The sequence below is a fragment of the Bubalus kerabau genome, chromosome 5 (genome assembly GCF_029407905.1).
Source record: "Bubalus kerabau isolate K-KA32 ecotype Philippines breed swamp buffalo chromosome 5, PCC_UOA_SB_1v2, whole genome shotgun sequence".
In the NCBI taxonomy this organism is placed as follows: Eukaryota; Metazoa; Chordata; class Mammalia; order Artiodactyla; family Bovidae; genus Bubalus; species Bubalus kerabau.
In genome coordinates this window covers 26,788,695-26,853,018 of record NC_073628.1, presented here as the reverse complement: position 1 = coordinate 26,853,018, position 64,324 = coordinate 26,788,695, and the positions used below count along the sequence as shown (strand labels likewise).

General features: G+C 45.7%; 1 long non-coding RNA gene across 3 annotated transcripts; it reads right to left on the bottom strand.

Moving 5' to 3' along the window:
• Positions 1 to 47,214: 47,214 nt before the first annotated feature.
• On the bottom strand, positions 47,215 to 52,036 carry LOC129652585 (uncharacterized). 3 transcript variants are annotated; one of them, XR_008714589.1, is made up of 4 exons: positions 51,841 to 52,036; positions 50,596 to 50,623; positions 49,954 to 50,159; positions 47,215 to 47,430 (listed from the first exon to the last, which is right to left on the bottom strand). It is a non-coding gene; the product is annotated as an uncharacterized LOC129652585 (long non-coding RNA). The 3 variants fall into 3 exon arrangements; XR_008714591.1 differs by lacking the exon at positions 50,596 to 50,623 and having other exon boundaries at positions 49,954 to 50,191; XR_008714590.1 differs by lacking the exon at positions 50,596 to 50,623.
• Between the last annotated feature and the right edge of the window lie 12,288 nt (positions 52,037 to 64,324).

Here is a 64,324-nt window from a genome sequence, read left to right as displayed (position 1 = left end):
TGCTCCTCAGATTCTATGTCTTACATCTGCTCATTTCTGCTTTCCTTTTGTCTTAGCCCTGGAACAGAAGCTTATTACAAATGCCTGGACCACTATGGGGGTCCTCTCTCTGGTCTCTTTGATTCCAGGCTCTGTTGCCTGCGTTACTACTCTCGCCCCTTCCTAGCCACCCCGGTTTATTCCAGAATCTTCCCCAGAACCACATTCTGGGCATCCCCTCATTCTGATACCCCCAGTGGTTTCTCAGGGCCTATAGGACAACATCTCAACTGTCCACATGGCAAGTCCAGCGTCTCCATTTTCTGTCCTCATCCTTTGCATCCATGGATTTTCTCACTCAACAAATATTTGCTGAAGACCTGCCAGGCATCAGGCACCGAGTTGGATGCTGGGGAACTGAAGTAGCATCTGCCCTCAGGGAGCTTACAGTCTGGGCTGTTTAAAGTAAAATGCCTTCAGCCAACTCTCTCTCTCTGTGGGCTAGTGTCTGCTAGGGCCGCCACAGCAAAATACTATGGACTGGGTGGCTTAAACAGCAGAAATTTGCTTTCTCACAGTTCTGGAGGCTTGACGTCCACAATCCAAGTATCAGCAGGTATGCATTCTCCTGAGGCTTCCCTCTCCAGCTGGTAGATGGCCGCCTTCTCACTCCGTCCTCAAGCAGCCTTTCCTCTGTACACACACACCCTTGGTGGCCCTTCCTCTTCTCATAAGGATACCAGTCACATCAGCTTAGTGTCCCACCCTCATGACCTCATTTAACCTTAATTATCTCCTTGAAGGGCCTATCTCTGAACACAGTCACATTCTGAGATCTACTTCAACACACGAATTTGGGGCAGGGGACACAATTCAGTCCACCCTGTGAGCTGCTCACTCAGCCCTCCCCCAGTGCGCTTCTCACGCAGCCTCTCATAGGTGGAGCTCAAGCTCCTCCTTCTCCAGGGAGGCAATCTCTGCCCACCTTCCCACCCCTGCCAACCTCCAAACCAGACAGACACTTATCTAATGTCACTGTCCCTGCTGGTTAAACTGACTGACTCCTTCAAGACAACAGAAGTACCAAGAGACAGTCTCTAAGCTCATCATTATGACCCCAGAGCCTCATGCTGTGGCTGGCCAGCATACAGTAGGGACTTAATAAATAAATGTGGGAAGAATGAAGGCATAAATGAGACTGATCCTATGCTGTCTGATATTCTCCACACTGAAATGAAAACAGGGCATTGCCCTGGCCCCTTTGCTAGCCTCTCTCCCCCTAAACAGAAGCTTACCTCTCTCCCACCTATCTCCCACCTGAACAGAAGCTCCAAACTTACTGAATAGAGTTGCATCTGGCTACAGTCTCTTTCCATCCCTCAATGACATGTGCAGTGTGCTATGGTAGGTCCTCAGTGTCCATCCCCCAAGCGTTTGGTTAACACCCCCTCCATTCATGCCAGGCAGACAGGCGAACCATGCAAGCAGAGAGCTGTCAGGAGGCTGATCAACTTGTAACCACTGCCACTGAGGGCTGCAACGGGGTGGCAGCAGCCCACGGGCCCAGGCCAAGGAGCAAGCACCTCAGCTCATCTGGAAAGAGCTCGGGGAGCTGCGGCTAGAGCTGCATCTTTACCTGAAGTGTGAGCATCCATCCATCCAGAGCGCTGACTGCACCGTCAGCCTCTCAGAGCTCAGATCACTAGGAGGAGAGCTTCTCTACAGCAGCTCAGCCTCACCCAGGCCAGGGACTGACTGTGGGGATGGTCATGACATGGAGCTCTGATCTGAGGAATGATGTGAACATAATGCCTAGATGAACAAACACCTATGAGATGCCACACAGGCCAACCCCGCTATGCAGTCTGCATGACTCACATGTGTGCTGTGTGCTTCGTGTATATACAGGTATACAACTAAATCTAACTAAATAGTTAGAAGAAACTATTTTTAAAGTAAATTCCAGTTTAAAAATTTTAGAGATCTAATCCTAATGGTGAGGTGAAGCTACAGTGAAACCCAGGAGTCTAGCAGACAAAATAAGTTGTGGAAACTTGGAGAAATCATAGCCTTTGCATCTGTGCAATGGGTTAGTAATACCTACAACAAGAGCATGGGCAAGATCTAAATGAGATCATATGAGTGCCTAGGACACTCTCTGGCACATAGCAGTTGTTCCACACATTAGTTATTTTCCCTATCTTCAGCTATTTCTTAATCCTTTCTGAAAGAATCACTAAATCTAAATCATGTGTACTTGGGGAAATTATCTTAAAATATGTGTCTTGATTCCTTCTTTGCCTGAAAAGAAATAACAGCTGCTCTGCTTCCACTCGTGCAAACCAAATAAGAGAGGACTTTACCGTGAGAAGCATTAAAAGGTATCATTACTTCAACTTGCTTCATCCAAAGGGCTGCAAGCCCTCTCCAGCCACTGATGTACCCAAAACTTGGCAACATCTTAGATTTATACCTCTCTGTCAGTCTAGTGACTAGTCTAGTCACTAACCCAAATTCTCCTTCTCTTTCCTTCAAAATATCCCTACTTTCTATTCCACTCACCAGACCCAATCTAGCTGCCCTAATCAAATGTATTCATCATTGTAGAGAAATCCTAACCATCTCCTTGAATCCTACTTCTCCCTCTTCTCTCTCTAAGAGTGGACAACATATTAAACCAGTCCTTTTGGAAGGTCACATTCAGCTTAAGGACCACAGGGAAAGAGAAATCTCAAAGCATCAAGTAATATCTATTCATTCATTCAGCAAACATTCACTGGTGCCTATTGTGTGCCAGGGGATGAAGAGATGGACAAAATTAGTTCCTTCTTCAATGAGCCAATAATCTGGTACAGGGTGTGATATATGGAAAAAACATCGGGGCCACGAGGAGAATGCCATGAACTGCTATCCCACCTACACTTGAATAAGGTATTATTAATAGAAACAGGAGAATATACTCTTCATGGAGGACAGATGAGGGGTCTCAAGGCAGACAGGTGGTCACATGCACAAGCAAAGGCTTAGAGATGGGGGAAATGTGAGGGTTGTTCATGAAACAGAAAAGAGAGTTTGGTAGAGAATATCTGGGTAAAAGAAACTGAAAGATTATAATCATCACAGCAATTCTCATTTGCTGATTATTTACCATGTTCTAGGAACAGTGCTAAGCATCTTATAAGCTATGAATAGAAAGCACTGGGAGAAAAAATACAGCTCAGGGACATTACAGAACTTTTTCAGGGTTGAAGCTGAGGTCTACAAGACTCCTACAAGATTTGAGCTTTTACCCATTATACCCTAGAAGTTGGGCACAGTGTAAAGTGCCAGGGGCTGGGGAGGGTGAGGACACAGCAAAAAGTGTTAAAGTTGCTCAGATGTGTCTGACTCTTTGCAAACCTATGGACTGTAGCCTGCCAGGCTCCTCTGTCCATGGGATTCTCCAGGCAAGAATACTGGAGTGGATAGCCATTCCCTTCTCCAGGGGATCTTCCTTCCCGACTCAGGGGTTGAACCTGGATTTCCTGCATTGCAGGCAGATTCTTTACCATCTGAGCCAACAGGAAAGCCCAAGGACACAGCAGGAAATCTCTAAATAGAATGACAACACTTCAGGAAGACTCTAAAGAAGAGGAATCTGGCCAGGAGTAGAGGAGACATGGAAACAAGAGAGCCACCCACAGAGGCTATGCCACTAGCCAAGCAAGAATTCCTAGACCTGAGGGTGGTGGCAGTGAGACCAGACAGAAGAGACTGGCCAGATATACTCTGCACAGGAGCCAGCCTGCGGAGGGCAGGATGAGAAAGTAGCGGACTTAGGGGATGCGCGGCGGGGTAAGTTCCAAGGATGCTGAGATGATGAGCAAGTCAGGGCTGCCAGGAATAAAAAGGAGAGGAGAGGCTGCTGGGACAAGCGTGAAAATATCTTCCCCTTTGTCGGTCAGCATTTGGCAATCCAGAACAGTTCAGCCAACCCCGGAAATTTTAATTACACAAAGCTCAAACTCACCCTCTCCAAAGTCATTTCAAAACACTGTCTCCAGGTGTCTTTCATGCTGAGAAGCTGACGGCCAGGAGAATATTCAAACTAAACCATCTTTGTCACCACTCAGTCATCAAGTATCTTGAAAACCCCTGAACAATTCTTATTTTACAGTGTTCACCCTCTGTGGGAAAGCTCCGTCTGTGAAGGACAAACTTCTAAGGAAGAGTAGAGAAAAAAATCAATCAGTCATTCCCTTGACTGATCAATAGGTGTCTGTCAGGGAAATTTTACTTCTCCCATCTGTGCTAGTTAAGTGGGCCCTTACAGCACTCAACAATACTTATACCTCGCGGAATTTCTCTTCGTGGCAATTTGCAGCCCATGCCTCTCTGGATTTTTCCTGACTTCAGCACAGAATTTGAATTAGGCAAGATGCTAAGGATGCATGGGAAGCTACTGTCCATAAGTGGTACCAAGACAAGTTGCCCAAAGGGGAATTCTGAATGGCACCCCTCCCTGCTGCAGGGTATGAGCAGGCACATTCGCATCTGAAGTCTGCCATCTGATCTTCCCACAGCCAGCTGCTGTTCATCACGGGGGTCTCCACTTCCCCAGGGGGGGACCTCCCTTATACCAGCTACAGTGCAGCCCCTCAGGGGCAAGGGAGGGTCTATATCCTGCTCTGTGTGGTGGCTGCACAGGTGTACTAAAGATTTTTTTTAATTGAGTTATGAATTTAAGAAGCATGCACTTTGCTGAATGTAAGTTACACCTCAATTAAAAGGAAATTAAAAAATAATTACAAGTGTGAAATACACCCTTCCAGAGCCCACGACACTACCCAGTCCTAATTGTTTTCTTTAGCACATAGACCATTGTCTGCAAATAGATAGCTATCGAGAGAGGCACTGTCTGACACTGTAACCAATTAGTCATGTGTCTATTGAAGCTTAAATTAGTTTATACTAAATGAAAACCTTTTTTTTTGGCTGAGCCATGCAGCAAGCAGGATTTTAGTTCCCCAACCAGGGATCGAACCCATGGCTCCTGTAGTAGAAGCACAGAGTCCCAACCACTGAACCGCCAAGGAATTCTCAACTTAAACTAAATGAGATTTAAAATGAAGGTCCTCAATCATACTAGCCACATTTCAAGTGCTCCATGGTCAGATACGACTGGTGGCTACTGACATGTACAGTTCACGAATGGAGCATTTCAATCATCACAGAAAGTTGTGCTGGGCTAGAATGTAAGTTTCAGGAAGAAAGCCATCATGTCTGTCTAGTTGATTCCTAGCTGCAAGAACAGAGCTAGGCACATGGAAGGTACTTCATAAATACTTGCTGAATAGATGAACATGGGAATTTTGTAATACCAAAAAAATCATGAAGCAAAAACCCAAACCTGGAAACACCTAACTGTACAGACAAAGGATTAGTTAAATAAACTTTGGCACATTCTAGTGTGGAACTCTCTCTAGTCATTAAAAGGTGTGAAGTAGATGTGTATATAATGACTCAGACAGACATCCACACCATGTGAAGTGAAAAAAATTAGGTTCTTAAAAATATGTACCATGTGACTTCCTTTTATTAAGAAACACAAACCAAGAGTAGTCAGAAATGCTATACATCACACTGTTAATAGCAGTTACTGCTGAATAGAATTAGAGAAAAGAAGAATTTACATTCCGAATTCTTCTGTAATGTTTGAATGGGTAATGAGTGCTTTACCAGAGTTTTTTTTTTTTAAGATTTAAAACAAAATCACATGCAGCCCTTTAAGAACAAAAAGAACGCAAGAAATCTCACATTGCAAACTGTCCCAAGAATATACAGAACATTTCTTAAATAATTACCAAGTGCCAAACTCCTTACCAGCTTTGCTTCAGTTAATCTTAACAATGTCTCTATAATTAAATACCATTATCCTCTGTAGAAAATGTAGACTAATAATCAGAGAGCTCAAGTAGCTTTCTCAGAGTCACACAGCTAAGACACAGCACAACTGGAATCTGAACTCAGCTCTCTGCTTCTACAGCTCATGGCACACTCGCAGAAAGCACAAGCGAACTCCTGCCCCCGCAAAAAAAGCCTAATCCTAGAGGAGCCCTCAACCAGGAGCTCTATCCATATGGAAACCAGAAGAGGGCCAAGTTACAGCAAGGAGCATGAAACCCAGCAAACCTTAAAGAAAATGGCTTTTGCTGCTCAGGACAGTAGGAAATACAGCAAAATGACACTGGCCAGCCTCCCTCTGCCTCGACGACTCAGCCCTCCGCAATTTCCTGCCTTGAGTAACACACACACACACACACACACACACCCTGAAAGCAATGCCACAAGGATCGATCTCATGCCCGTGAACGTGGGGTAACGTAAGCAAGCTGGTGGGGACCTCCCAGCTCCCCAACAGATGCCTCGATTGTGCCTTTGCTGGACTTTCAGCCAAACCCCCCTAAAGAGAGGTTCCCAGTTCACCCGAGATATCTGAGCCAAAACACAGGAGAGCCCCTTTTCAGCTCCGTGGACAAGACATTCTGGGCTGCGTGCCCGGAAGCTTGTTTAGCTTCACACTTGACACAAATGGTGTGTGTGTTTACCCACAAACACACCCGTGCACACACCAACAGAAGCTGTTGCGGTGGCAGTATTTCTAGAAGAATTACCCAAAACTGTACTACAGCAATATGGAACTATCTCGTGGTGCCCATCAGAGAACGCAATCTAATTCCTCCTCAGCAAAGTTCCAACCACTGCCTGGAAAATTCAGTAGGAGATGAAACGTAATACTCTATTAAGCCTTATTTTGCCAGCACAAGTGAGAGCTCGCTCAAGCATGGCGAGTCATTAAAATGGATCTTACATATATCATTATAAATTTAATAATCGCCATGACGGCTAGAGTTCAAGTTAAAATGAATGTCAGCTGAGCATGACCAATTGATGTTACCCCAGCTGCCGCGGAGCCTCACTTGGGGTTACAGTCTGCTTCCAAAGGCTCCACAGTACATGTGGACCCGACGCAGGGACAGATGGGAAATGCAGACAAGCACACCTAGCCAAGGAGAGGCCGTCATAATTGCACATTATCTCGGTGTACCAGCCCAATTAAAATTTTCTACAGTGTCAGAGGTCCCAAATGTTCCTCTGCTAAAGTGTCTGGATATCAAACCTGGCTCACATTTAGTGAAACGCAGTTAATCCCAGGACCTGTTCACAACAGTTAGTAGGTTTCCTCCCATCTCTCAGAAAGCTCCTGCAGAAACAGGAGCAGAGAGGTCTCGTAGGCTGGTTATTCACTGAATAAATCAAAAGCCACAAAACAAATTTCACTTATCTAGGTGCCTAAGATAGAAGCCACTCTTTCTTCTTTATGGGGAGTACAGCTTCAGGAGTGGAAACTTTTCTTTTTTTTAGGGATAGCGTCACTATCTGTGTTTTTGTTTCCATTTATCTTTACTTTTTTAAAGTCTGAGCAAAGCCCCATACTAAAGATTTTTCCAACACATGCACAGCCATTGAAAATTATAGGGAAGAATTTTAAGGCTAGGTTTCACCTCCACAGGTATTTCACACAAGGAATGATTTTTTTTTAGACTCATGAAGAGAAGGGATACTCCACCCCACATGGAGAAAATAGCAGAAGGTTTTCTTCAACCATCCACAACATTTCAAAGGAAATATCAGAAATTATTTTCAGATTAACACAGACTCTGGCTCCGCTCGAGGTGTATTTAACCCTGGCCACACTCTGGTCCTAGCAATTCCCCTGGGAATGAGGAAGCACAGCTTCAACTTTCTTCCTGAACAACCAGCCACTCAATGCTACTCTCGAAGGCTTTTGAAGACAAGTTGAACTTTGACTGGTAGACACAAGTCCTGGGTGACTGCGGCTTTCAGGCTGACGACAGCAAGTGACCTATACTCAATGGGCCTTTTTAAATGACTTTGACATTCTCACAGATGGGGCCAAAGAGCGGAGTAGAATATGTTTTTGATCCATAAACACAAGAGCCAGCAGACCTCATGGCGAATAACTCAAACCACCATTGTCAAGAGTACTATTTCCAAACGGTGCTAACAGTGTATGAACCCCAAAGGGAGCTTCAGTACAAAATAAACTCATATTTGACTTAGAGGACACCAACGCTGTTTGTCAACTCCCTGAGCTAAGGCTTATACATCTTTGTCTTTCTGATTTTTGCCTTCTTTCTCTTTCCCCTTGCCCACCAACGAGCCAAACTTCAAGTCAGCACTAGGACCTGGCAAGTCAAAAGCCACCATCCTGCCTCCTCAACCAGAAAAAGACAAACCAGCATAATCAAAGACACTACAACAGCAATGAGGATGACCACCTGGGCGCCCTGAATCTTGCTTAGCAATTGCGGCGCCGTAAGCCAAGCAGCAAAATTCTCACTTACCCTCTTTTGATCTTCCAGTCCGTGGGTAACCAGTTTTCTCTTCTGCTGCTGGCTGGACTCAGAAACCGATTCCATTTCCCAGGAATAAAATTCCCTCTCTTCTTCAGCGGTGCTTCCAAATCCACAGTGGAATAAAAGAACCCAGGCAAAAGTGATGCATGCAGGCGGCCAGACACGGTTCCTGCCAGCTGAGGAAATCCACACGACCTTGTCAAAGGTCTCCCCGGCTTCTTAAAACCCACTCAGGGACCTCTCTTGCCATCACTGCCTTAGCAATGAGGGTGGCTGTTCCGGCATCGTGAGAGCTGGGATTTGGGACTTTTACTCCAGTTCCAGTCCTGGCTTCCTGAGTGCCCAGAGGACAGATTTGGGCAGAGGCAAGTCCATATCCTGGGGCATGTGCCACATCACTGCCCCAGAAATCCTTTCCCTCACTGTCTCCTTGGCACCGGTAATTTATATGTCAATAACAATGTAAATGGGCATTTAATCCACCGAGCTGATAGCACCCACATCCCTGTCTGGCAGCCCCCGACTCCCATAAATCACCACAAAGCTGCTCGCAAAGCCACCCCTCACAGTTCCTGTGAGTGCTCATCACCGAGACTGCTCCCTTCCCGGGCTGTCATCTTCCTCCATGGAGCAAGACCCATACCTGAGGAGAAAATGTTCAATGGTCAGAATCGCCTTGTGCAGAGGAGGACAGGTGTGAGCTTCCTTGCCCACCATCTGAAGTCCACACCCAGCAGCCAGCAGTGATCTTCCTCTGAGCCTCGCCATCCTTCAAGCACACCCCTGGACGAGCACCTGGCGGTGCCTGGGTTCCCCACTCCCGCCAGGAAAAGACACACAGAGGACCCTGTTCTCCAAACACGCACACCAGAGACAGAAATGAATTCTTTCTCAAACCTATGTGGGGTGCATCATCATCGTAGGAATAAAGCACCCAGATATGATAAGACAGGGAAGCAATGGCCTGTGAAGCAAAAAGGCATCAACATTTCTCCCCTAATTACAGCTGCGGAGGCAGCGTGTGGCAGGCAAGACAACGGGGTCCACTGGGGAACTGAAAAGAGCAGACTAGATCATCTGAGAGCTGGAAGGCGACTGTGCCCCAGAGCTGCTTTCCCTGCCTCGGAACCTGCAGGCAGAGAAGGCACCCCGTCACCTCCAGGCTGACGTCACAGAGCTCAGAGGGACAGGGAGGGAGGGAGGAGGGGAGGGACCGCCGCACCAAGGAAAGCATTTTGCATGGGATGCACCTTCCATGAACATCTAAGGGGAGGGAACATATTGGAGAATCCCCACGAAGAAGCACCAATAAATAATTATGAATGCCTTTTCCCTTAGCACCAGCACCACCAGGAAAGAAATTTAAAAAGGGGGAGAAAGCTCTTACCAAAAGGCACTCATCTCTTGCCAGCATTTCTAATCAACGCACTAGCCATTCTACAATTCAGGCTGCGCCAGCCTCCGGGAGAGCTGTGGCCAGATCCGGCCACAGTGGGCATCAGACAGAAGCCCTCAGACCCTCCCTTGCAGCTGTCCTGACCGGTGGCTACTTTGGAATGAGGCCAAAGCCACCCTCTGTCACAAAAGGCTTCCGCATGGCTCAGCGCCAAAGCAGGTTAAAAGGCGAATGAGAGACCCAGACACAGAGGGCTCGCAAGGAGGAAGAGAACAGCTTCTCCTGGAAGAGAAGCTACAGAAAGGTTGAAAGCTTGTCCTATACCATATGAAACACTCAGCAAGAGCAAATTTCTCCAAGTGAATTTTGCCCAAGTCAAAAATGTTCTGAATTTGGCAAGAATCCATCCATGAGAGCTTAATGTCCAGAAGACAAGCATCTCATACACCCATGGGTGGCAGAACTAAGAAATGCTCTACTGGCCTAGGAAATAGCTGAGCTTCCAGAGAAAGCCCTCTGGTTGCCCACCACCATCTCCATAACCCCTTCAAGGGGTCCCTGGCAGAGGTGAAACCTTTCAGATTCTATTCTTTTTAGCTCCAGATCACAATGCAAAAACTCTTGCAAATGGGCTCCGAGTATTATTACCCTTTTCTGAATCTAAACTGAGACCTCCAACTAGAGGACTCAGCCAGATCTAGGTTTGAATCTCAACTTTGCAACTTAATTCACTGTGTGACTCTGAACAAAGAACTTAACCTCTCTGAATCTCAGTGTTCTCATCTATAAAGTGGGGATAGCACATAGGAGTGGGAAGGTCAAGATCTCCTATTGACAGAGGAGGGGATGGAAAGCTAAAGTGTGCTGAATGCTTGCTCTACATCAGGGGCTCTCTTCTGCTTTTCATATTCATTCATTCAACAAATCTCTGTATGCCAGTTATCTTGCTCCAAGGTCCTTGGCTTCCCTAGTGGCTCAGCTGGTAAAGAATCTGCCTGCAATGTGGGAGACCTGGTTCAACCCCTGGGTTAGGAAAATCCCCTTGTAGAAGGGAAAGGCTACCCACTCCAGTATTCTGGCCTGGAGAATTCCATAGACTGTATAGTCCACGGGGTCACAAAGTGTCGGACACAACTGAGCAACTTTCACTTTCAGCCTTGGGTTAGAGATAAGACAACTGCTGATGAGGAAAGTGAAGTAACCTGCCAAAAGTCACACAGCTAGAAAGTCGTGGGGCTGGGAATTGAACCCATGTCTGACTGCAAAGTCTTTGCTCATAGCCACGCCTCTCTGGCAGGATCGCTGTTATTTGGCTTTTCACACGCAGCCTGAGCCCAGAGGCCACACTTCTTACTGCTTCTGGCTCTCCTCGTGAATAATAATAATAAAAAAAAAGGCCCCGCCCAAAGGATCTCCTACTTGGACAGGCCTTCTCCAGAGGGGCCGAGGCGTCCTCAGCCCTTGTTTCTGAGAACAGCTCTGCACGGTGCGCCAGTCCCTGGCTCTCTCCCGGGTGAGACCCTGTCACATCCCATCACGCCAGCCGGTGCACACGCCCCCAGTGCACATGGGCACAGACGTCCTCGCCACAGAAAAACCTCCCCGTCAGTGGGGAGTGGGAGGATGTTCAACACCTCCTGAGAGCCTTTTGTTTGTGTTTGTTTTTTTTCCTGGGAGTCGGTCTCCACCAGTTCTGGGGCTGTCACTGTCCTTGTGCTAGAGCCAGGGTAGGGAGGGGATACCCGAGAAGGGGGAGAAGCGAGGATCCTGCTCTCGGCTGGCCGCCACGTCCAGTCAGTTTCCTGACGGGGGAGGACTTCATGAGAGCAGACCCTGATGTAAAAGCTCTGATTTCTTACTGCCCAGAGAAATCTCAGGAAGTTTTCAAACATACTTGAATTAAAAAAAAAAAAGAGAGAGAGCTGAAAGGCAGGACTAACGGGCCATTTCACTGGATGGTTGAGAAGTCAATATGTTTGCTGGATTGATCCCTAAATGCAGCAACAGAGCAGCAGCTTCTCCTCTCCGTTCCCTAAGTCAGCCAAGAGAAGTGCAAGGGAAAGGAAGGAAGAAAACTGGACCATAAGAGGGATCGAGGAGCATCATAGGCAAGCCCAGCTCCTCCTTAAAGTCCAGAAGACAAGACCAGCCATCCTGAAGACATCCCGAACACACTGCCGGGGCTTCCTCCTGCTTAGTCAAACAGTCTCTGAAAGCCTTCAGCATCCCACTCCATATACGCCCAACCCTCTCTGCCTTCTGGGTAACCCCCAGGAGAAAGTTCTTTAAAGACTGGTTTGGAGGCACAACCCAGGACTTGGGGAGCCAAGCCAGGGTCTAGCCTCCGATCCAGAGGCATCCTTTCAAAAAGCCCAGGGAGGTGTCACTTCCCAGGAAATGCCAATTTGGAATGCCAGGTGCCAGGCAAGCCACAGGCCAATCCCTCCCACGTACAACGCACTCCTTCCTTCTGCCTGGATGCTGGCATTGTGGACCCATTTCATATGCTTTAATAAAGCATCCTTCTTATTCTCTGAAGTTTTCAAAATTGGGAATAGCCCCTTTGGCTTTCTCCTCACCCCTTCCCTCTCCCCAGTTGCTCCTGCCCCCAGGTGGCTCCAAGATTGGGAAAACTTGTTTTAAACCTGGATTAAAGGTTAGTGGAATGAGAAAGGGCAGCCTGACCTATTTCATCTTCTAACTGAAGTTAGGCTTCTGAAACAAGGGTGCATCACCTCTGGAATGGTCTAATTAACACTCACCACCAACACAGCATTTTTAATTAGTCTTTGGTGCCAACAGGGGAAACGGAGGAGCTTCTTGGCAATCAAGGCTTTCATTAATCAATCAATAAATAAGTTACATAAGATGTAAGAAAGAGAGCCAAGGAGGCATAGTGGTTTCCGGGCTGAGTTTTTTAAAATTATTATTATTATTATTATTATTTGGGGGCGCCTTTTTTTTTTTTTTTTTGCAACCAAAGGGAGCCCTGCCAAGTCGGCCACTTTGCTAAGCTGCCGAGGAGGGCTGACCCAGCCGCCAACCCCGGAGCCTTTATTTGCGCAGGACTAGGGAGTGGAGCGTGCTCCCGCCTCTTCTCTGAAGAAAAGAAAGGATCGCACACAAAAATAAGTCACTAGGGCCCCAGCTGGGCGGCGCGGGCTGCTGCTGCCACCGCCACCAGGGTTCCTTTGCCGGCAAGAAAGGAGCCGGCTCAGCGGAGCGCACACCCGGGAGGTGCCTTGGCTCCCGGCGCTTGGGCGCCCCCTCCCCGCCCGCTGCCCACGCCCTCGCCCTCGCCGCCGCCGGCTGCTACCCTGAGCGTGGGAGAGAGCGCCAGAGAAACCGGAGGCCTGGCCTCCTTTACCCGGCTTCGATCCACCTACACTCACTCAGACACACACACTCACTCAGACACACACACACACACACACACACACACACACACACGGATATGGTCAGACACAGAAAAGAGACTCAGACATAGTCTGACACAGGCATAGCAGACACTCGCAGAGGTCCAGACATACACGCAGACTCACACACACACACACACACACACACACATACATATACCTATCGAAGCTCGGATCACACACACGACGGTGCACACCCACCCAGAGAGGGACACGCGCAGACAGGTACCAGACATGCAGAGGCAGAGGGGTCTATAAAACAGAGGCACAGACAGAAAACACACACAAGCGCAAGATACACAGACAGGCACACAGAGGGAAGAGACACACACAAAAACCGAAAATACATGGAGATGCTGACAGAAGGATCCACAAACAGCGCTACTCAGACAGAAGCACCCGGAGAGGGCGTTCAAAGACACCCACGCCAGAGCACACACAGAGGGGCCCAGACGTGAGGATACACCCAGAGATCCAATCACGCAAAGGGGGGAATCACGCACAGAAACACACAAACAGAAGACATCAGACACACAAGAACACGCACAAGAAGATACACCCAGCTTCAGGCACGCACACCCAGAAAAACACACACCCACTCTGCATGGGGGCGTATGCAGCGTAGCCGGAGGCCGGAGAAAGTGCTCCTGGAGCTCGCTCGCAGAACCGCCTCAGACGGAGCACCTCGCCGTGTGTCCCAGCCAGCATCTGCCCGGCAAGACTTTGCCAGCGCATCTCTGAACAAGGGACCGCCGGCCGTCTGCGTCCGCCGGCCGGGTCTCCGTGCTGCAATCACGCGTCCAAGGAGGCCTGGGTCCTCCGACAGGGTCCCGGAGTGGAGATGTGGCCCCTGCGCCGCTCCGCGCGGGGCCAACCCTCTCCCCGCCGGGAGTCCCCGCCCTGCCCGGCCCTCGGAGCCCAGCACAGAGCATCCCCAAGTCCTCTCCTTCCCGCTCGTCCCGTTGCGCGGCAAACTTTCGCCCGGCCGGTCCAGGCGAAGGGCAGCTTGTCCCAGCCCGGCCCCGGGGGATGGCTCGGGGAGCTCCTACCTGCGCCCACGCGGCTTCGCGGAGCCGCCGCCTCCAGCCGGTCTCGCACCGCGCTCCGGCCCGCGCTTCTCAGTCGCGGCCGCTGCCGCTGCAGCCGCTCCTTGCCCTCCCGTTACCCGGGAAACCGCCTCCCCCTCCCTCCCGCCAACCAACCAGCACCGTTCACATGGCGCCTCTAAGCCAATGGGTGATCTCGGAATTCCGGTCCTCTTCCAGGGTCCGGAGCCCCTTCCCAGGCTAAGGGACCAGACGGGGAGGCAGGGCTCTCACTAGAGCTACTGCTACTAAAAGGTGGGGTCCCCGGGGCCAGAGAGGGTCATCTGGTTTCTCTGCAGGGACCATTTTTTCTGTGGGACATAGTACCTGGCACTTTTAGAAAGACCCACAAGACTGGAGAACTTGAGTCTGAAAATGCCCAGGGCACCTACTTCAGCCTTCCACTAAACCCAGAATTCCTTCAGACAGGGAGCTGTCCAGCCTTGAGCACCTCTCTGGATGGAGCGCTCGCCTTTTCCCAAGGCAATGCTTAGTACCTCCTCCCTTTTAGAGCTCCAACTAGAAGCAAGTTCTTCCCAACACAGAACTGATCCTGCCCCCTGACCAAGACCCGTGCCTGCTCTGTTGAACCTGTAGAAAAAAAAGTTTCCCGGCTACCTAGGAGGCCTTCAGAAACTAGACCACACATGCTTTTCCCAGGTGACCCTTCTTCAGGAGGCTCTTCTTTCATCTTTCGTCTTTTCCCAGGGCCAGTTTGAAATCAGAGAGGCTTGTGCTCGTCCCTGTCCCTCTACCCCTCTTTCAGGTGTCAGTCTGGGATCCAATGCCCAAATGGGAGGAATCTCGGCATCCTAGCACTATTTGCTAAACGGGCCCGAAGTGGAGAAAACAAACGTTTTCTCATCTCTTAAATCCAGATCAGTTCCCCAAATATGGAGTAAGAGGAGAGACAGACAAGTCCAGAAAGGGACTAGGGTGGTCACCTCCATCTCTGAAGACCTCTTATTTCCCTCCTATTTAATCCTCCAATCAAAACTTACTCCTTCATATGGGGCATCCAAGGTGAGAAGACATGGAGTCCTACTGGTTCTGGCAAGAGAGTGGCCTGGCTCTTCCAAAGCCTACAGATGCCACCAGGCTGCAGGCCTGTCCACAGTCACAAACAGGTTTTGCTACATCACCACGTGGTGAGGACCATAGGGCCCAGCATTCTCAGGGTGCTATAGACCAGAGCTCAGTGCACAGGCCGAAGCAGAAGATCATCCTGCTTCTGGGTCCCTATTTGAGGTCTGGGAGGAGATTCCTGCTCAGGAAGGGGGTGGTACTCCCCAGGTGTGGTGGTAAGAAGGGGGTGGAAGCCTCCTATTGAGAGCACAGGGCCCAGCTGAAAGATGGCAGGGGCGAGGCAGTTGCAGCTGGGATGGAATGGCACCTAGGGCTCGTGGTCCCTCCAACAGAGACACATGTTATGTGCCTAGATCCTGCCCCAGAGGGGTCCATTGAGAATGGTCACAAGACAGAACTGAAAAATGAAAACCGTGCCACTATCCTAGCCAATTCCTGTGGGTCTCCCTGAGGTCATGCAAGGAATATGACCAGCAGGGGAATGATAGGAAAGTAACACTGTGTGCCCAGTTGCAGGGAGTATGATGGTGAGAAGAACACACAGGTCTGAGCCAGACAGCCTGGGCTGGAATCCTCTCTCTATTTATCAGCTATACAATCTTATCTCTGAATCTCCATTTCCTCAGCTATAAAACAGAAAAGTCATTATTCCTTCCAACAGAGAAGTTCTGAGGATCAGGTGTGATCATAGGTGAGTATATGCTTTGTAAGCAAGAATGTACCTTGCAGAAGAGAAAGGCTTTTACAATAAACCCAGTTTGCCCATGTGATGGTTAATTTTATGTGTCAGCTTGGCTAGGCTGTGATATCCAGTTTGGGGTCAGATACCACTCTAGATGTTGCTACAAAATAATTATCAACATTTAAATCAGAAGACTTTGAACAAAACAGGTCACTTTCTATACTATGGATGGGCCTCATCCACATTCATTTAATCAAAGACCTTAAAAGAAAAGACTGAGGTCCCCTAAGGAAAAAGGAACTCTGCGTCCAGATTAGCTCTGGACTCAAAACTGCAACATCAACTCTTCCCAGGCTCTCCAGCCTGCCATCCTGCCCTCCAGATTTTGGATTTGACAGACCCCTACAATTATATGAGCCAATTCCTTCAAACAAATCCATATCTATCAGAAAGGGGAAGAGAAAGAGCTATATAATGTAGACAGATACATAAATATATACATATCCTGTTGGTCCTGTTTCTCCGGAGAACTGTGACTAATACAGCCCTCCCTAGAATGAGGAGGATTTGCCAGGCAAATCCAAAGAGAGGAAACAACCAAGCAGCCAGATCTGTAGCCTGATCATAAGCTAACCAGTCATTGATGTGTTTCCCCAAGTCTAGGTCAAGTGGGCTTCGACTTATTTTCACAGACCGTTTTGATCCACCAGTCTACACAACAGCCTTTCACCTACTAGAGGTGGACATCTGGGGGAACATTTTTCTAAACTAGCTCCCTTTCTCTCCTGCCACCATGCCTCCTACCCAGTCCCCACCTGCACACTAGGATCCAAGAGGATAGAGTTAGTTTAAGGAGATTCTGTCTGACCAACCTCCCTCTCTCTCTTATACATGCACACACACACACTGGAATCCCAAATGAGAGTTGCAGCAAATGCTTTAACAACTTCTACCAATTGCAAGACCATTTTTGCCTTTATTAAGAATGCACAAAGTTTAAAAAATTACATCCAGTAATTTTTTAGGATTTAGAATCCATTTAGGGTCCTAACCCCAAATCTGCCCCATCACCTGAGGAGGGGGTTATTTCTATTTCACCAATGCAGAAAAACAGGAAGCACAGTATAACCGGGTCTCCCAGGGACTAGAACTATAAGCCTAGGGACCCAGCTGCTCCCCTGACACCCTCAGGAAGGGGCTGTCCCTTCTTTTGTCTCCCTTTTTGCTCACTCACCTTCCTGGTGGCCTAACACAGCTGCCCGTCCCAGTGTCTCTATCAGGATCTCTCAGTGCAAATACCCAATACCCTCTGGGACTTTGTTCAAATTCTCATGACAGAATCTCATTCATCACTGACCTTTGGGTCAGATCAGAAGTCAATCAGCAGCAGCAAATGCAAAAGAAATCTTTCAATCATTGGACAATATCAGACATCCGTAGCACACAGTGAGAGGAGGACATGCCAAGGTACTTACTTAAGTCAGCTTCTGAGTCCTAATGTTGACCCCCTGCACCCCTATTTGCTTGTCTTCAAGAGTGCCCACGTTGCCCTCTCTCAGAGCTATGGAAGCCCTGAACAAGTAACTTGTGAGGCTTTTTAGGAAATTAAAGTAGATTCTATTTTTCTATAAATTGAGGAACATCTTTCATCCAATTTCAAAAGAAGACTCTGGTCTTAGGCCTCTAGTAAGCAGGCAGGCTTGGTAGATTCATTGCAGACAGTCTTAACATGCGTGACAGCAGACAGAGGTGGCGTCTTAGGTACAGAAATGCTCTTCTCTTGTGTCTTTAGTCGTCTGTGAATTGAACGCAGGGCCACTTGGCCAGCAGAGTGGTAAAGAATTTGGAAAATGTCCCTTTCCACCTTATCTTTTCGGATTGGTGAACTTTCATTATCTTTGGGGACCCAGTTCTAAGAATTTTCCCCTAAATTTCCCCTAAAATTCCCCTGGTCAGAATTGGCTGTTCTCTTTTTGGGCATCTCATAACACTTTGTACTCTTCTAGCGTCTGCCACGCCACACCATAATCATTCCTTTTCACGTTTCTCTCTCTGACTAGTCATTCGTGCATTCACCCTTCACTCAATCCTGCAACAGATTTTATTGCCAATAAAGATTCTGAGATACAGCAGTGGACAAAGCAGGAAAGGTCCTTGCTCTTGTGGTGAGAGAGGAAGAAGATGGAAAAGAAAGAAATATTTAGGCAAGGTTATTTGAGAAAATCATTAGGACTCTGTGGGGAGTGAAAATAGGATGGTGTAACAGAGAATGACCAGGTAGGTAGCAGTAGGTGACTTCTTTGAGAAGAAATTTAAACTGAGATCTGAGTTACAAGAAGGATACAGACACACAAGGATCAGGAGGAAGAACACTGCAGACAGAGGCAGCTCCTCATGCAAAGGCCATGAGGCAGATGGCAAAGCAACAAGCATGGCACGTTCATGGGGCAAAGAGAAGGTTAGTGTGACTACAGCAGAGCACTTACAGCCGTCTAGGGAAAAAACCAGCCTAAGGAGGTAGCAGGAGCAGGGAAGCATCCAGGCCTCTTTTCTGTACCCCTGCATGGTACCAGCTTGACCCTCACCCACCATATTCCCCTTTTTCTGAGACTTAACTCAATTTGTCTCTTCCAACATAGCAAACATCTCACTCTATGTTCCTTCACCTCATCCTTTCCCTCCATACACACCCTTTAAGTTTAGGGTATATTATATCTGTATGATTATGTTTTCTAACTCCTTCATTCAGTGAGTTGATAAGTTTTATTGAATGACCACATATACCAAGAACTGACATGCCTCTGCAGAATGAACTCATTGATTAGAACACATGAAGAGTCAGAAGATCTCTGAGAAGTCAAGAGATGACGCAAAGGTTTGTGATAAAGGAAACCTTTATCACTAGTCCTCATTCAAAGCCTCTCTGCTCTTGGTTTACTCACATTTTTAATGGGACTGGTTATTCCATTCCCAGGCTCACAGCAAATCAGAGGAAGGCATTGATCCCTACAGCTGGCAAACTGACACCTCTAAGAAGTAAGAGAAGACCATCTGTCAGCAAGAGAAGAAACCATTAAACCTATGAAAACCAAAGTGAAAGGTCTGGGCAATCTGGGACCATTTAGTGAATGGACAATCAATCTCAAACATTTCATCCATTCATTAGACTACATGGATCCCTCATAATGCTGACTCTGAATCCAACAAAGGTCTTATAAGGCAGGGAAGATCTTAGTATGCTAGAAAGCTTTTCATACAGATTGGCTAAACAGAATTTAATGGACAAACCTAGGGCTTCTAGGAAAGTTCAGCTGTCAAAAGTGACTTGCGTTCTAGACAGCCAGTATTTGACACTGATTGAACTATTAATTTCAATTTATTGAGCAACTGTAAGATGTGCCACTTGCTTTAAATACTTGATTTCATTCAAACCCCACAGCAACGCTAAAAGTTGGGACTGCTAGCATCCCTGTGTTTTGAAGGAGGAAAGAAGAGAAAACAGGCTCAGGGAGTTTAGTGGCAGATCTTTTATAACCCAAATCAAAAGATGAGAGAATAAGCAATATTTCTTTCTTCTTTTTTTATTCCTCTTAACATTTAACATAAATCTGGGGATACAGTAAGCTCTCAAAGTAGGGGCTCAGGGCTCACTCATCCAAGAAATTTATCCAAGGAATTGTACCAGCAACCAGAGATACAGTGAAGAACAGGCCAGGCACAGAACCTGTCCTCAGAGCAGTGCAGCGTGAAGATCTGATGAGTCTATTCTGTTGTTTTGAAAACAATCAATTTGCTGTAATTCTATTAAATATGACTCTCATTTTGGACTTTTTGGAAGCAGCTGAAGTTTCACTCTTGAAAAAAAGAAGTGCCAGATTGTAGTAAAGTCTGAAGTTTATGTTTGAAGGAAATTCATGACGCCCACCTCTACTGAGCCCATTCCTGGGGCAGCCTATGGTCCTTTTTGGTGTTGTCCCTTCTGCAACTTCAAAGAGTTACTTACTGGAAGCCACTCCGTCCTCCTCATCCACAGAATGGTCATTGCAGGGGTGGTAGGGAGGGGAGAGAGGGATGGGCTCTAACCTTCTGGTTCTCCCTGCTGCCCCTGGCAGGTTCTCCTCAAACTCTTCCTTCATCATCCTTCACTCAGCACCACCATGACTGAGCAGCTAGAGCCGAAGGAAGGAGTCTGTTTTCCCAACAGAGAGTGGGCTGAGACAATGCCCCATTGTCTGAAATAGACAGTAGCTGGGAGGGAGTTTATTGTCAGCCAGCAAGGGGGTGGACTGGCTCTGGCTCCCCAGTCCCCGGTGGCTGGCACTTCTGCAAATATAGGAGGATGCTATAAAAACAGGCCTGCCGAGAAACACCCACACGAGCAATGAGCACATCAGCTGGGCTGTGGAGCAGCCAAACGTAGAGAAAAGGGTTCAGAGTGGGACATCCTAGGGAGGCTGGAATGGGTAACAAGATTCAAGCCAGACGTTGATTTTAGTGGTTTTGGTTTTCAAGATATCTTAAGAAAGTGGGGGCATATACGTACTAGAAATGGAGTTGAAACTAAAAATTTAAAACAAATCCAGTGAATATTTATTGAGTATCTATGTTCCATGAATGTAAGAATGAGATTCTTTGGAAGCCAATAGTCAAGGAACATTAGAGGAAGAAGAGGTCTACGGGATCTAGGAAGGAAACCTGTGTCCTGGAGAAGATGAATGGCAAGCCAGTGGTGTGGAAGTGGTAGCCTCAGGTGCCATGCATACACGCACGCTCAGTCATTTCGTCGTGTCTGATTCTTCGCAACCCCATGGATCGCATGGGGCTCCTCGCACCAGGCTCCTCTGTCCATGAGATTCTCCAGCAAGCATACTGGGGTGGATTGCCATGCCCTCCTCCAGGGGATCTTCCCAACCCAGGGATCAAACCTGAGTCCCCTGTCTCTCTGCCACTGCAGGCTAATTCTTTACCTCTGAGCCACAAAGGAAGCTCCCTCAGGCACCATGCTTCCTTCCAAAGCCCAAAGGGAGTCACCAGGGAGGAATTTTAAGCTGGAGAAGGAGGAGTGATGTAATCAGGTGAGCTGTTTAGAGAAATGTCTCTGGTGACCAGTGTGAAGAATGGACTAAAGCAGGGAAGACAGCAGAGACAGGACTGCAGCGCAGGAAGCAAGAGAGGATGAGGATACGGACTCGGGCAATGTCAGACGTTGTTTAGCTGTGTCGCCAAGACAATGTGGGGAATCCCAGATCCCACTGCATTCAAGTCTAGAGTGACTCTACTAATTAAAAGAGAATGGGTGTGTCCTCCTAGATTCTGAGTAAAAGTTTCAGTTATCCCATAACTGAATAGTGTTTGTTTCATGGGTGTGTGACTCTCCGTTGACATTGTCTTTTGCTGGATTCTTCAAAGGGAAGACTCTTGGCTTTGATGATGAAGCCACCCACCCTAGCTTCCTGTGTGTGGATCACGATCTTTCCTGGGAGGGCAGGTGTGGGGCCCCTGGCTTGGCTACTTTGCATAGCACACTGGGAGCATTTGCATTTCCAAAGTCTTGTTTCTCCATTGAAAGGGAGCCCCATTCGATTTTTTTTTTTTTTTTTTTGTCATGTGGCATCAGAGGAAAGTGGCCTGGAAATCAATGCAAATTCCTTTCATCCGGCAATGTGTCCAGTGGTCTAACTACTCAAAGTCCAACAGGCTAAGCAAGGACATAAAGAAGAAAATCCCCACTTCCATTCTCGTGGATGGATCCCTGGCTGCCTCCTAACTAGTGCTCACACACACACACATGCACGCAGGCACACGCACAGTAAGCCCTCAGGGTCCACCCCTAAGGGCTTCTTAAGGTACCTCTGAAGTCTGGTGATGTCACCACACTGTGCCATTGTCTTTTCCCCTGGGGTTGAGTCAGGGAAGCCTACATATTCCAAATCCTCAGAGAAAATTTTAAAAACTCTTTTCTTTCTGGGTCAGTAGGTTAGCTTTGTGTTTAAAAAAAAAAAAAAAAAAAAAAAAAGATGACCCCTTCATGAAGAAATCTATCAGTGTGAGTGCTGCTTGCCATGAATCTCTTTGCCTTCCTTTACCTGCAGAGATCTCCCCTGGAGATAGGATGCTTGGCTCTATGTGAGTTGTAAGCAGGTTCAGGTAGAAGCACCTTGAGCTTCAGAGTCTAAATCCAGAGACTTCAGTTCTATGTCTGATTAACTATTGTTCTGAAAATAATTTTTAAATGTTTAGGTCCAACTCTGTGTGCATGCAAGCTCAGTCGCTAACTCCTGTTTGACTCTTTGCGACCCCATGGACTATAGCCCACCAGGCACCTCTGTCCACAGAATTTTCCAGGCAAGAATACTGGAGTGGGTTGCTACTTCCTCCTCCAGGGGACCCTTACCCAGGGATGGAACCGGCATCTCCCGAATTGGAAGGTGGATTCTTTATCACTGAACCACGTGTCCCAAGTCCAACTCCAACAGACTTATTAAGCATGTTGTGATTGAGGATGGGATGAATTTATGATTTTTAAATGGGAGAACTGTTGTGGTTGCCATCAGACTGAAAAAAAAACTTATTAAAGTAATAGTAAATGCTATTGATGAGGGCACAGAGAAACAAATTCAACAGTTTGTTAAGAACATAATCTGTGTTAGGCATTGCTGTAGGCTAGAGTTGTAGTATAATAAATGGACAAAATCCTTGCCTCATGGAATGTACATCTAGTGTCATTCATTTTGCTGAAAATGTGCATGCCTCTTGGAAGGCAGAATGCATCAAAAGCCTTAAAAATATGTGTACATGCCCTTCAGAATAATCATACACCCACGTATATATAAGACTGTAAAGTTGTTTGAAAGAGTAAAAAACTTAGGGAAAAAAACCTAAACATATTACATTAAGTTACTAGTCAAATTAATTATATTTCACTTTTACAACTGAGTATCATACTACTATTAAAATAATGTAAAAGAACATTTATTGATTTGGGGAAAATGTTAATGATATTTTGCTACACAAAAAAAGTTACAAAACTTTTAGGTGGAATATGATTCTATTCGTATAAAATAGATGGAAAAAATTAAATGAAAGGCTAGCATTGATTTAACAATATTTACTGAGCACGTCTGTGGTGGCTCAGGCAATAAAGTATCTGCCTGCAATGCAGGAGACCCGGGGTTCGACCCCTGGGTTGGGAAGATCCCCTGGAGAAGGGAATGGCAGCCCACTCCAGTAGTCTTGCTTGGAGAATCTCCATGGCCAGGGGAGCCTGGCAGGCTACAGCCCATGGGTTAACAAAGAGCCAAACATGACTGAGGAACCAAACATGCACGCACTGAGCACTTACTACATGCCTGGGCCCTGGAGTTAAACAGAAAGAACACGGTCAGTCAGGTCCTTTCCCCCATGGGATCTGTGGCGGTTATTTTTGAGTAGTAGACTTTGGGGTAACTTTAATTTTTTCCATTTGTTGTTTCCATGCTTTCTAAACTTATCAGATATTCCTTTTTTAAATTACTTTAAAATTAAACATAATTTAAAAAATCAACATTGGTGAGATCATTCGTAGGTTGGGGTTGGAGCACGGACCTTGGAAATTAAAGCCCACCTCTTAGGTCCTTCCTCGCTCTGTGGGAGTAACCCAGGATGACCGAGAGCAGCACAACCAGAGGGTAAGAAGCCAGACAGGGGCTGTGAGACCAGGCCCAGCATTGAAAAGAAGATGCCCCATCTCTAGCCAGGATCTCGGGTGAAGCAGAGGCAAAGCCGAGACCAGAGGGAGAGAGAGGAAGCACAAAATGAGGCCAAGGAGTGGAAGGCCCACCTTTTCTCATGAAAAGGGCTAAAGCACATCAAACCCCTCTTTCTTCTGGCTCTAAGGTACATCAGAGGGTTGGTAGGGGATAAAGGCACAGGGTCAGGTGGGTAGCTTCTGCCAGCTTCTTAAAATACATCCACCATGAATCAGTAGTAAGATATGTGTTAATCTCTCAGTCGTGTCCGACTTTTTGTGACCCCATGGACTATAGCCCTCCAGGCTCCTCTGTCGATGGAATTCTCCATGCAAGAAGACTGGAGTGGGTTGTCATTTCTGCCTCCAAGTAAGATACTAAAAATCATCCAAATACCCAATAAGGGAATGATTAAGCCAGTTAAGGTTCTTTTAATACTTATCCATTCTAGTTGAGCTATTTCAAATCCTAAAAGATGATTCTGTTAAAGTGGTGCACTCAATATGCCAGCAAATTTGGAAAACTCAGCAGTGGCCACAGGCCTGGAAAAGGTCAATTTTCATTCCAATCCCAAATAACATTCAAACTACCACTCAATTGCACTCATCTCATACCCTAGCAAAATAATGCTCAAAATTCTCCAAGCCAGGCTTCAACAGTACGTAAATCGTGAACTTCCAGATGTTCAAGCTGGATTTAGAAAAGGCAGAGGAACCAGAGATCAAATTGCCAACATTTGCTGGATCATTAAAAAAGCAAGAGAATTTCAGAAAAACATCTACTTCTGCTTTCCTGATTACTCCAAAGCCTTTGACTATGTGCGTCACAACAAACTGTGGAAAATTCTTCAAGAGATGGGAATACCAGACCACCTGACCTGCCTCCTGAGAAATCTGTATGCAGGTCAAGAAGCAACAGTTAGAACCGGACATGGAACAGACTGGTTCCAAATAGGAAAAGGAGTACGTCAAGGCTGTATATTGTCACCCTGCTTATTTAACTTATATGCAGAGTACATCATGCGAAATGCTGGGCTGGATGAAGCACAAGCTGGAATCAAGATTGCCGGGAGAAATATCAATAACCTCAGATATACAGATGATACCACCCTTATGGCAGAAAGCAAAGAAGAACTAAAGAGACTTTTGATGAAAGTGAAAGAGAGTGAAAAAGCTGACTTAAAACTAAACATTCAAAACACGAAGATCATGGCAACTGGTCCCCATCACTTCATGGCAAACAGATGGGGAAACAATGGAAACAGTGACAGACTTTATTTTGGGGGGCTCCAAAATCACTGTAGATGGTGACTGCAGCCATGAAATTACTCCTTGGAAGGAAAGTTATGACCAACCTAGACAGCACATTAAAAAGCAGAGACATTACTTTGCCAGCAAAGATCCATCTAGTCAAGGCTATTGTTTTTCCAGTAGTCATGTATGGATGTGAGAGTTGGACTATAAAGAAAGCTAAGCGCTGAAGAATTTATGCTTTTGAACTGTGGTGTTGGAGAAGACTCTTGAGAGTCCCTTGGACTGCAAAGAGATCAAACCAGTCAATCCTAAAGGAAATCAGTCCTGAATATTCATTGGAAGGACTGATGTTAAAGCTGAAACTCCAATACTTTGGCCACCTGATGCAAAGAACGGACTCATTGGAAAAGACCCTGATGTTGGGAAAGATTGAAGGCAGGAGAAGGAGGAGAAAACAGAGGATGAGATGGTTGGATGGCATCACTGACTCAATGGACGTGAGTAAGCTCCAGGCGTTGGTGATGGACAGGGAAGCCTGGCGTGCTGCAGTCCATGGAGTCGCAAAGAGTCAGACACGACTGAGCGACTGAACTGAACTGATACAAATATGGCCAGATAGCAATTTGAGATATTAGCTAAAGTTTTATTCCTTTTTCAAAGTTCTTGGAAACATTAGGGAAGAATGTTAGGTACTAGTGGATACTTGGAGAAGGAAGTGTCATGGTCTTACCTATACCATCCTTCCCCTCATTTTACCCCCAAGGTCAAGTCTTGGGAAGAGTGGAAATAATTTTTTAAAATAGGGTTGCAGAATTTTTGTTTTGTGAGGAGAAGTGATGTTTAACTATAATCTCAATTTCTTTACTAGAGTTAGGACTATGCTATTTAATTATCTATTTATTCTTGAGTAAGCTTCGGTGTTGTTCAGTCCCTCAGTCCTGTCTGACTCTTTGCAACCCCATGTATTACAGCATGCCAGACTTCCCTGTCCTTCACCATCTCATGAAATTAGCTCAGACTCATGTCCATTGAGTCGGTGATGCCATCCAACCGTCTCATCCTCTGCCGTCCCCTTCTCCTCCTGCCTTCAATCTTTCCCAACATCAGGGTCTTTTCCAGTGAGTCAGCTCTTGACATCAGATGGCCAAAGTATTGGAGCTTCAGCTTCAGCATCAGTCCTTCCAATGAATATTCAGCATTGACTTCTTTTAGGATTGACTGGTTTGTTCTCCTTGCAGTTCAAGGGACACTCAAAAGTCTTCTCCAACACCACAGTTCAAGCTTTGGTAGCTTGATCTTTTAAAAATTTGTCTATTTCATTTAAGTTTTCATATAGTTGACATAAAGTTGTCTACAATATTTCCTTATTATCCTTCTAGTACCAATAAAAACTTGTAATGATGTCAAAATAAATAAATAAAATGTAATTACAGGAATTTGAGAGATGAGGAGATCCCCATTTTGCTTCCTTAGGGAGGATCAGGAAGACTGTCCCCAGCCAGCCCCACCCCAGCATAATCTCATGCCGTGGAATAGGAATGGTGGCAGGACAGTGCTATACAGAATAAGACTGTAGTGACCCCTTGTGTATCCCCTGGTGTAGCCGCAAACACGATGAACTTTCCAAAGTTTGCCATAACCTCCAAGGGGGGTGTCCAAGTGTTATGAGGGGTCCAATGCATCTGACAACATCTCTGGGGAATGGAGAGGCCAAGGAAGTAAAAAGTCTGTTCAACAATGACCAGAGGCTGCAACTGGCCTTGGACATCTTGGAGGAGGGTGGTATGAATGATGCTAGCCACCAAAGTGCAGGAGGGACTTGGTTCTTCAGTGGATGCCCATGTAAGCCAGATGATGCCAGGCCTAGTCACTTACCTGTGTATTCTCAGATCCATTCCCCACCCTAAGAGAACCCCATCTCTGCTCTCTGCCACGGGCAACTGCATTTCCCAGTCTCCTTTGCCAACTGATTTGGCCAGTGAGAGGCACTGGGGGATGGCTGAAGGAGGAGAGAAGCTGGGCTATTTCATCCTCTCTCAGTCTGCCTGCCTCAGGTGAAGCACAGGTTCCTTTGGTGGCTATTTCCTTTGATTCTAGCTTCTGCTAAACGGGCCCTCCTGTGGGCTACAGTCCATGGGGTCTTCACTTTCACTTTTCATGTGTTGAAGAAGGAAATGGCAACCCACTCCGGTGTTCTTGCCTGGAGAGTCCCAGGGACGGGGGAGCCTGGTGGGCTGCCATCTATGGGGTCGCAGAGAGTCGGATGACTGAAGCAACTTAGCAGCAGCAGCAGCAGACAGCCCTATAGCTCCATCCAGGAAGACTTTGCCATGGCTCTAGCTAGAAGGTTCTGGCTCCTGAGCTCTGTAACACTGCCATCTCACTCATGTCCCCCAACCCTAACAGTGATAATCGCTTCCTGGCAGCTCATCACTGTTCCCTCTTTGGTCTCTCATTCCCTCCATAACTGATGTGCCCTATTTCCTGTCTTACATTTGGCTTCTGTTTCCCTAACTGGATTTTCACTAATCTGGAACAGAAGCCTCCCATACTCCCAGCTGAAGTCTTGATGCTATGTGAGACACCTGGGAATTTATCACAATCCCAGGGGAAAGGAGGGAGGTTGGACATCCTGAATTAACTGAATCTACCCAAAAAAGTGTGAAGTCAAGTGGGCCTTAGAAAGCATCACTACAAACAAAGCTAGTGGAGGTGATGAAATTCCAGTTAAGCTATTTCAAATCCTGAAAGATGATGCTGTGAAAGTGTTGCACTCAATATGCCAGCAAAGGTGGAAAACTCAGCAGTGGCCACAGGACTGGAAAAGGTCAGTTTTCATTCCAATCCCAAAGAAAGGCAATGCCAAAGAATGCTCAAACTACCACACAATTGCACTCATCTCACATGCTAGTAAAGTAATGCTCACAATTCTCCAAGCCAGACTTCAGCAATACGTGAACTGTGAACTTCCAGATGTTCAAGCTGGTTTTAGAAAAGGCAGAGGAACCAGAGGTCAAATTGCCAACATCCAATGGATCATCGAAAAAGCAAGAGAGTTCCAGAAAAACATCTATTTCTGCTTTATTGACGATGCCAAAGCCTTTGGCTGTGTGGATCACAATAAACTGTGGAAAATTCTGAAAGAGATGGGAATACCAGACCACCTGACCTGCCTCTTGAGAAACCTGTATGCAGGTCAGGAAGCAACAGTTAGACCTGGACATGGAACAACAGACTGGTTCCAAATAGGAAAAGGAGGATGTCAAGGCTGCATATTGTCACCCTGCTTATTTAACTTATATGCAGAGTACATCATGAGAAACGCTGGGCTGGAAGAAGCACAAGCTGGAATCAAGATTGCCGGGAGAAATATCAATAACCTCAGATATGCAGATGACACCACCCTTATGGCAGAAAGTGAAGAGGAACTAAAAAGCCTCTTGATGAAAGTGAAAGTGGAGAGTGAAAAAGTTGGCTTAAAGCTCAACATTCAGAAAATGAAGATCGTGGCATCTGGTCCCATCACTTCATGGGAAATAGATGAGGAAACAGTGGAAACAGTATCAGACTTTATTTTTGGGGGCTCCAAAATCACTGCAGATGGTGACTGCAGCCATGAAATTAAAAGACGCTTACTCCTTGGAAGGAAAGTTATGACCAACCTAGATAGCACATTCAAAAGCAGAGACATTACTTTGCCAACAAAGAAAGGTCTGTCTAGTCAAGGCTATGGCTTTTCCAGTGGTCATGTATGGATATGACAGTTGGACTGTGAAGAAAGCTGAGTGCTGAAGAATTGATGCTTTTGAACTGTGGTGTTGGAGAAGACTCCTGAGAGTCCCTTGGACTGCAAGGAGATCCAACCAGTCCATTCTGAAGATCAGCCCTGGGTGTTCCTTGGAAGGAATGATGCTAAAGCTGAAACTCTAGTACTTTGGCCACCTCATACAAAGAGTTGACTCATTGGAAAAGACTCTGATGCTGGGAGGGATTGGGGGAAGGAGGAGAAGGGGATGACAGAGGATGAGATGGCTGGGTGGCATCACCGACTCAATGGACATGAATTTGGGTGAACTCCGGGAGTTGGTGATGGACAGGGAGGCCTGGCGTGCTGCGATTCATGGGGTCGCAAAGAGTCAGACATGACTGAGCGACTGAACTGAACTGAACCCCAAAAAAGTGTTAGGAAAACTTTGGATGATTAATTGACTAAATTGGGTAGAATTTTTTTTTTTTTTTGGTCTGTTTCTTCATTGTAGCCATCACCTACAACGGTAGTTCAAAATGAAGTTTAAGCTACAGAAGAATAAAATGATTATCTTTCCAGATTTGAATATGTAGCTTGTGAAATTCCTACTCACTACACTAAGTATGAACATGGAATGAATGTATGCCATCATCATAACTAAGTAAAATTTGTGTACATGTAGACAAAGACAAGGAAAGGAATAGGAAAAAAAATTCCTTGTAATAGGATGGAAAGAGAATATCTGACTTTTTAAAAATCTTAAAAGGGTCACCTGGGAGCCTTACTAAGTCAGACATCTCCTCCACCCCAGGGTAACCATCTGTGGAAAATGGTAAAGATTCTTCCTCTGGAGCAGCACCAAGTGAATGGGGACATTTCCACTATATGGAAAGTTGACAGAACAAAAGGTGTAAAGTTAAAAATATAGGCTTGCAGCAAAGAATAGCAGAGGTGCTAAGATACAAGCATCAGAAGCAAGTGTTAGAATCTCCCTGAAGCCACATCATAATTAAACTAGGTCGGATGGAAGGCTTTGATTACACCAGGCTGAGTAGGGGTGCAGGGTCAAAGCGTCTAGAGAATACGAGGGCAGTTTGTCAAACTTGGGGATCATCTCCCCTCTGAGCTTAGAGACACAGTCCTGCTCTCCCACAAACTGGTCCTTGGTATCCTCTTGAAAGATATGATTCTGGGCAAGAGGAGGTGAACCATCCTTCATGTCTTCAGACCCACAGGGATAGAGGAATGTTCTCTATAGAAAATTTTGAAATAGAGACATTTAAAAAGTAATATGACCCACCATAGTGATCCCAAGCATGGACTTGGAGCCTGGTAGACCCAGGGCGAGGCCAGCTAACTGCATACTAGATATGTGACCCCCACAATGGCCCTTAACCTCCCCAAGCCTCAGTCTCTCCATCTATATATAGAGATGGTAATAATAAGCCTGCCTCAAGGATATGGGGGTATAGGAGCTAAGATAAGGCTGATAAAATGCTTAGGACATTAATGCTTGATAAATGTTAGCTGCTTAATTATTTTCGAAATCAGAATCCTTAAGTTTAATTTTATCAAATAAAGGTGTCAAATGAACCACAGACGGTGTACTAGTCATGACAGAAGAATGTGAGATGAACATACTCCTGTTAAATGTTTCTGATGGTCACCATTGGCTGGCAGGGTGAGGAAGAGGGATGAAAAAAACATAAAAGCCAATCAGAAGAACCAAAGACCCAGTGGAGGACCGTTTACTGAAACACTGGGAAACTTGCCATGCTCCAGGTTGCAAGAGGTTTTGAATAACAGATATCCCTAAGTGTTCACTCAGAAGCCCTCATCTATTAACAAGCAACTCTGTTCTCTAGAGTTGAGGCCAAACCTTCCAGGTGACTCAGAGTAAAGAGTCTGGGTCCTTGCCATGCCACTGAGTGAGGAACAAAGTCAGGTAAACATCCCTTCCGATTCAACATGGCCCCATGGCTCTCTCACCCGGGGCAACATCCTGAACACAGGCAGACAGGATTTAGAACAGCAAGGAGAAAGGGCCACTGGATATTTGGATTCTTTTTTAAAAAGTATTATTGATTATAATATTGTGTTAGTTTCAGATGTATACCAAATTGATTCAGTTATATATATGGTTTTTCCAATAGTCATGTATGGATGTGAGAGTTGGACTAGAAAGAAAGCTGAGTGCCAAAGAATTGATGGTTTTGAACTGTGGTGTTGGAGAAGACTCTTGAGAGTCCCTTGGACTGCAAGGAGATCCAACCAGTCCATCCTAAAGGAGATCAGTCCTGGGTGTTCTTTGGAAAGACTGATGCTAAAGCTGAAACTCCAGTACTTTGGCCACCTCATGTGAAGAATTGACTCATTGGAAAAGACTCTGATGCTGGGAGGGATTGGGGGTGGGAGGAGAAGGGGACGACAGAGGATGAGATGGTTGGATGGCATCACCGACTCAATGGACATGGGTTTGGGTGGACTCCAGGAGTTGGTAATGGACAGGGAGGCCTGGTGTGCTGCAGTCCGTGGGGTCTCAAAGAGTTAGATACAACTAAGTGACCGAACAACAATAAAACATATTATTTTCTCAGATTCTTTTCCATTATAGGTTATTACAAGATATTGAATATAGCTCCCTGTGCTATATAGTAAATCCTTATTGCTTGCCTATTTCATGTACAGTAGTTTGTATCTGTTAATCTGGGTAACTGGTTTCTTTAAGCCACACAGCCAATCTCAGGAAATTTAATACCAGACCTAAGTCTAATGTTTCCCAAACCTGTAATTCTTAACATTTGAGAACGCTGGTATTCCTGAAAGTTTGATGAAAATGTTGGGCCCTGACCAGCAAAATGTACATGTCCAGATATGTACACTATTTTACATATTATTTCAGGGTATTTATAAAGTTGCACGAACCTCCTAAGGCCAGAAATAAACAGACCTACAGTTGCGGCAAGACTTTGTAATCTTTGAATAGGAAAATTCAAACGATATCTACTTAGGAAAAATGATAGTGTAAACACATACATACCCACAATGCTTTCTTTCTATAGCAAAGAGAAGCTGCCTCCCCTTACCAGACTTTTTGCATGACCCTTCCAAATCTCACAGACTCATGCGGCAAAGCCCAGTTTCCACTCACATTCCAAAATCCAATCACTCCCTCATGTCATGGACTTCCTCCCAAGTGTTTACCGTTGTGTGACATCCCCAAGGCACCCAGTTGTCCCTCCTAACCAGCTGGGCAGTCAAAGCAAGCCTCATTGCAAAGCTGTCAAGGCAAAGGCAAGAGGTTACATAATTCCAATTAGCAGAAGCCCCACCGACTCTAAACAGCTCCTTACCACTTCATCATCTTTCCCCTCCGAGGAAATAATCACAATTGCCACCAACATCCCGGACACAAAAGCCGACAGAATAAACACGGTGCTCACCCAGCAGACCCCAGGATTAAAATGTAATCTCAGAATAAAGTCTAATAACTTTCCCCCTTTTGAACACACTTGGAATAAAATTAGCATATAAATCAAAGCTTAATTAGGACATTGCAACAATGAACAGCACCGGCTGGTATTAAGGGTTTCAGACCCAATATGATGCATCAAATAAACACCGTAATTAGAGAACAAAATCAGGGCGGTCTCCTGGTAATCAATCACCCAGCTAGGTTCAAGCCTTCCAACTTGAGGGTCGCCTCTGTTTTCTGTCTTGTGAATCTTCCAGCCTGTCTCTCCCAAAAGACTTCATGCATCTTCCAGGCTGGTCCCTGGCACATCTCTCCAGCCCTTGGCACTCAAAGAGGAGTCCTGGCACTGAGCAAGGATGGAAGAGATTTGCAGGTTGGTCAGAACAATAGCCTGAGGGGTTGAGAATGAAGCACAGATTCATTATTTGAGCGGTACTGGGTCCTTTAGCTGCTGCTTTTATCCAATCCAGAAAAATAACTGTCTGAGGCAGAAAGCCAGGAATCCTTAAGATGTGTCTCTTCTATTTTCACCCTGCTTCAGCCATACCAGCTCCCTTGCTGGTTCACGTACACATACTCTGAATAAACGCCTGCCCCGAGACCTTTGCACAAGCTGTTTGCTCTCCGTGAATGCTCTTCTCTCACTTCATCAGAGAGGTCCTTCTCACCCCTCTTATCTAAAATAGCACCTTCTATCACTTTTTTTGGGCCTCCCAGGTGGCGCTAGTGGTAAAAAAAAACCCCTGCCAATGCAGGAGAAGTGATCCCTCGGTTGGGAAGTTCCCCTGGAGGAGGGCAGGGCACCCCACCCCAGAATTCTCCCGGTATTCTTGCCCGGAGAATTCCATGGACAGAGGAGCCTGGGAGGCTACAGTCCATAGGTTCACAAAGAGTCAGACATGCATGCATCACTTTTTTACTCTTTGCTGGAAGTTTAAGGGTCCATTGAAAAGTACCCTCCTACTCCACGTTAGTTCTAATCCAACAGAAAAATTTTTTAAAAAGGCAGATGGGAAAATAATGTCACCTTTATTTCCAGTAGAACTGACATTGGAAAATGAGGCTTATATCTGTGGGCAAGTGGGCCTCTGGGAACTGACCTGTAGATGAGGAAGATAGATCCTGGCTTTGCAGGGCCAGATAGCAGGGGCCCCTAACAGGTAAGGCTGGAGGAGCAGAGCAGGCTGGCACTTGAAGAGAGCAGGCTTATGCCCAGCAGAAAAGAAGGCAGATGAGTAGGACCTCATACACCCTACTCTTCATCCCCAAATCACCAAAGGTGAATCAGCACCCCATCCTTGGAAGAGTGTTCCGCAAATGTGGGTCCTCCCCCAACATGGGGGGCAGGCAGGAGGAAGGAAGCTGTGGCTCCCACCCCCCGACCCCGCCACCTCAGTTATCTTTAGAGCTCTTGTCACCACCTGATGAATTACATCAGCATTTGTTGATTTGCTGTCTTGCCACACTAAATGTAAACTTCAGGAGGATAGCACTTTGCTTGTTTACTGCTTCATCCTGAATCCCCAGGGCCTAGAACTGTGCCTGCTTACAGCGGGCTTTCACTAAGTCAAATAAAGGGGCAGAGAGACTTTTTAACTTACATCTTCAAAGTAACACCATATTCTTAGACTGTGCTGTGCTTGGGCCGTGGTCATCTCTAATCCTTCCCAGACTTTGGGAAGTCTTAGTATAATTACCGATGATCTCCTTGAATATGAAACTATTTCTTTAGTTTCATGGTGTAGCTTTCTTGACCTCTAACCCACCTAGATTAAACACCATGCCTGCAAAACACTGTCTGTCCTGCTCACCACTCTCCACTGCACCAAGCACAGTATCTGGCACGATAAATGGTGGGATCACCTCCTCCTCCACCAGCAGGAGGAAAAGAGGGAGGAAGCAAGGATGGAAAGATGACTCTTCCTTATTTCCAAACACTGTTCCACAGGGCTGGTCCTTTCACCTAAAGATGTGACCCAGCCTTCAGCATTCTAAGAGAAAAGACATTATCATCTTCACTTAACAGTTGAGGCCTCAGGTCCAGAGAAGTTAAATGACCAGGTCACACAAGTAAGGTCACAGGGAGTGGTGGTGAAAGGCACTCGGACCAACACCCTCTGACTCCAAGGACAGCGCTTATCGTATGACACCTTCTCTCTTTTTTTAAAAAAAAAATTTCTTTATTTGGCTGCATTCAGTCTTAGTTGTGGCATCAGGGTCTTCACTGGGTCATGTGGGAGCTCGCGTTTCGGTGCACAGGCTCACTAGCTGTGGAGCGCAGGTTTAGTTGCCCTGTGGCATGTGGGATCTTAGTTCCCCGACCAGGAACTGAACCCGTGTCCCCTGCATTGCAAGGTGAATTCTTAACCACTGGACCACCAGGGAAGTCCTGATACCTGCTCCTTTAGGACCACAGGTCAGAACCACCCATGCCAAGGCCCTATTGGTCTGGAGAAGCTGTGACAAGGGCATCATGGTAAGCCCTCTTCCCTTCAGGGTCCAAAGAGGGGTCCACCCAGCCTGCAGCTGGGCTGGGGCTTCTAGCCACTCGAGGCTGGGCTATCTGTTGAGATCATGTGATGGCCCAGGTGGAGGCCACCTCCAGCTTACCTGCCTCCCCTACCCTATTCCTTTTCCAAGTGTCTGCTGAGCCCTGCAGGGAAACTGCGATCACTTCCCAAAGTCCCATGTCCTGAGCATCTGGGCCTCAACCCGGTCCTGGCTCTGTTAGGGGTGGGAGGACCCAGATGAAATGTCACAGAATATGCCCAAAGGGACCCAGCCTGGAGTGGGAGGCATATACATAAACACCTATGATGTGCCTCTTCTGCATTAGACTCACCTACTGATGGTGGTCTCCTGCTCTTGGATATCCACCAGGGGCCAGACATTAGCCACGCTCTTCACATCCATCAGCTCATTTCATCCACAATAACTCTCTGAAGCAGCTACAATTACAAGCTGTCCCATTTCACAGATAAAGAAACTGAGGCTAAGAAATGTGCATTCAGGTCCAAATCTATCTAAAACTGAAGAGCTTAAATTCTCCTGGCCTATCCTGTCCTCTCCTGGGTTTGTTTTCTCCCCAGGCTGCCTCTCCCCATGCTGACCAAGAACAAAGAATAAGCAGGAGTTCAGCTATGCAGCAGCCCCCATACCCCCACCCCAGACTTCCCATGGTGGATCACTCCAGCATGCGTTCTCATCTCTCCATATCTCACTCACACCATTCTCTCTGCATGGAACCCCCTTTCCCAAACTGAAAAACCCCTGCTCCAACATCCAGGCCCTGTACAAATATCACAGCCTCTGTGACCACTCTCCAGGAGCCAAATTCCATCATCCTGTCTCGCCTGTCACTTAGAGAACAGACCTCAATTTCAGTAGACCTGAGACCAACAGGGTCAGCTGTACCTAAGTCTTGTTAGAAAAGCCAGGTGGGTTTTTCGGTTTTTTTTTGTTTGTCTGTTTTGGCTTTAAAAAATTGTGATAAAATATGCATAACAAAATTTACCTTTCTGACCTTTGCCAAGTGTGGAGTTTAGTGGCGTTATGTGCATTCATTATGTGCATTCATTATGTGCATTCATGCTGTGCAGCCACCACCATCACTGGTCTCCAGAACTTTTTCATCGTCTGAAACTGACATTTTGTCCCATTAAACAATAACTTCCTCAGGAATTTTCTGATGGTCCAGTGGTTAGGATACAGTGCTTTCACTCCTGGGGGTCTGGGTTTGATCCCTTGTCAAGGAACTAAGATCTCACAAGTCATGTCATGTGGTATGGCCAAAAAAGTGGGTTTTGTTTTGTCTCTTTTTTTTTTTTTTTTTTTTGATGTGGGGTCTTTGAGGCTATTTTTGATATGTGAATGGGAATGTAATGTTTTTCTCTTACAAAAATGTTGTTGAGAGCATGTTCCTAAGAAATGTCAGTCTTGAATCACAACACAGAACTACTGGAACAGAAACTCCGGGTGTGGGGCCAGCATCTGTGTTAGCAAATCCTGCCACTCAGTCTGGCGCACTTCTATTCTGACATATTTTATTAGAGCCACTTGTATGTGTTTAAAGAAAATCACTGGCTGGGAGGACCTGCCAGGCCAGGACTAGATGCTGCTCAGAGTCCGTCCCACGGTAGGTACTCTGTTTACTTTGAAAAGGCTTTTTTTCCCAACAACCTTGTGGCTTAGAGGCATCAGCAACGACAAGGAGGGCAGAAGGATGGTCAGAGGGAAACTGGGTCTCCCTTCTTTCTGAGCCCCCTCCCCGCGGGCCCACAGAGGAGGCTTCATCATCTTCACCTAACAGATGAGGCCAGACTGAAAGTGGACGCCACCTCCAGCCTTGCACCTGCTTGGTGGAGAAAAGCTCCATGTATTTTCATTTATTCTTTTCATGACAAGTTATTGGCAGTCTATCAGAGGCCACACACTGCTAAGCATGGGGGACACATGGTGAGTACAGTAATGCCCCAACCCCCAGCCTCAAGGATCTTACAGTCCAATGGGGGTAGACATGCGGTCATCAAACAACTATAGCCAACTTTATAATCAAGTAACTACAGCTAACTGTATAATAATACATGATTTATAATAATAACTATAGTTGTCAAATAACTATAGCTAACTCATTAGAAAAGATCCTGATGCTGGGAAAGACTGAAGGCAGGAGGAGAAGGGGATGACAGAGGATGAGATGGTTGGAGGGCATCACTGACTCGATGGACGTGCGTTTGAGCAAGCTCCAGGAGTTGGTGATGGACAGGGATGCCTGGTGTGCTGCAGTCCATGGGGTTACAAAGTGTCAGACATGACAGAACAACTGAAATGAACTGAACTTTAAGTGCCATGTACATCTATTGGGTAATTTAATGCTCACAACTATCCTAAAAGCAGGTACTACTGTGATCATCCGCTTCCTTTGTGAGGAAGCAGATACAGAAAGGTGAAAATACTTTCCACAGGTTCCTACCGCTTGCAGATGGCAGAGCTGATACCTGAGTTCAGCAAAAATTCATCCCTGCTCTTAATCACAACACAATACTATCTTAAAATAATTACAAAAAAAAAAATACTATGACTCACAGACATAGAAAACAAATTATGGTTACCAAACAGGAAAGGAGGAAGGGATAAATTCGCAGCTTGGGATTAGCAGATACAAACTGCTATACATAAAACAGATAAGCAAGGACCACAGGGAACTATATTCAACATCTTGTAATAATCTTGTGATGGAAAATAATCTTAAAAAGAATATATATATACACATACATATATATATATAACTGAATCACTTTGTTGTATATGCGAAACTAGTACAACATTACAAATCAACTATACTTCCATAAAAACAAATAATACTCTAACATATAATAATCACTCTGAAAAATAGCACACAAGAGTGCATGACAGCAGAAACTGATAAAAGTTATGAGGGGAGAAGGGACAGTCAGAGAACTTCCTGGAGGAAGAGACATCTGAACTGGGATTTGAAGGTTAAGTAGGAGTTAAAGAGACTGATCAGTAAGAGGAGGGTGGAGGTACAGGTGGGGCCTTTCCCTGCAGAGGAAGGGCTCCTGCACAGCCCTGGGGCTGGGAGTGGCAGAGGGTGAAGCTAGAGGACGGAGTAGAGGTCAGAAGTGTGGGCAGCAGCACCAGGTCAGTCAGGTACCTGGTGCCATGCCAGCAGCCCTTACCCTTGGTCCAGCCCAGGGACTTACACTCTTCTGAAGAAATGTTGTCAAACTAAGAGTCTCATTTTGAAGGATGGTGTATTATGTGTGAAAATGTGGTTACAGTCCAGAAAAATCTCATCATTCACCCATTGAGTCCTTCGTAGATATTGACCAAGTGCCCGTCATGGGCCAGGCCGGTTACAGGTGTGGGATACAGCTCCATCCTCCTGGAGCACAAATCATGCCCAGGGAGAGAGGACCCTCTGGGGACTGATAACCTGCCTTCCTCTATCAGCACTGTGTTCAGTGCTCTGTCGACTGGTCTGGTTTGTGTTTTAATGACTAATCAGTGGCACTTTTCCATAATCACAACTAGACCTCCTGGTTACCAAAACGCACAGCTCTTACAATTTCAACAACTACTTACAGTGCACAGGACTTGAAGCATTTCTTAAGAAGCCCACATAAGATAAATCACCGTGGCTGCTCATAAAGCGAACTTTGTTAATAGAAGCTAGAGTAATGAAATGAATGTCTACAGACCTGTAATTCATTCTGCATAACATTTACACACTGCACTCAGCTGCAATCTTGTTAAATGACTTTAGTCAGCAAAGCTCAGCCCAAAAACCAGGTGGAGAATGAACACAGATTGGTTCAAAAAGGCCTTCAGAGAGTGTTTTCCAAATCTGTTAGATTTTTTTCCAAAGAAGATATACGAATAGCCAACAGGTACATGAGAAGGTGCTAAATATCACAAATCGTTAAGGAAATGCAAATCAAAACCACAATGAGATACCACCCCATGCTTGTTAGAATGGCTATTATCAAAAAGACAAGAAGTAGCGGATGCTGCCGTAAATGTGGAGGAAAGGGAACTCTTGTGCACCATTGGTGGGAATATAAATCTGCGCAACCACTGTGGAAAACAGTATGGCGTTTCCTCAAAAAATTAAAAATAGAACTACCAGATGATCCACCAATCCCACTTCTAGGTATTTATCTGAAGGAAATGCAAACACAGTGCCAAAGAGAGTCCCCGTGTTCACAGCAGCACCAGTCACAAGAGCCAAACCGTGGGGACAACCTAAATGCCCATCAACAGATGAATGGATGAAGAAAACGTCATATCATGCATGGGCGTGTACATACATGTGTAAATACACATGCACACGCACTGAAACAATGGAAACCTATGCAGTAGTCAAAAAAAGGAAATCCTGCCATTTGCACCAAATGGATGAACTTGTAGGATGTTAAGTGAAGCTAGATAAAGACTAATACTGTACAAATACTTATTTGTGGAATCTTAAAAAACTCTAAAAATCTAAATCTAAAAAAAACTCTGATCTAGAAAAAGAAATCAGACGAGGCACAGAGTGCGGGATGAGGCCCTGAATGAAGGTGGCCAAAAGGCACCAATTCCCAGCTATGAGATAAATAAGTACTGGAGACGTGATGCATAACACGATGACTAGTTAGCACGGCTGCATGGTGTATCTGAAAGTTGTTAAGAGAGTAAATTGGAGAAGGCAATGGCTCCCCACTCCAGTACTCTTGCCTGGGAAATCCCATGCACGGAGGAGCCTGGTAGGCTGCAGTCCATGAGGTCGCGAAGAGTCGGACATGACTGAGCAACTTCACTTTCACTTCTCACTTTCATGCATTGGAGAAGGAAATGGCAACCCACTCCCGTGTTCTTGCATGGAGAATCCCAGGGACGGGGGAGCCTAGTGGGCTGCCCTCTATGGGGTCACACAGAGTCGGACACAACTGACGCGACTTAGCAGCAGCAAGAGAGTAAATACTAGGAGTTCTCATCCAAAAAAAGAGGCTTTTTTTCTTGTTTTTGTAGCTATCTGAGATAATGAGTGTTAACTGAACTTACTGTATAGTTAGTAGTCATTTCACAATATATATAAGTCAAATCATTATGTTGTACATCTTAAACTTATACACGCTGTATGTCAATAATATATCAATAAAACTGGGGGAAACCTGCTTGCATTGCCTCTTTTTTTTCCCTATGGGATGAAGCAAGTGGTATCACTGTGCAGATTCCACTGAAACTGTGATATCTTGATGTCTCATCACACATAGGACAAAAAACAAACTCCTTTACTTCATCTGTAGGGCCCTACATTACTTGGCTATCCCCACTTGTGATGCTACTACCTTCCCCTCACTCAATTCTCCAAACCGATCTTGCTGCAACTTAGGTAAACCAAACTCATTCCCACCCAAGGGCCTTTTTTCTTGCCTCTGCCTGAACTGCTGTTCCCTCAGTCTCCCACGGGTGGCTCCTAGGCTTCATTAATGTCACAACTCACATATCACATCCACAGAGAGGCCTTCTCTGTCACCTTAGGGCTCCCCACTTTTAGAACTTAGAACTTTTTGAAATTATCTTGCTTTTAAACTTATTTACTTGTTTTTTCTTTAGTCTATCCCCCTACTGAAATAAAAGGACCATTTAGAACAGGGACCTTGTCTTATCTGCAGTAGAGAGTTTTTTAAACTTTTTATTTCATACTGGAGTTTTTCCAGTGGCTCGGTGGGTAAAGAATCTCCCTGCAGTTCAGGAGATACAGGAAACTGGGTTTGATCCCTGGCTCAGGAAGATTCCCTGGAGAAGAAAATGACAACACATTCCAGTATTCTTGCCTGGAAAATCTCATGGACAAAGGAACCTGGTGGGTAGAGTCCAAAGGGTCAGACACAGCTGAGCATCTAAGCATGAGAGAGGGTCACATCTTGCTCTCTTAAACCCAAATAAGAAACTGATTAACAATGTTGTCATAATTTCAGGTGGACAGAAGTGATTCAGCCATACATATTCAGCCATCCATTCTCTCCCAAATTCCCCTCCCATCCAGGCTGCCACATAACATTAAGCACAGTTTCCTGTATGATGTAGTGGGACCTTGTTGATTATCCATTTTAAATACAGCACTGTGTACATGTCCATCTCAAACTCTGTAACTATTCCTTCCCCGCTGACAACCATGAGTTTGTTCTCTAAGTCTGTGAATCTGTTTCTGTTTTGTAAGCAAATTCATTTATATAATTTCTTTTTAGAATCTGCATTTAAGGGATATCATAGGATATTTCTCTTTCTCTGACTTATTTCACTCAGTATGACAATCTCTAGGTCCATACATGTTGCTGTAAATGGCATTATTTCATTCTTCTTTTTTTAATAAATGTATTCATTTTAACTGGAGGCTAATTACTGTACAATAGTGTATTGGTTTTGCCACACATCAACATGAATCCTCCACGGGTGTACACGTTCCCCATCCTGATCCCCCCCTCCCACCTCCCTCCCCTTACCATCCCTCCCCTGACCACCCCTTACCGTCATCCCAGTGCACCAGCCCCAAGCACCCTGTATCATGCATCGAACCTGGACTGGCGATCCGTTTCACATATGGTAAAATATATGTTTCAATGCCATTCTCCCAAATCATCCCACCCTCGCCCTCTCCCACAGAGTCCAAAAGACTGTTCTACACGTCTGTGCCCCTTTTGCTTAAGGCTGGGTAACATCCAACTGTATACATGTGCATCTTTATCCGCCCCTCTGTCGATGCACATTTAGGTTGCTTTCATGTCTTGGCTGTAGTGAACAGTGCTGTGATGAACATAGGGCTTCATGCATTCTACTTCTTTCTTATGCCCTCACATAGAATAATAATTTATATTAGACTGTCTGTCTTTTCTCCTCTCATATTCTAGCGTTCAATGTTGCAGATGAGAAATTCAATAATGTATGACCCTTTCTTATTTATAGTTGGCTTACTTTTCTTGTTTAAAAGTTTGTAGGATATTCCTCTTGGTTAGAATGCCAAAATTTCAGATGAATGTAGGCTTGTGCCTTGATGAAACTGACACTTTTAATCTGGATTCTTGTATTTCTTCTACTAGGAGAACTTTTTTTAATGTTTCCTTGATTATTGTTTCTTCTTTATTCACTCTTCTGTACTTCAGTATTCTTATTTTGTGAAACCTGGAGCTGATAGACCTAATAGCTCTATTTTATATATATATATATTTATTTATCCTCATAATTTCCTTCTCTTGTCTTTGTGTTCTGCATTATGGAAAGTTCCTCTTAGTTATCTTCTAATTCACCACTCCCACTTTTAGCCAGAGTCCCTTCTACTAGTCACTGTTGATTTTTTTCCCCTTATTTCTTTTGTTTTTTCCTTATAACTCTTTTCTAAGAGCTGTCTGATTTTCTCTATTTTGGGTCAGTCTTCTCTTATTTACTCAATATCTTTTAAGTACCTCTAAAAATCATCTTTTAAAAAAATCTAAAAATGCTTCTGAGACTTTAGACCTATGATTTTTTTTCTTTTGTTTCCTACATTAATTCTGTTTCCAGTCAGAAATATTTGCTCTAGGTCCTTAGCCTGGTCCCCTTCCTGGAGCTGTCGGTTTTCCTTGTCCTTCTGATGTGCTCTTGTCTTTCCCTGATTCCACGTGAAGACACATGCTGGTTGGGACTAGCAGCTGACATGGGTTTTTGAATTCCTTTCCAAAGCCAGGTGTATTGGGTCAGAAGGGATGGGTCTGGAGGTGGGACTCTCTTTGGGTTCACAAACTAAGTGCAGGTCAGTGGACAGATGGCCCCCTCCAGGCCCATGCATGGTATCGGCAACCCCCACCAAAACCCCACTGAAGCAATAGAATTCCTACCTTGTGTGCTCAGCTTCTCTGGGCAAGGCTGGCACAAACCTCCAGATCCTTCCATCTGATCCCTCTTTCTGCACAGTGACCTTTCCTTCCCACACCTAATGATTACCCTGAATTTCATAGGTGCCTCCACACTTATCCTTAGTGATGGTGGGCCAGTCAACACTGAACACACCATCTGACTCCACTGCTAGACTTGAGAGGGACAAGGACATGGAGGTCACAGGGAGATGCACGGCCTTCTAGCCTGGACAACTGAGAATGTCCCCCAGTAGATGGTGAGTCTTTGAAGGGCAGAGATGTGTTCTTACATTCTTCCTGTGTCCGGTACCTGGCTCTGCACCAGCGCAAGACAATCACTTGATAAATGACACAGAGCGAAGGACTTGCACTTCCAAGTTTTTTGTTCCAACTTTGCTGCTTTTCCATGTACCCTTTCCACCTTTGCTGTTACTCCCCTGCCCAGGCCCAATCATCTTTAGTTCAGATGTCAAGGCTCAGCTCAAATATCACCTCAAAGGAAAGCTCCTTTGCCCCTCCCCCTGTGCCTCCACAGCTTCGATCAAAACACCAGTTGTGCTCTGTACACATGTGCACGATTATCTCAGGCTTGTGGGGAGGTCTAAACAAAGGTGTAAGTGACAAAAGTACAAATGGATGAATCCATGCTAAGCTGTAAGCCCAAGGCAGGGATCACATTTCAGTCAAGTTCACATCACTGCTGAGTGTCACTTGGCATAGAATAGCCAAATATTATGGAACTGAACTGAATAATGGGCTTCCCTGGTGGCTCAGACAGCACAGACTCTACCTGCAATGCAGGATATGTGGGTTCAACCCCTGGGTCGAGAAGAACCCCTGGGGGAGAACACGGCAACCGACTCCAGTATTCTCGCCTGGAGAACCCCGTGGACAGAGGAGCCTGGCGAGCTATACTCCATGGGGTTGCAAAGAGCTGGACATGACTGAGCGATTAAGCACAGCACACACAGAACTGAATAATACACAGGGTATTACTATCCCCAAATTAGGATATTTCCATATGGTTCTCAGACTCTGGGCAATCAGAATCCCTAACTCTAGTGGAATCTCAGGCACATAATCCCTTTCGGAGTCAGGAAGGGAAGTTCATTATTGAGCAGTGTAATATACTCCAGGTACTGAACCAGATGGTCTTACCATCTTGAAACAGGTGTTTCAAGATCTATTTTTAAAATAAAATACTTATTATTTAATAAGTATTTACCTATCACCAAACTATATTTTGAGTATTTTACATATGAAAACATATTTATCAGCACTATGAGATAGCTACTAACATAGCCTTACTTTTTTCCATTAGAGTAACTCAAACCAAAAGGTGGTTAACTTGCTTAAATGACAGAGCTAGTAATCGAAAGAGCTGGAATCTGAACCCAGGCAATGTCCTTCTAGGATTAGGCCAGGCTTCTGCTCTCTAAGGTATGACAGCTCATTCAGTGTCTACACCAGCGTCGATAGGTACTACTCTCCCACTGTATAAAACGGGACAGAACTCACACATCCAGCCAACATTTACAGGGTAGACACCAGCACAGGGTAGGATGCCAGGCCTGCTTGACTTCTAAACTCATGTGTCTCCATCCCCAGTTTCCCTGAAATGGGCGAGCATCACACCATAATCCCCACATGCTTTCCATGGGATGATGCCAGCAAAGTTAGGATATCAGTGACATCCCAGCATCTTTGGAAGTCCTAAGCAGATGGGGTCCTGAGCACATAGACACTCTGAAGCACCAGTGAGCTGAAGACTTGGCTCTTCAAGAAGACATTCAAATGAACTTCATTTGCTAAGGGCTGGCTATGGCCCCAAGACACTATTTACTTTTGACATCTCTTCATTCTCTCCACAGTCCAGGAGTCAGCCAGTACCTGCATTTTATAGAAGAAATTGGGGTTGGAACAAAAGAAATTCCTGCCCAAGGTCACTCAGCCAGAGAGTGGAAGATCTGGATTTAGATCCCAGGTCTAAGTGTTAGGCTTCCTGGGTGGCTCAGCAGTAAAGAATCCCCTGTGATGCAGGAGTCACAGGGATGCAGTTTCGATACCTGGGTCAGGAAGATTCCCTGGAGGAGGGCGTGGCAACCCACTCCAGTATTCTTACCTGGAGAATTCCATGGACAGAGGAGCCTGGTGGGCTACAGTCCATGGGGTCGCAAACAGTCAGACACAACTGAAGCAACTTAGATGTACATGTGCATAAGTGTTAGTCATTCAGTTGTGTCCGACTCTTTGCAATGACTATAACCTGCCAGGCTCCTCGATCCATAGAATTCTCTAGGTAAGAATACTAGAGTGGGTAGCCATTCCCTTCCCCAGGGGATCTTCCTGACCCAGGGTTTGAACTCGGGTCTCCTGAATTGCAGGCAGATTCTTTACCGTCTGAGCCACCAGGGAATCCTGATCCCAGGTATATCAAATGCCAAAGTACAGAATCCTGACCAGGAAGTTCAGCCTTAAATTCACCTGTGCCCCAAAGACATTTCCCTTGAGGTCTGGCTCACAACTTCTAAGTCTATGAAAGAGATGGTGGAAGAACTGGGAGGCGGATGGGTTTGGTTCAGAGAGCAGTGAGAAGATCATCCCAGTCAAGGAGCAGGGAATGATGGAGGCTGGGAGAAGGCACAGGGTTCACAGAGTTGGGTGTGAGGGGGAAGGTGTATATGCAGGGTTTTTCCAGGGCCATCTGCCTGAGAGAGGTGGGCAAGGGAGATGGGACTCAAGAGAGCCTTGTTCTGAGGTCCTGAATACACCGCTAGAAGGTCTGGTCTTGGGTGCAAGGAAGGACAGCGCCACTGGCTACAGGTCCCATCTTTGTTCTTGATGATGAGGGGACCTCCAAGGTCTTGGGCTTAAAGTTAGAAGCCATCTGTTGTCCAAGCTTCCACCCTGGCCAGAGTTAATGCCACGAAGCCCAGCATCTGTTCAAAGCATCTACCATGGTGACCACAGTGGAGGCCCTGCTGGTGGGGCCCGGGTTGGACTTCAGCTCCTTCTCTGCTGGGATCACATAAAGTCACAGTGAGCAGCATGGCATTGAGCCAAGTCAGCTGTGCCCCTGGGACTGAGAAAAACCATTCAGTTATGCTTGTCATGAAGGAAGGCCACTTAGTGGAAATTCACCTCCCTGGGGGCTGTGGGCTGCAGGAACACACTGCAAGAAACCTTCCCTCTGAGGGTGGAGGGAAGTCTCCCCCATGGCTCCCACACCCGGCCATGCATGTGCATCCCCTGGAGAGCTTGTAAACTATCCTGACACTGGTTTGTTTCCCCACAGCCCAGTGTGTCCAGCATGCAGCCAGGGCTGAGGACACATTGCAAACATGGACTCCAAAGCTGCATGGCTCAAATGCCAAAAGAGCCCTGAAGAAAAGCTGTCCATGGTGAGGGCCACAGTCGTGTGCAATGCCCACGAAGAAGTTTCATTCCCACTTGACAAGAGTTCCAAAAAGGTTTCTTGCAAGCCTGGTCCTGAAGGCAAGGATCTTTCAAGGCCGACATGGAGGGAAGGGCAGTCCAGACCGAGGGACCAGCCAGAGTAAAGGTTCAAAGGTGGGAGACTCCATGGGGAATCAAGTTCCTGTGCTCCTCTCGGGCCACATCTCACCAAATAAGATCAAGGGCACTTTTTATATTGAACCTGGCACCAATCTACAGCATTTCCCACTTCAGCACTTAATTCTTTGCTCTTGGAAAGGACTGTTCTGGAATAAGGAGATGAAAGAGAATGGAGATGATAGATTTCTGAGTCATTTAAAAAATGTTTTCACATACAGCTTTCTTATTTGCTCCCAGAAAACCCTTGGGAGGTGTAACCAGCATCTTACGGAGGATAGAACACAGGTAAGGTTCCAGGCTGGAGGCCATGTGGGCGGCTATCACGAGAACAGCTGTTCATTGGGCTTGCCCTGGGGTGCCTTCCCTTGGGACACAGAGCCCAGTCAGCTGCTCACTCAGAAGTCTGAAGAGAGGTGCCGCTGTGCTACGTCTGATTAAAGAGGGCAGGGACAAGAACCCTCCACAAGACGCCAGACCTTCACATCTGCTCATCCAACTAGGAACAAGGAACCAAGAAGCCACACCACAGAGCAGAAGCTGGCCCTCTCACCGCTTGATAAGTGGAGAATCCCTTGAACCTGCGTGATCCTTCAATGTCCAAATCCACAGCAATAGTCAACACATGCTTATGTGTTCATACGGAAATTATCACCCAGTCATATAAAATGATGCTTTTGAAAAACATTACAGACATCGAAAAACGCTCCCTCTACAATGTTAAATAAAATCAGATCTGAGTTCATGGCACTGTGAATTAAGTCACTCATTATAAAAAGGTGCCAGGCAGTGTTCCAGGCACTAAGAAACAAGCAGTGGACAAAATATGAAAGTCCCTCCTCTTGGTGAGCTCCTTTTCTGGAGGGGGAGACAGACAATCATCACGTAAGGTGAAGACACAGGGTGTCAGATGGTAGTAAGCACAGTCAAGAGAAATGATTCAAGAAAGGAGGAAAGATGGGAGAGACTTGTTTTCTTCTTTAGATTTTAATGCATTTTCTAAAAAATAAACATTTATTATATTTGTGATCAGGAAAGAAAAAAGCAGTTAAAAAAAAAAAAGCAGCAACTGAAAAAGTGATTGAATTAAGAACTGAAGTTGGTTCACAACTTGAGCCTCGGTTGGATTCAGCCACATGGCTCCGCTGGCAGACAGAAGGGCGGCTTTCCTACTTCTGGGTGGGGGACACACACTGGCAAGAGAAGGCAGGCACATGGCATGGTTAAACTCAACGACTTCCATGATGAGCTTTGAAAGTTCCACACAACTTTCTGCAATCATTCTCCCTGTCCTTTCCTGAGGCTGTGCTTTGCCATGATTCTGGCCTACGTTTAGCAGATGCGTGATTTAAGTCACTGAGCGTAAAATAAACAGATACACAGGATGAAGGATACCAGAGAGCAAATAAGAGCCTCCAATAGGGCAGACTGGTTCCAAATAGGAAAAGCAGTACGGGAAGGCTATATATTGTCACCCTGCTGATTTAACTTATATGCAGAGTACGTCATGTGAAATGCCGGGCTGGATGAAGCACAAGCTGGAATCAAGATTGCCGGGAGAAATATCAATCACCTCAGATATGCAGATGACACCACCCTTATGGCAGAAAGCAAAGAAGAACTAAAGAGCTTCTTGATGAAAGTGAAAGAGGAGAGTGAAAAAGTTGGCTTAAAGGTTAGCATTCAGAAAACTAAGATCATGGCATCTGGTCCCATCACTTCATGGAAAATAGATGGGGAAACAGTGGAAACAGTGGCTGACTTTAATTTTTTGGGCTCCAAAATCACTGCAGATGGTGACTGCAGCCATGAAATTAAAAGATGCTTACTCCTTGGAAGGAAAGTTATGACCAACTTAGACGCATATTAAAAAGCAGAGACATCACTTTGCTAACAAAGGTCCATCTAGTCAAGGCTATGGTTTTTCCAGTGGTCATGTATGGATGTGAGAGTTGGACTGTGAAGAAACCTGAGCGCCAAAGAATTGATGGTTTTGAACTGTGGTGTTGGAGAAGACTCTTGAGAGTCCCTTGGACTGCAAGGAGATCCAACCAGTCCATCCTAAAGGAGATCAGTTAGGGGTGTTCATTGGAGGGACTGATGTTGAAGCTGAAACTCCAATACTTTGGCCACCTGATGCAAAGAGCTGACTCATTTGAAAAGACCCTGATTCTGGGAAAGATTGAAGGCAGGATGAGAAGGGGACGACAGAGGATGAGATGGTTGGATGGCATCACTGACTCAATGGACATGGGTTTGGGTGGACTCTGGGAGTTGGTGATGGACATGGAGGCCTGGCATGCTGCGGTTCATAGGGTCACAAAGAGTCAGACACGACTGAGCTACTGAACTGAACAGGGCAGAGGTTATAAGGGGTCTAAGAGATAGCTGGCTAGAGGTTGAGTGCTTTCTTGGGCCTGCCTGCAAGCTGGCACTCTGCTCCCTCAACTCACCCAGCTGGAGGGTTCCCCTGAGTAGACTCCATGAGAACACCATCCCCATACCACTATTCACAGATAGTCTCAAAGTGGTCCAGCTCCCCACCCTGGCCCTGCCTGGGATGGCACATGAACCCATGAGCCAATGAATTGGCTAAATATAGTGGGGCATTCACAGCCATCAAGAAAGAGGAAGTTGTACCAAGAAGGCCCTTTGCCTTCTCTTGGGACCACAGTACTTCCCCAGGATATCATAACGCCAGATACATCTTTTACCTCTTTTCCTGGAAGGGCGCTGTAACATGGAGGCCAGGGCAGACAAGAGTCCAAATTTTCATTCAGCCTCTCCTCAGTCATGTGATCCTGGGCAAGTTACTTAATCACTCTGGTCCCCTGGTTCCTCATCTGTGAGGAGGGGTTTGCCTACCTCAAGCTGTCTTTGACAGAATGAAAAGAATACACATTCACGGGGGCCTGACCCTCTCTAGGGGGCTTCCCAGGTGACGCAGACAGTAAAGAATCTGCCTGCAATGCAGCAGACTCAGGTTCGATCCCTGGGTTGGGAAGATCTATAAGGAGTGGGTAAATGGTAATTATTGCTCTTTTTCTTTCTTATTCTTTCTCTTCCTTCCTATTCTCAGAGCTGCTTGGCATCCAACAACAGCTTTTCTCTACCTCAATCCCAGAAAGCCCCCTGCCCTCTGGCCTTTCATACTCTGCTCTTGAAGCACACCACTTGTGTGCACGACTTGTCTGACCGGTCAGTGTGAGTCCATGGGATTCACGCTTACCCAGGGAGCGGAAGAAGCCTGGAAGAGTTTACCTGGTTCTGGGACTACCCAGGTCAGGTGGGCTCTTCTCTGCTCTCTGTTGCCCCCTTTTTGCTTAGAGCCTAAAGAGCCAATTGCCAGATTTGTCCACAGGGCTACACCTTCTACTGGGTGATGATAGAAAGGCTACTCCTGGTAGCTGAAAAACAAAGCAAAATTAATAAATAAAAAAGCTCTGGAGATTTATAGACATGAGCTCCAGAGCCAGTCCTGCCCTGCCATGCTTGGCTGCTTTGGGATGCTAACGGCTCAGGTGACCCTGTAATCTGAGGCTTTTAAATAAGGGGGAAACCAGGCCATGCTTTACCTACTTGGAAGGTCTTCAATACATTTACCAGAGATGCTGAATTTCAACATGGTCTGCAAAAACCTAGCAGGAGTATTGCCTTTCCCTCAATTCTAGGACTGATGTCAAGCATTATCATCCAATCACTTCATTTCTTCCTACCTGAGAACAGGGAGCCTCAGCATCCTTCTTAACACAGTTGCACACCAAGCAGCCAGTCCCAGTCATTGATCAGAGTTGGTGCACAAGATGAAGCTTGTTTTACCTCTTGGGGGTTGGAGCTCAAGAGCTGGGCCCTGCAGCCAGGAAGACGGAGACCAAAACTTCCTGCTCTGTGCCTGATTCCGTGTCAGCTTTCTCCAGTCAGTCTGGGTACATGCGATAATGCAGCACTGGGTTTCTGTTCTTGAAATATATTAGCTACTTCATTAGGAAACTTACTAAAGATAAAGTATCAGTAAGGTAAGATTTATAAGCATTACTGAGCCTTGGAATGGCAAGTAAGTGAGCATGTGGATATTAACTGATGTGTCTCCCCCAGGATTTCTGATCACTCCCTTGGAGCAGCTAAACTGGACCACAAGACACCTGTTGCCTCCTGGCTGGGTGACGACAGCAGGCCAAAGAGGAGCCATGGAGCCAGAACCACAGTGTTCAAAGTCTCAAGGCCTTCAAGGCTCTTAAGTTACAAGATCTGGGCTTCTGAGTGTCAGATGTCTGAGTCCTACAGAAGTCAGGTTGTAAAGTTTATGCTGTAAATGACAGATCTGGAAGAAACCGGGACCAGTCCGAGGCACTCCTTACCACTCTGCAGGCGGGATCATTCCACACACTGTTGTGAGAAGAACAGAGAAGGAAAGCAGGGAGCGCAGATGTGGGGAGCTCTCTGAGAAGGGGGTCTGTGCCCTGTCTACCCACCCCGATCCACGACCCAGGCCAGGCCCCAGGGGAGAACAGGTCAGGCATCTGAGAGCAGAGACTGTGGGGCTCACTTCTGGGTAAGCTGCGTTTTTCCCTCCCAGACCCTGCACAGAAGGGGAGATTCAGTAGAAATGGTTACAAGAAGTATAACCTATGTTCTTCCACACCAGAGGGGCAAAAATCTAATGTCAGGGAAATTTTATTCCATCTGGAGTTTCTCTTCTCCTTTACATTCGTTTCGTTTTACTGTGTTTTGTTGGAGGGCCTCAAGACATGGGGGAAAGAAGTGTCTGGTCTCAATCACCACCAGTCCCACTGTTTCCATTGGGATGTCCCCAGGCCCTTATGGTCTCTGGCTGTCTGTTCACATGAATGTCTGCTCCAGTCTCCTGGATGCAGGTCCTGCCAGGTCTCCATGCCTGGTCTACAGACCCATGTTCCACTGTTCTCCGTGCTCTGTGTGAGCTTGTGAAGCCCCTGAGAGGCTGTCTCTGACCATTTCCGCTTAATACCTACTCACAGGCACTGTAAATTTAGGCTAATTACATAAATTATATAACCTCTCCATGCCTTAATTCCCCCAACTGTAAAATGGGGAAAACAATAACATGTACCCCAAGGGGCTGCTGGGATGGATTAGCTCATGTTAAATGTCTAGAACACTATAAATATGTTTGTTCACATTATTACTTGCTACTACTAGTAAAGGAGTGAATGGTAGAGGTCTCCATATACTAACACGAAATATGTAGTATTTGTCCCAGGCATTCGGATATGCCTTCCCGGGTGGGAGAGAAAGTGTGAGGTTGCAGCTAGGGCTTTGGGAACAGCACGTCACATAAGACTGGAAAGTGCTTATTTCAAAGCAGATCCGACAGAACAGTCCTGGTGGCACCTCTGTGCCAGGCATGATCCCTGTGGTTGCTGAATGGTAGAGAACCTGAGGTCTGGGGGTGAAAGGGCAGGTGGCCAAGGCAGTAAGTGGTGGGGGAGAAGAAAATGGGAGGGGCCTCCAGGGCCTCAGGACACTGGCTTTCTAATCAAACAACATTCAAACCTTTCACTCTTTTCACAACCAGTACGGCCTTACCAAGACGATTGCTTCTAGGATGGAAAGCTATGACATACCTTAGACAGTGTATTAAAAGGCAAAGACACAGCTCAAATGCCAGATGCCCTGGCCATGGGCTGGGCAAGCATCTCGCCACCACAGAGGGAAGACACTCGACCAGTTTCACTCATCCACTCCTCCTGTCTCCAGTCCAGCAGATCAGCACAAGACCACCCCCTAAGCTCTCAACTGCTCTCACCCAATAAGCCGGCTGCAACTAGCAAAAATACTTTTCAGGTGCTCAAAAGACCTCTATCTGTGGTACCCAGGGAAGAAAAAAAAATATTCCTTCTTGTTTGTCTCTTAAAATGTACTTTTCGAAGCATAAAAAAAGGAGGAAAAGGAGAAAAAGCAGGGCACAGAGTAAAACCATTTGTACTGGTCAAACATGCCACTACCCATCCAAAGGAAAGGAGGAAATTGAAAATTAACTTCGGTCCCCTGGTTTGTGTCCTTCCTGCCTGCAACTTGCTAAGAAGAATCTCCACTTGCACCGGGCTGTGTCTGCTCATGGTGACATCTGTCAACCTAGGAGTTTAATTGTTGATAATAGCATTCCCCTGTTATTCAGGCACCACACAAATAGCATAAATATGATTTAACCACCCTTGCCAGAAATCACAAATTTGTGTCGTGCATGCTGAACACTAAGGCTGATTAGCACAAAATTTAATTTTCGTTAATATCAGCCCAAGACAAGTAGAGCATGAAATTAACCTGATGTGTTAATATTGTGCTTCACAGTTCCAACTGCATCCTGTAGACGCTCTCACTGGAGACAGGTGCCGCTCTGCATGGTAAAGAACTCTAGCAATCAGTGCTGTCTGGGAGGCAGAATGAGCTAGCTCAGGAGGTGGGGCTCCCTACAGTTGCAGGAGTTCAAGAAGGCACTGGATGATAACTCAGTGAGGCACTGATGGTAAGTGGATATGATCGTGGGAATTAAGGCCTATTCACCTCTGTGCGTGGGTGCGTGTTCAGTCACTCAGTCGTGTCAGACTCTTTGCGATCCCATGGCTCCTCTGTCCACGGCATTTTCTAGGCAAGGATACTGGAGTGGGTTGCCATTTCCTCCTCCAGGGGATCTTCCTGACCCAGGGATCTAACCCACGTCTCTTGCTCCTCCTGCATTGGCAGGTGGATTCTTTACCACTGAGCCATCAGGGAAGCCCATATTTTCCTCTGTGGTCCTCTCCAATCCTCGGGTTCTGGGGATTTTAAATCTTAAAAACACTTCCTCATGTCCAATGTTATTAACTAAGACAGGGGTTGGCTAACTATAGTCTGCGGTCTAAATTCAGTCCATTGCCTTTTTTGCACAGCTCATGAGCTAAGAATAATTTTTACATTTTAAACAGAAGAATAATACATCATGACGTAAAAATTCGACGTGTCCATCAAGTTTGATAGGCACCCAACCAGGCTGTTTGCTCTTGTATTGTTTGTGGCTGCTTTGGGGCTATGGCAGCAGAGCTGAGTAGATGCAATGGAGACCATACGAACTGGAAAGCACTAATATTTACAGTCTGGCTCATCACTGGCAAAGTTTGCCAACCCTTGATCTGAGACAATAGTAATTTTCAAACGGGCTCTTTGGAGAAGGGACAAAGGAATCAAGAAGTGGGACTCTTAGCAAATTTCAATTACACAATACAGTGTTACCAACTATAATCACCACACTATATCAACACATTAGATCCTCAGATCTAACTCATCTTATAGCTGAAAGTTTGTACCCTTTTATTTCTCCCACCATCTACCCCCTGGCAGCCAGTTTTCTATTCTCTGTATCTATAAGTTTGATTTCTTTTTGAAGATTCCACATATAAGTGATGTCATACAGTATTTGTCTTTGTCTGGTTTATTTCACTTTAGCCAATTCATCTTTTTATCCCTCATGTAGTAGGTCAAAATTTGAACGACATGACCCCAGCTTCCAGTCTGGCCAATGGTGGTCAAATACAACCATTTGACCATGAGTCAGGTAAACTATAGACCAACTACCGACTGATCCCACTTTGCATGAAACAAATGAACTGGACCAATCAGATCTCCTCGCTTAGAAATTAAAGCAACAAAAGAAAAGAGAATAACACAGTCTTCAAAGGGAGCAAGTAATGAAAAGTGGGAATGGCTAAGGTAAGTCAAAACAAGCCAAAGATATGAGAAATTATAAGAAGCAGAAGTGATAGATAACAAAGGGACAGGGGGAAAGCCAGCTGAAACCATGACAGAAAGAAGCAGGTATTAGGAGAACAGCATGAATCAGGGCTCAGAGCCCAGGGCCGTGTTCTGGGATCACTAGCATGGCCTTGGATCCAGAACCCCCCTTCTAAGACCCCAGCTCCACAAAGCCTTGGGATAGAGCCTGTTCTTGAATCTTCATGATACTCTATCTCCCTTTTCTCATAATAAGTACCCTGAGCATAAACCCTTCTTCACCTTAGTTGAACTAACCTGAGTGGGCCCCTGCTTCTTGCAACCAAAACCATGCAACTGTCATGCCTGGTAAGCAATATTAGTGGTGGGCTGGTAAATGATTAACAATAAACTCTCTGGGAATAAAAAGCCCTGACTTGAAGTACTTGCCAATACATGTGGTGTAAAATATTCCTACCATGGCTACTTTTAAGCTACCAACATGACATCACTGAACACGGATGGGAAGATCTGTACACCATTATATAGTATTTTCACTATACATATACAATCAATGTAAATAACCTCAACAGCATAGATAGCAGTAAAATAATTAGTTGAGTATTTATGAAAAGGAACTAAAAAGCCTCTTGGTGAAAGTGAAAGTGGAGAGTGAAAAAGTTGGCTTAAAGCTCAGCGTTCAGAAAACGAAGATCATGGCATCCAGTCCCATCACTTCATGGAAAATAGATGGGGAAACAGTGGAAACAGTGGCTGACTTTATTTTTCTGGGCTCCAAAATCACTGCAGATGGTGACTGCAGCCATGAAATTAAAAGACGCTTACTCCTTGGAAGAAAAGTTATGACCAACCTAGATAGCATATTCAAAAGCAGAGACATTACTTTGCCAACAAAGGTTTGTCTAGTCAAGGCTATGGTTTTTCCTGTGGTCATGTATGGATGTGAGAGTTGGACTGTGAAGAAGGCTGAGCGCCGAAGAATTGATGCTTTTGAACTGTGGTGTTGGAGAAGGCTCTTGAGAGTCCCTTGGACTGCAAGGAGATCCAACCAGTCCATTCTGAAGGAGATCAGCCCTGGGATTTCTTTGCAAGGAATGATGCTAAAGCTGAAACTCCAGTACTTTGGCCACCTCATGCGAAGAGTTGACTCATTGGAAAAGACTCTGATGCTGGCAGGGATTGGGGGCAAGAGGAGAAGGAGATGACAGAGGATGAGATGGCTGGATGGCATCACTGACTCGATGGACGTGAGTCTGGGTGAACTCCGGGAGTAGGTGATGGACAGGGAGGCCTGGCGTGCTGCGATTCATGGGGTCTCAAAGAGTCAAACACGACTGAGTGACTGATCTGATCTGATTTATGCTCAATGTGAGTACAATTCAGTATTTGTTACCTTTGTTTTTAACATAATTTATTTATTTAGCTGTAAATAAATAAAGTCCATCCTAAAGGAAATCAGTCCTGAATATTCATTGGAAGGACTGATACTGCAGCTGAAGCTCCAATATTTTGGCCACCTGATGCAAAGAACTGACTCATTGGAAAAGACCCTGATGCTAGTAAAGACTGAAGGCAGGAGGAGAAGGGGACAACAGAGGATGAGATGGTTGGATGGCATCACCTACTTGATGGACGTGAGTTTGAGCAAGCTCCAGGAGTTGGTGATGGACAGGAAAGTCTGGCTTGCTGCAGTCCATAGGTTTGCAAAGAGTCGGACACAACTGAGTGACTGAACTGATTTAGCTGTAAGTCTAAGCTGTAAAGTCTATATAACATTGGGCTTCTCTGGTAGCTCAGTGGTAAATAATCTACCTGTGAATGCAGGAGACACAGGTTCTATCCCTGGGTTGGGAAGATGTCCCGGAAAAAAAAATGGCAACCCACTTTAATGTTCTTGCCTGGGAAATCCCATGGACAGAGGAGTTTGGCAGGTTATAGTCCCTGGGGTCACAAAAGAGTTGGTCTTTAGTTGCTAAGACATGACTTAGCAACTAAACAACAACAACAAAGTCTATATACTCTTTTTTACAATGGTTGCATTTAATAACTAGCTTGTAAAACTCCTGAAAATTGACCAAAGAAGCCCACTGTAGCACACCACCGAAGTAGGTGCTTGCTAAATGCTTGCCTTCTGTGCTAACTGCATTATGAACAGGCTCCTCCCTGTGTGGGGTCAGCTGCCTGGCTCCTAAGCCAGGGGCATATCCAAATACAAGCAAAACGAATCATGTGATGAAAGTCTTGTACTCAATTTTCCACTGTAGATTTCCGCTGGTGATATTCTAAACCATGGAAATAGACATGTCATGGCTATATTTACCCAGACAAAAGTGTCTCAGATTTTCAGTTTGGGAGTCTGGTTTGTTTTGGTTTTGTTTGGTCTAACAACAGATCCAAGCAAGCATGTATTATGTTAAGCAGGGGTACTTTTTACTCACTGAGGTGGTTACTGGGTCAAAAATCCAGCAAATATCCAAGCCCCTTCCATATGCCTACCACTGTGCTGGGTGCCATGGTCATATAAGCACAGTAAGAGCTGTACTTTCTGCCCTTCAAGGGCTCTTAACAATAATGATGCTGATGATGAAAGCTGACATTTATTAAGTGCTCTCTGTATAAAATTTTCTATTTTAAGTGCTTTTTGTGGATAAATCCAGCTAATCCTCACAAAAGCCTATGTAGCAGGTACCATCATCTTCCCAATCTTACAGATAAGATGAGGCATGGAGAGCTTAAGTAGGAGCCTAAGGTTAAAATATGAACATGCTGCCAACCACTGGGCCACCTCACCTCAGGATAGTAAGATACAAATGTTGTTGTACAAGTAAATAAGCGAGACGCTCGGAGGCTGTGCATATAAATACATTAGGATCAGAGAAGGAAGAGAAAGATCACAGAGCATGAGGACACTTTTAGGGTGTTGGCTATGCGCCACATCTGGAGGGTATATTGATGATATCGCCAGTATATATGTCTATATATCCAAACTTATTGTATGTTTCAGTATGTACAGTACATTGTATGTCAATTATATAGCTCAACAGTGCTGCTTCTTAAACTGAAAAAAAGAGAAAAGCTACATACTATATGATTCAATTTATATGACATTCTGAAAAAGGCAAAAGAGAGGCAAAGAAAAAAAGATCAATAGTTGCCAAGGGCTGGGATAGGGGAAAGGAGTGAGGAGAAAGGAGCACGAGGGAATTGGAGGAAGGAGGGTACCTTGGTGGTCTTTGTCCCCAAAACCCACAACCCTAGTCTCACCATGAGAAAAATATCAGACAAACCCAAACTGGGGAACATTCTATTAAACATCGGTACTCCTCAAAACTGTCAAGGTCATCAAAACAAAGGAAGGGCAAGACTGAGAAATTGTCACAGACCAGAGGAGACTAAAGAGGCACAACAACTAAATACAATACGATATCCTGAATGGGATTCTGCAACAGAAAAAGAATGTTGATGGGAAAACTAGTCAAATCTGCATAAAGACTGAAGTTTCATTAACAACAGTTATGAACCATTGCCAATACCTTAGTTTTGATGAAAGTAGCATGGTGATGTACGATGTTAACAAGGGGAGAAACGAGGAGAGGAGGAGATGACAACTCTTTGTACTATCTTTGCAACTTTTCTGTAACACTGAAATCATTTCAAAATAAAGTTTTTGTTTTTGTTTTTGTTTTTTATCTTAGTGGAGGCCCTACGTGCTTTTATTCCTCCTATTGAATCTTCTCCTAAGAAGTAAAGGGTATATTTCATTTTTTGGCCAAGAATTAATTTCCAAGCCAAGGAAATCTTCCCCCACTAGAGCCTTTTCCCCATCAGCAGTCTGAACTCAATAAAGGCATCCTGGTCACAGACGACCCGGACAGCTAAGGGGCAGAGGGTGCCGGCAGCCTCGGCCGCTGCTCTCTTAAAGCCCCACCGCTTAGATGGGCTCTGGGCAGGACCACTGCTGGGTGGGGGGATGGGGAGGGGTGCCCCCTCTGAGGCCAGGGTATTTCCAGGACTCCCTGCAACAAAGTGTGCGTGCGTGTCTGCATGTGTGTGCATGTGCAAGAATGAGAGACAGGGAGATAGGGAGACAAACTGAACTGAGCGCTGAGGAGGGGGTTCGGGTGAGTGACCCGAAACAGGCTCCAGGAAAGAATCTCTCAGCAGGGGCACAGCGAGTCCTTTTGGAAACCAATGAAGCAGGAAAGTGGTGTTGACCAAGCTATTGTGCAGACCGTTTTCACTGTGTATAAATAAATGAAAGGCTGACCCGTCCTTCTAGGGACTAATGGTCTCCTGTTTCCCTGCTCGCCCCCCTCCCCAGCCTCTGTCAGCCCCCGTGACACTTCTCCACCCTCCTTCCTCTACCAGACTTTCCTTTCCTTGCCCTTCTCCTCTAGGCCTGTTTTCAAGGATTCGTCTAGTTCCCCAACGCAGGCACTCACATTGAAGCCTTAGCCCTCCCCCCACCACCCCCACTGTGGGGAAGGGGGTACAATCCTACCCACAGTCGCGGGCAGGGCCCAGGTGGCCCTCCCCCCGAGGTGCTCCTGCAGAGTCTGCACAGGGCATCCAGGCGAAGACCAGAATCCCAACATCCTTCATCCAGAGAGACGCTGATACCTTCATTCGTCAAATGACTTCAGAGAAAGTGGGGTTGTATGCAGTGTTGGACAGGGTCAGACAGGGTCTTGTCAGAAAGCAGAACCCACATCACCAATTTTAGCACAGACAATGTAGTATAATTGTTCAAAATATATTGTGGTAATCAACTCATTATATATATATAATATATATATATCAAATACTACATTGTACACCTTGTGTACAGCTGTGTGTTCAGTCATGTCTGACTCTCTGCAACCCCATGGACTGTAGTTCCCCAGGCTCCTCTGTCCATGGAATTTTCCAGGCAAGAACACTGGAGTGGGATGCCATTTCCTTCTCCAGGGGAACTTCCTGACTCAGGGGTTAAACCCATGAATCTTGCGTCCCCTGCGTTGGCAAGCAGATTCTTTACCACTAAGCCACCTGGGAAGCCCCTTGTACTTTAGCCTTGCTAAGTCGCTTCAGTCGTGTCCGACTCTGTGCAACCCCATGGACTGCAGCCTACCAGGCTTCTCCATCCATGGGATTCTCCAGGCAAGAACACTGGAGTGGGTTGCCATTTCCTTCTCCAACTTTAGCCTTAAGCAGTGTTATATACGTTTTGTGTACCAGGAACTAGAGAACTAAAAACGTGAAGAGGGAATACAGAGGTTCCTGCATGCAGGAAGCAGCTATTGCCACCATGGCTGGAGGAATGAATGATGGGAAGAGTTTGGGGCTGCTAGGACCTAGAAACACTGAGGAGACACCTACAGAGATGGAACCCAGGCCTCCAAGGAAGGCATGCCAAAGAGCCAGGGCTGGGCTCTCCAAAAAGGGACAATGAGGTTAGTTTTAAGAGTGAGGAAAAAAAGGAAAACCAGAGTCAGCTGCCATATTGCAATCAGCTGTCACTGCCTAGGAAAGTCGGGTGATGCTGGCAGAAAGTGAAAGTTGCTCAGTCGTGTCTGACTCTTTGTGACCCCATGGACTATTCAGTCCATGGAATTCTCCAGGCCAGAATACAGAAGTGGGTAGCCTTTCAGAAACTGAAATCAAATAAGAAGTACATCTCCTTTTCCTGCTCTAGCCTTCCAGTCTCCATCTAGCACTCCCTACTGGCGAAGCCTAAGATGCATCCAGCTGGCAAAGGAGATAGAGCTTTACAGACCCAGCCCCAAACCCAGCATCACAAAGCAAGTAGGTGTGAATTTGAGACCCAGTAGCCTAACAATAGAAACATAAGGAAATAGAAATATGAATTTATAATTTACCAAATGACTATCCATAGATAGATAGTGTGATTGTACTCACATGTGTGAGTGTATGGATAAAATAAGCATCTCTGAACATATGTCATATTTGCTGGAGGCTCCTCATTTCTAATAGTTGTATCTAATATTTGCTAGGAGGTTGCCAGGTATGAGGCAAGTACTAAGCTCTCCATATCAACGATCTAATCTAGCACTTCTAAAAACACGAGTGTAGATACCAAAAGATTTCAATTTTAAAGATGTGGAAATTAAGGTTTAGAGATGTTAAGTAGCTTGCTTATGACACTCAGAAAGTAGCAGATCTAAGACTATAGAGACCATAAAGTTCATGGGTAGTCTTTGCATTGTGTGCGTGCAGGCTAAGTCGCTTCAGTCGTGTCCGACTCTGTGACCCCATTGACTATAGCCTGCCATGCTCCTCTGTCCAAGGGATTCTCCAAGCAAGAGTACTGGAGTGGGTTGCCATGCCCTCCTCCAGGGAATCTTCCTCACTCAGAGATTGAACCCACATCTCCTGCACTGCAGGCAGATTCTTTACCGCTGAGCCACCGGGGAAGTCCAGTCTTTGCATCAGCTCTTATCCACTGGACACCATAATGAAAAAGTCTTCCATCTTCTCTCCTTCCACTCATATCGTCAAGATCTCATCCAGCAAAGGGGCTAACAGATCCTCAATGCTCTCTGCTCAGATGCACTGTACAACTCCAACCCCAGTAATAACACAGTAATAATTCATAGTATTAAAGCACATACACACAACCACAAAACCAAAGGAAAAGCAGAGAAGAGTGCCCACCTTCCAGTGTAATATTGTAATATTATTAATATTATATAATTATATTATATTATGTAATTATATATTATATTATGTAATTATATATTTTATATTAATGTAATATTAATATGCAGATAGTAAAGTTATGATGTAGAAATACATGGACTGACATGGAAAAATAATAATAGCTAACATTTAATGAGAGGTTCTCATGTACTGGGCACTGTAGCATGAGCTTTTTTGTATTAACATATTTAATTCTCACAACTCTGTGCAGTAGATTCCATCATTATTCTGCTCATTTTAAAGATGAGGAAATTGAGGCACCAGAGAGGTTATATAACTTGTCCAAGGTAGTATTACTAATGGGCTTCCTTTGTGGCTCAGCTGGCAAAGAATCTGCCTGAAACGTGGGAGACCTGGGTTTGATCCCTGGGTTGGGGAGATCCCCTGGAGAAGGGAAAGTCTACCCACTCCAGTATTCTGGCCTGGAGAATTCCATGAACTGTATAGTCCATGGGGTCGCAAAGAGTCAGATAAGACTTAGGGATGTTCACTTTCAGTTTCAAGCTAGTAATTGATCAAGTCAGTATTTGAAACAAGGTAGTCGGAGAAGGCAATGACACCCCACTCCAGTACTCTTGCCTGCAAACTCCCATGGACAGAGGAGCCTGGTAGGCTGTAGTCCATGGGGTCATGAAGAGTTGGACCCCACTGAGCAACTTCACTTTCACTTTTCACTTTCATGCACTGGAGAAGGAAATGGTAACCCACTCCAGTGCTCTTGCCTGGAGAATCCCAGGGGCAGGGGAGCCTGGTGGGCTGCCGTCTCTGGGGTCGCACAGAGTTGGACACGACTGAAGTGACTTAGCAGCAGCAGTCAGGGTGCAGAGCACATAATGTTGACACCACAGTATTCTGACTCTTAACAAGTGTAAAAATCTTCATTACATACCATTCATTAAAAAGAAATCAGGTTACGGGTTAGTGTGTATAGTATTTTGCCACATATCTATGTTTTAGACCACAAGGGAAAGTCTGGAAGTGTTTATAATAAAATATTAACACTGGTTATCTCAGGGCAGTAGTTTGCTATTTTGCTTTCTTATTTTTAAATAACTGTATGTTATGTTTTTTCTACAATAAACATGTTCATTTCTAAAAAGTATTTGAAGAAATTTTTTTTAAGAAATAAGTGTCATTTCAGGGGAAATTATCTGACAATTTGAGAATCTTTCCAATATTCTGGGTGGCTAAGAAAAATAAATTTAGATGGGTACAAAAGAAAAGGGATTCAAAAGCATCTACTTCATCCTGGCAAGGTGATAAAATGCTCCCTGACAATCATCCAAAAGTCAAGTCCCAAGCATTGTTTTAAGAGGGTTCCCTTCTCCACTGCACTGTAAGGAGGGTTTGCAAATTTACAGAACATAAGCGTGGTTATGCCTCTTTGAAACTGATGCCGCCTAGATTCTAATCAAGATGACTTGATCCCTCTGAACGCCCGACATTTGCGTGCTGGAAGCATTGTTGTGGTAGCTGTGATGTTATCCCTTTGCATCGAGAGTATTCTCTCCAATTTCCCCAAGCCATGTGTTGCCTTGGAAACATCATGATTCTTATAGAGATCTAAGCAAAGGGGAAATAATAAAAATAATAAAATCTTACAGTTGAAGTCTATCTTTCATGCCACCAAGGCGCGTTGCTAAACCTTTCCTTTAAATAAAAAGGCAGACAGAAAGAGTGGCGGCTCATACCATGTGTCACTCTGATAATTAACAATTAGAAAAAACACACTGATGGCTGCTCTCCAGATAATTCAGGTCAAAGTAGTTTTCCACCTGAATTAAACAGATTGCCAAGGCCAACAATTTCATGAACAGGAAGACTTAGTCCCATCTCTAAAGACACTGGCATGAAAGAGGCCCCTGAGCTGGGAAGCAACAAAGCCTCTTGCCATCGCGGCATCAATTCACACGAGAGGAAGGTCTGATGTCATCCCAGGAATCTTCCCTTTGGAGCAGCAGTTAGCGATCTTCTCTGTCAAGGGCCAGAGAGCAAACGTGGCTCAGCTTTGCAGGCCATGTGGTTATTTGTCTCAACTACTCAGCTACCGCTGTGAGGTAAAAGCAGCCGTAGATAATAAGGAAAGGAATGAGCATGGCTGTGTTCCAATAAAGCTTTATTTCTAAAAACAGGTTGTAGGGGCTTCCCTGGCGGCTCAGTGAGAAAGAATCCACCTGCCAACTCAGGAGACACGGGTTTGATTCCTGATCCGTGAGGACCCCACATGCCGCGGGGCAGCTAAGTCCCTGCACCACAACTGTGCAGCCTGTGCTCTAGAGCCCAGGAGCCCCAGCTACTGAGCCCACGTGCTGCAGCTACTGAAGCCTCTGTGCCCTAGAGCCTGTGCATCTCAGAAAGAGAGGCCACTGCAATGAGAAGCTTGTGCACTGCAACTAGAGCGTGACCCCTGCCAGACACAGCTACGGAAAAGCCCTTGCAGCAACCACGACCCAGTACAGCCAAAAACAAAATAAATAAGGAAATAAAAGCAGGTGGTGGGCTAGGTTTGACTTACGGGCCATAGTTTGCAGACCCTTGCTCTAAAGTGTAGCCTGAGAATCCTCAAGTGCCTCTGCAAGAGTCAAGGATCTCCACTCAGGAGAACTGGAGAGTTGGCCAACTCGTTCTCAAACTCACTTATTATTAATAGACATGGGTTTCATTCCTTCAGTGAGTCAGGCTCTGGCTGAAGCCTTGTGAATCAGAAAAGCAAATTAAGTCATTTGACAGAGGAGGACATCCTAAGCCAGTAAACAAAAAACAAACTTCCTGGTAACAATCAGTGACATAAAGATGGCAAATATAGGGAATCTTTTCCTTGGTGGGAGAGGGGATGAGGAGGTCAGGGAAGGCCCCTGAGGCAGGTGCTTCTGAGCTCACATTGGAATGAAGAGAAGCAGCTGTAAATGCATCAACCTGGGCAAAAAGCAGGCTAGCAGGTGGAGACATGGCAAACACAAAGCCCAGTGGCAGGAACAGGCTTCGTGGGTTTGAGGAACAGAAAGGCCTGTCTAGTTGGAACATCATGAACAGGGGAGAGTATGGTCTGAGATGAGGCTGAAGATGTGGTCCAGGGTGGAGGCAGGCAGGGCCTTCTGAACCACACGGCCTCACCCTGACCTCACCTTCTGCCACCATCCAGCAGTCCTGACTCTCATTGTAACCTCACCTGGGCACTCCCAGGCCCTGGACCTTCCTCAGTTCCCCTGATTCCATCAGGTATGGCTAGTCCTGGAGGTATTCTAAAGGTAGATGGAACAGGTCCTTCTTCCAAGGGAAAAAAAAACAACAACTTTTCACTGGCGCCAACAGAAAACAGATTAAAGTAAATTCAGGCAACTAAGAGATTTTAGGCACCTGATCAGTCTTCTTAGCATCCCTCTTTCTTAAAATCAGTGCTCAGACCAAGAAGAATAAGAAGTTACTGGCTGGATACTTCAGGGCTATGTTCAAAAGAAAAAAGAACTCCTTAACTTCTTTAGGTCTGTCAAGGACAATAATCTTCAAACTAGAAAACACAGAATACACATGTTTAGAAAGACACTGAAACACAAGGCAACAAGAACTAGCAAGACAGTCTTAAGCTATTTTGGATGGATGAGCCAAGCCCACACCAATAAATCCAGGCTGGGAGGCATCTCT